The sequence below is a fragment of the Zalophus californianus genome, chromosome 2, assembly GCF_009762305.2.
Source record: "Zalophus californianus isolate mZalCal1 chromosome 2, mZalCal1.pri.v2, whole genome shotgun sequence".
NCBI classification, from domain to species: Eukaryota; Metazoa; Chordata; class Mammalia; order Carnivora; family Otariidae; genus Zalophus; species Zalophus californianus.
The window spans coordinates 78,762,088-78,834,176 of record NC_045596.1 but is presented as its reverse complement, the minus strand read 5'-3'; the positions used below and the strand labels follow the sequence as shown (position 1 = coordinate 78,834,176).

The 72,089-nt window shown below is 35.6% G+C and overlaps 1 long non-coding RNA gene across 1 annotated transcript; it reads left to right on the top strand.

Moving 5' to 3' along the window:
- Positions 1 to 28,966: 28,966 nt before the first annotated feature.
- Positions 28,967 to 52,602, top strand: LOC113925336. Its single transcript, XR_003520985.1, has 3 exons — positions 28,967 to 29,338; positions 30,370 to 30,440; positions 52,465 to 52,602. It is a non-coding gene; the product is annotated as an uncharacterized LOC113925336 (long non-coding RNA).
- The last annotated feature ends 19,487 nt before the right edge of the window (positions 52,603 to 72,089 follow it).

Sequence of the window (72,089 nt, the reverse complement as noted above, 5' to 3'; positions counted from 1 at the left end):
CAGATTTAGGTTAGAGAATGCAAGTAAAACACTAAATGCTATGTCTGGCACATAATAAGAATTCTGTAAACAGTCACTAACTGGCTGTTGGCCACAATGGTAGAGGCTCATGGCCACGACAATGAGCCTCTCCTAATATCTGAGAGAGAAATATCATTTGGCTGGTGGTAGGAAAGGCAGAACATTTTAGGAGCTCCTTGCTTTACACTCATTCTGTGAGTTATGCATCTACTTCATAAGGACAAGTGGAAGAGGAAAACTGTGAAAATGCTGCCTGCTACTTGTGTAGCCATAGGTCAATTATAAGATATTAAAATTAAAAAGGACCTTAATGATACTAAGTCTAGCCTACCATTTCATGTTTGAATCCTCTCAACAACATCCTCAGCAAAGGGGCTCAGTTCCCATAGACACTGGTGAGAAGCTTATTCCCAAATATATTCAGGAGACAAGTCCACAGGGAAGAAGAATGCAAAGTTGCCTGTATTATATCCTGTTTTTAAAAAAGCACTGTATATTCAACAATATGAAATTCTACACTGCATGTCACAGTACATAAACGGCCATGGAGGGCTTCTGTTAGACTTCTGAAATAATCTAATTCTCATTTTGATTCTAGTAATAGGAGATGTAATGAAAATGTCAAAAGAGGTTACTAAACGATTTAGGCACATTTTCAATTCCTGTGTTGCATTTTTAATAGTTACATTAAAAAGTGAATACTGTGGGGACCCTCTCTCTCTCTCTCGGGGAAAATGAGGTATACTGGAGATACAGCTTTGATATAAGTAAAGTCTTTAAAGAGACAGCTATTTAATTATGCATTAATATAAATGCTGAATAGGAGATGTTTCAGAATGAAGAGATTCCCTATTACAGATTATATCCTACCTATCCTATTAATGTTTAGTTCCTATTACTGGTTGTAGGGCTCACCAAGATTGGACAAACCAGGAAAATCTAATTAAATCAGCTGGTTTCTTGGGAGATGAGAGGTAAGAAAGAAATTGATGCCTGCATAGGACAAAACAGGCATTGAGGTAAAATGAACCAGAGGTTTCTAGCGAAGGATTTTGTTGCTTTATCAGTTGATGTGTCAAAAACATTGGAGTTAGAACTAACACCCTTACACACAAATACTACCACTAGGTATAAAAGGGGTTTGAAAATGCTAGTAGCATGGTACTAGTTAGTCTAATTAAAAGAAAGATAGAAATCCCTGAGACCTCAAAGGACCCTCGCCAGAAGTGCATGCTAACTTCTCTATAAATTGCAAAACCTAAAATAGACTCCACACAGGACTCTTTTATGTGTTGTAGTCTCGAGGGCCACAGTGCCCATTGTACTGTTCTTCTTTCCTACCACGATCATATTTATACAGATAAAATTTAGATTAAATATCTAAGTAGCCTTGAAAACACGAAGAAACAGAGGAGTGGAATTTACATTGTTTATGATGGAGGCAAAAACATTGGACATGGTCTCCACGGGTGTTACCTTTCCTTCCTAGTTCAAGCAGGTATGCCCTTGACTCAGAGATTATATGGTAAATGGAAATCAGAAGTTGTTAAAGACAATAGGTTTTTCCTTTCATTCTTAGATTCTAAAGTCTTTGAAGAAAGAGCCTAAGTATCGGTAAAGGAATACACATTTAAAGTACACAGTCAGGAGGAGGTAGAGACTTTCAGGAAAGCTAAAAGGTAGTGAAGAGACAACGTTCCCTGAGATTAAAAAGCAGTAGGTCAGGCCAAGTGAGATTTATCCCTGGGCTGCAAGGTTGGTTCAACATCCGCAGATCAATCAACGTGATACAATACATTAACAAAAGAAAGAACAAGAATCATATGATCCTCTCAATAGATGCAGAAAAAGCATTTGACAAAGTACAGCATCCTTTCTTGATCAAAACTCTTCAGAGTATAGGGATAGAGGGTACATACCTCAATATCATAAAAGCCATCTATGGAAAACCCACAGTGAATATCATTCTCAATGGGGAAAAACTAAGAGCTTTCCCCCTAAGGTCAGGAACGCGGCAGGGATGTCCACTATCACCACTGCTATTCAACATAGTATTAGAAGTCCTAGCCACAGCAATCAGACAACAAAAAGAAATCAAAGGCAACCAAATCGGCAAAGAAGAAGTCAAACTCTCACTGTTTGCAGATGATATGACACTTTATGTGGAAAACCCAAAAGACTCCACCCCAAAACAGCTAGAACTCATACAGGAATTCAGTAAAGTGGCAGGATATAAAATCAATGCACAGAAATCAGTGGCATTCCTATACACCAACAACAAGACAGAAGAAAGAGAAATTAAGGAGTCGATCCCATTTACAATTGCACCCAACACCGTAAGATACCTAGGAATAAATCTAACCAAAGAGGCAAAGGATCTGTACTCAGAAAACTATAAAATACTCATGAAAGAAATTGAAGAAGACACAAAGAAATGGAAAAACATTCCATGCTTATGGATTGGAAGACCAAACATTGTGAAGATGTCATTGCTACCTAGAGCAATCCACACATTCAGTGCAATCCCTACCAAAATACCATCAACTTTTTTCAAAGAAATGGAACAAATAATCTCAAAATTTGTATGGAATCAGAAGAGACCCCAATGAGCCAGAGAAATGTTAAAAAGAAAAGCAAAACTGGTGGCATCACAATTCCGAACTTCAGGCTCTATTGTCTGAGATCTAGTGCTATTGTTTTATCTGGGTCACAATTGCCTCATCTAAAAAAAAAAAAGTGAAGGCAATACTTTCTACTTTTCTAATATCTATTATTCAATAATTCTATTTTGCTGCCCATACCTAAGGTGTCTATTTGATGTCTATTTTCCTTTTACACACACACACACACACACACACACACACTTTCTCTTTCTTTCTCAGTTTACCTGCCATCAGTATTTTTATTTCCAATTAAATAAGGACAAAATATCCATATACTGAAGTACATGAATATTCAAATAAAATAAAATAAAGTTTCAGTACTCATTAAGGACTATCTTTCTATGCTTAGATGTCAAGAGATCAAAATACTGAACTAGTAACTATATAGCTGTCAAAATTATGATTTATGTATTTCTGAAATTTTTGTATTAAGAACACTATTTTCACAATATTTTTAAATCAATTAAATAAATCTACCATAGTCCTAAGGAATGGTTTTGCAAATAAACATAACCTTATAGACAAAGTAAAGTAGAGTGCAAATGTGCTTAATAAGAAAAAACAACTTCTTGGCACAGACTGTGATTAACAGGTCATTAGCCAAAGTGGTGAGAACACTTATTTTATTTTGTATTTATTTTATTTATCTTTTTATTTATTTATTTATTTATTTATTTATTTATTTATTTATTATTGTTATGTTAATCACCATACATTACATCATTAGTTTTTGATGTAGTGTTCCATGATTCGTTGTTTGTGTATAACACCCAGTGCTCCATGCAGAGCATGCCCTCTTTAATGCCCATCACCAGGCTAACCCATCCTTCCACCCCTTCCCCTCTAGAACCCTCAGTTTGTTTTTCAGAGTCCATCATCTCTTATGGTTCGTATCCCCCTCTGATTTCCCCCCCTTCATATTTATCTTTTTAAAAGTTTATCTATGTATTTGGTGGAGGAGGGGCAGAGGGAGAGAGAGAGAAATTCTCGAGCAGACACTGTGCTGAGTGTGGAGCCCGAAATGGGGCTTGAACCCATAACCCTGAGATCAGGACCTGAGCTGAAACCAAGAGTCCATGCTCAACTGAATGTGCCACCCAGGTGCACCAAAAATACTTATTTTAAAATAACACAGTGAAAGGTGGCATTAGGCAAAAGTGTAAAGTTGGTAAAATCTGTCCTTGGTGTCCTCTTTCTTATTCACCTTTCAGCCCAGCTAATTTAATCATCTTGGTCTAGACTGCCCTCACACTTATTGCACATGATGGATCTTTCGGGCAACTCTTAATTTGCCTGTCATCATGCTGCCTAGGAGATGGTTAGCATGGTGACACTTCTGACTTGGGAGAGGGAACTGAACATGGGCATCTCAGTCTCTGAGATGTCCATCTTTAAGAGAAGCATCATTGCACAGGTAGGTGTCTACTGCTGTGTCTGTTTCTACATGAGAAACACACTTTGGTCAGGCAGCCTAAGTTCTAGTGGCTGGAGATATTTTTCACTAGGCCCCTCCTATCAGACTTCAAAGAAAAGATAGAATGATGACGCTTATCACTGTTTAGGTAGTGTTTGCCTGCTTTATGGACCCAAACATTCCCTCAGGTGAATCACTACAATGTCTAGACTAGAAGAGTGAGATGCAGGTAATAACTGGGAACCAATTTGGTTCTAGATTTTAGTCATGTTCTCCATTCCAGCACTTCCAGAAATACAGCTGATATTTAGAGGTACACTATTCTGTTTATTTTTCAACTAGTTCTCAACTGTAGGGGATGGAGGCAGGGCAGGAGAGAGGGTATTTGTTTAAATATCAACCTTAAACCCTAACATGGTCAACAATCCATTATTAGCTCACAAATATAACAATTTAAAATGTGTTTTCTAAATGATAACCATTTCAAGTCCACAGTGGTGGTGATATATTTTTATTATTAATTAAGAAATTTCATGTATTGACTTCTACATACAATAATTCTAATTTTTAAAACAACCTTATAAGATGGGAATTATTGTCTCTACAGAAAAGCAGAATCAGATAACTATAATTAGGTAATAATTAACTGAGGCAGAATTTTAAACAAAATACATATTTCAAAAGTTCACTCTTTCCCGGACATCACATTGCTATTAGGAGAGAAAAACTATATATACAAACAATAATTTAATCTAGAAATTTAAATTCACATTTAAGAGAAAGGCAAATACTATACTAACTTGTCTTTCTGATATAAATCAGGAATACCACAATTTACGATTAAATATTTCTACGGTTATTTAATGTCCATTTCTTCAAATGAACTGTGTGTTCAGTATAGACAAGAATCATTTCTGTTTTCCTCACCATTGTACCCTTAGCACTCAATTCAGTGCCTGGCTCATATTATATAATCAATGTTTGTTGAAACTTAAAAAAAAACAAAAAAACAGATAGCCCCATTCCCCCTTTTAGCTACTGCATTCTTTTCCATTGTGAAAGATCCTGTGACTGGACCAATCAAATTTTATTTCTCCAGAATCTATTTCAGATCTAGGGAGAAAGAGCAATTTACTTGGACTTGAGACTCTGAACAGAAAGACAGAAATGGAGAAAAAAATTTAGAATTAACTGGAATGTGCTCTTCCCTTTTTGTTGTTATTAATATTTTTTTCTCCACACCATTCCCTAATGCCTTTGCATGACCCAGGCCCCAGTATTCCCAGACTGCTGTGTATTTTCAGAATATGGCCACATGAGCAGACATTGGTAGCTACTCAAGTTTGTCTTATGCTTGGAATCTTTACCTCATCATTCTCAACTGTCAAAATACAGTCTTTCCTCAAAGTGTAGCAATTATATGAAGAATTCAGCTGCTCTTCCCAGTCAGAGATAATTCTTCCTCTGACCACCCATCAAACATCTTTAAATCCATATTATGGTATTTGTCACAAACTATAGCATTAGAGTTCACTTTATACACCCCTCTCCCTAATAGAACTCAGTGCCGCTTTTTCCCAGGAACTGTATTGCCTCAGTTCCTGGCACTGTACCTTGGGCAAAGAACATAGTCAATTAATGCTTATTAAACTGAGCTCTACATCTTTATTTATAGTGCGGAGATAATGACTAACTTATAAATAGTGGGATGCTCTCATAATGCCAGAATCACAAAGCACTGTCAATAGTTGAAATGACAATTTGTTCAATCATTAGCTTGTTTGTTTTGTCAGTTGTTTTTAAAAATATGTGTTCTAGCAGTTTTTGTGGAAAAGAAATAACAATGTAGAATGCTCCAAGAATAGGTTGCCATCAAGGATGCAGATCAGATGACTACTTATAAAATTATACCTAATCTTCTATGTTAAGTATTAGGAACAGAATTTTAAATTATTGGAATTTTGACTAAAGAGGTAACATACATCTTGTAAGCATCATAATACATTCACCCTCTACTATTTTAGCAAGCATCTTTCCAATAAATTTACTTAAGACTAAATAAAACAGAGTATGTTTCTGTTGTTTGCAAACCAAAGTGGCCTAACAAGCCATAATCACCGAGACTCCTCAGTGGCACAGTCGGTTAAGCATCTGCCATCCACTCAGGTCATGATCCCAGGATCCTGGGATCGAGTCCAGCATTGGGCTCCCTGCTCAGCGGGGAGTCTGCTTCTCCCTCTACCTGCCGCTCCCCCTGCTTGTGTGCTCTCTCTCTCTCTCTCAAATAAGTAAATAAATCTTTAAAAAAAAAGTACATAGTTCCTTTTCTTTGGGTCTTTATTTCCTTATGAAGGTTCCCATGTCGGATAATCTATAAATCTGCAATTTTCTATTAATCTGTTTTTGTCTTTGGCAGTTTGATTTCAGACCCAGCCAGAAACTCTAAGAGGGTTGAGGAAAACTTTTTCCTTCCCTACAAACTCATTACATCTCCTTTGCCCCGACCCCTCCCAAACTCACTCTCTCTCCTGCATTTTTGATCTCAGCAGTACCACCACCCACCCAGCTGCCAAAGCCAGAAGTGAGAGAATCATCCTTGACATGGCCCTCTCCCAAACCCTCGCAACCAATCACCCAAATCTTGACAAGTTTAACTTCTGAAGGTCTCTCAAAGCTGTTCTCTTCTCCTGCTCAAAACTATCATGTTCTGCCCAGATCGCAGCAACAGCTTTCTAACTGATCTTCCCAAGAAGGTCTTATGACTGTTCTTAGTACATTCTCCACATCTCTGCTCATCAATTATCTTTCATGCTGTCTGATGAAAGGGAAAGTACATATAAAGCACTTCTGCATACCAAAGTACATTGGTTTTCTCAAGAAAAAGCACACATGCAATTGTTGGAGTTGCAAATTAACCTAGCCACCTTTCGGGGGATAACATATTTATTTGAAAGAACTGATTAATTATGGCTACTCAAACCTGGATATTTTACAGACATATTTTTTTGAAAATGAACCCATCACTCTACAGAGAACAATTGATGTTACTTTTTTCGTCAGTGATTTTTTTCAAAATTTTACCAAAATTTGAAATTTGGCGTAAAAATTATAATTTTGGAGCACTTGTATCAAGGAATGTGAATTTGACAGCTTTCTGATACTAAAGCTATTTCTGATGAGATTGGTGTGATAGTAACAAATGTGATTTTTTTTGTTGTTGTTATCATATAATACAATGTGTCAACATTTGCAAGATATGCAATCTTCCTCAAATGACATTTGCATGATAGTCCAAGATCTGTTCAAAGTTTAGATAAAACAATAGATTTAATAACACAAAGTATGACAAATTATTTCTTTCATATGGTTTCCGATTGCCAACTGCAACTTAAATTTAAGAAACTACCACATGTTGAGCTTAGTATAGCAATAAACTACCCACATTTAATCTGTAAAAGCTAGAAACATATTTTTTCCTTTTTAAACTATATATTATGAAAGGCTGGATTTCTTCACATTTTTCAACCAAAATTTCACAACAGACTGAATGCAGAAGCAGTTATGAGAATCCAGATGTTTTCTATTAAGTTAGGTGTTAAAGATTTTAGATAATTGTAAAACAAAGATGCTTTTAATGTTAATTATTTTTTGTTTTGGAAAATAGAATTTTTACATTTAGAAAATGTTATTTATATTAACATACACCACAATTGTTAATTTTAACAATTTCCAGTGGGAAATTGTTGTTGGTGGGAAAGGAAGATGAGAGAGGAGGAGAAGGCAGAGACGGAGATAGAAGAGAGAAACAAAGAAGAAAGAGACAAAGAATATGTCCCAATCAGAATGAGTCACTAAATGAAAGTAAATAAATGCAAAATTAATAAAACTTATGTTGAGAAAGTCAATAATAACTGAAAGATAAAGTCATAGCAGATGAATAAAAATTATTTAAGAATCAGAAATAGAAGAAATAACTATGTTTAGAAGAATTGAAGAAATCAGAAATATAAAACGCATACGTTTGAGATTCTACAAGAAATAAGTATTAAGAAACTAGCAGTTTTATAATCTTACTTTGGTTATGTAAATATATAGAATAACCTCGTTCTTAATTTTGTATTATTTAATAAATTGGTGTAGTCTATCTTCCATAATTTTTCTTCTTGGTATATACCCAATGTATTCAAGAGAAAATGTCACACGTATATACCATATACAGAATGATCTATAGTATTATTTTTTAAACACACATACTCCAAACAACAACAATAACAAGACAGATAAAAGAAACTATCCAAGGAGAACAGTTAAATGGTAGCATATTTATACAATGGAACACAGTTAAAGTTAAATTGAATGCAATAGATATTACATGCACTACAAGAAATAAAATCTCAAAACAAAATGGTAAAAGACAAAAAAGAAGTTGCATATAATACAAGATGCTTATAATACGAAAGCACTGGTGTAAAACATAAAAAATATGCAACTGTCACTACATACCATTTAGAGATATGTAGTAAACATAAAAAAGACAGACACCATCTTTAGAATAATGATTAATACTGGGAAGGAAAGGAGAGACGGAAAACAGGAATGGTAATAAACAGAAGCTTCAGTTATATCTGTTTGATTTCATTGTTCAAAAAAATTCGAAGGGCAAAATGCTATCATTTTTGCTTTGCATGTCTTTCTGTGTATGTCAAATATTTCACCATAAGATTTTAAAAATTGTGTTTAATGTAATTCCATTTTAGGATAGGTCAGAGATAAATATTGTTTATCTTTATTTGCCATTATTTCTATAAGGGACATATATTAATTGACTAATAAAAGTAATAAAAAAAGGAAATGTAATTGTTTAAAGATATCATAGTCAGAGGCATATTGAAGTTGCCAGCAACCTGACATGTATGGTGAAATAATAAAGATAAATAACCTTTACATTCATTGCAATGATTATTTCTTGGATGAAAGTATGTTAGTAGAATTGTACTATTTTCTTCCAACTAATCAATATTCATCAAGAATGTTTTTAAGCTTGTAAAGGAAATTTTTTTAAATTAATATGTAAACTCTGAACAAATATCTTGAATACTAGTAATTGAAAAATATATGTAATATCTTTAAAGTGTCAAAATTATATTCTTTAAAATTTTTTCTCTCAAAGTGAATGGTAAGAACAGCATAATTTCTGTTGTGACATGAATACATTATTCATTTTAGACAAATTTTCTTTATGCCACATTTTGCTAAAACACACAAAGTCCATTTAGGAGGAATAATTTTATTCATCAGTTGTAAACATTAACTAATGGCTAAGTTGTCACTTTAAAGATTGCTTTAGGATTAGAAATATAAACAAAAGTGTAATTTCTTAAATTTATAATCAGTTTTCCTGCCTCAAAGATTAATATAATGCTATGACATATACATTTTATTAAGAGAAAAATTTTATGTGTGTTCAGAAAATCATCTTTCCTTCAATTTTATAAAAAATTTATAGCAACCACTCTCCATCTTCCCGTATTCAGTAGCCAGTCATAGTCTGGCTTTAAAGGGCTAACCAAAACAAAATGGTCAAAATGATTTCTAGTATCTGCTTACATCCCATATAAATCCTGAAAAATTGCTTTGAAAAGATTGATAGATTGATAGGAAATATAGGTAACACCTTGGTTAAGCTCATTTATTAGGTCCACAGTACTATTTGGCTATGTGGTGAAACAACATGCTAAACTCAAAAAAAGTAATACCATTCACCATCTGAGTTAACTCATCAGTATTGTGTTTACACTTGTCATTGACTAGGAAAGGCTCTTCGTGTCTTAAAAATAAATAAATACATAACATAAAAAAACATAAGCAAAATAAATTGATTGAGAGGGTGACTTAGGTTGGGCTTCCTGGAAACAGACTTTGAGATGGGGTCTTGTGTGCAGGTTTATCTAGCAGTACTGGGGAGATTTCCCTATGTGAATTGAAGTTCATGGGACAGGATAGAGCAGATGGAAAAGCCTATTCGCAATGGGATTGCAGGTGAGAACCCATCTGACTGCACATGGAGCTCTGAAGCAAAAATGGCCCATCATTTGCTCCCAATTGAAATACATGGTAGAGCCTTTTATATCCTTGCAACAGCCTGTGAGGGACCATGAGGCCTCCTCTAGGAAAGACCAAGCTTGAGGTCAGGTAATGTCCTGATATTGAGGGCAATCATCAAGGAAGGCCAGCCCTGTGAACTGGCAGCAGTCACAGGATTATGACCCTAGCAGCCTAGACAAGAAAATAGAAATGGAGCACCATGTGCCTGTTACAATGGTACCCATTACAGGTATCCACAAAGCAAAGTCTATCTGGACTTAGTAATTTATAATACACATATGCCTTCTTCTATATATGTTGGAGATACCTGAAATAAAACTCACATTTTTCACACAATACCTGAAAAAAAAAGTCATAATAAATAGAGACAAGGGGCACTTGGGTGGCTCAGTTGGTCAAGTGGCTGCCTTTTGGCTCAGATCATGATTCCAGGGTCCTGGGATCGAGTCCCACATAGGGCTCCCTGCTCAGTGGGGAGTCTGCTTATCTCTCTCTCTCTCTCCCTCTGCCCCTCCCCCTGCTCATGCTCTCTCGCTCAAATAAATAAAATCTTTACACACACACACACACACACACACACACACATATATATATATATAATGTATATATAGAAAAGTAGCGAGCAGGACAGGTGAGAGCTAAATCACTAAATATGAAGGAGATTTTCTCTGAAACTTAAAATTAAATTTAAATTTGAAATTTGTGGCTGCCAGGGCAAGAGGCAAGCTGAAATAACATGTCTTCTTGTCATCTAAAAGGAAAATAATTAGCTTTCACTGGAAAAAAATACATTTTCTAGTTTTTAGCCTTAGAAATAATTTATCATACATAAAAAATACTGAATAACAAGGTATTTAATAGTTGCAGAAAATGTGGGAAGGGTCATCATTCAGCTATTACCTATATTGGTAAAATTAGAAATCTGTTGAGAAAATGAATGGCAACACATCAATGCTAAGGAGAAGCAGGTCCGAGTGCATTGTTTCCTAGTACTGTAACTTGAACCCACCTAAAGAAATGAATTGGTACTATGTCTTTTAGATCCATATTGATGAGAAGCATTTGCCTCAACCGTGTTTTGCCTGGAGCTAAGTGACAGCCATTGCAAGACTGAGCTCTGGGGCTAATACCTGGCACATGCACATCTATGTTGATTGAAAAGATACCAGATGGTTTGGCAGCAAGTTTACATTCTGTTATGGAAATTAAGGGGTTGAATTTTATTCTTGCCCACTTGGAGGATCATCTTTTGTCCACATGGAGGTGAACAGTAGGGGACCTACAGATAGAATCAGTTTTTTAAAAAACACTTTTAATCCCCATTGGCTGAAGACATTTCTTTATTTTATCTGAAAAGTCATCTCAGCTAGATTGATGCTGACTGCCCAGTATTCTAACTTGAGAAAAATTTTAAAGGAGCGTCTCTATGCTGTGGCAAAAATGGTCGTGACTTATCAGCGAAATTTGCCATGGACAAGGGAGCAAGCAGGCTATTCATCTGCCAACCAGAATTTAGCCTCCAGAGAGATCTGCACCATGCAGCTTGGGAAGGCTCCAGCTGAGATCATTTTTGGAAGAGGTGAAATCTCAATTGACTTCTCTAGAACATATGATTGGGAGTAGCACTGCCTCATTTTGAACTCATGAGCTGTAAAAGGTACTTCTAAAGAACTCTTGACGGATTTATTTACTGTGGCTCATGTAAAGGTAGACTATGCCAAATGCAAATTTAGCTTTAGCCTAGCTGCTATGGCACTGAGAATCTCTGGGAGTCACATCCAACTTGTTTGACTGCTGAAGAAGCATTTTTTTTTTTTTATTTTTGCTGAAGAAACATTTTGATTCCTGATAGTGCAATCGATGTCATTGGGAAAAAAGAAAATCTCTGCCTTTCCTTCTTCTAATGGCAGGAGGGTAGAGTACATGGTTTCCATCAAATTACTTTTATTTTATTTTAAAGATTTTTTATTTATTTATTTGACAGAGAGAGATAGCGAGAGCAGGAACACAAGCAGGGGGAGTGGGAGAGGGAGAAGCAGGCTTCTCGCTGAGCAGGGAGCCTGATGCGGGGCTCGATCCCAGGACCCTGGGATCATGACCTGAGCCGAAGGCAGACGCTTAATGACTGAGCCACCCAGGTGCCCTCAAATTACTTTTTTTTAAAGAATTTATTTATTTATTTGAGAGAGAGAGAGAGGGCACACACACACACGAGAGAGCATGAGCAGGGGGTAAGGGCAGAAAGAGACGGGGAAGCAGACTCTCCGCTTAGCAGGGAGCCTGATAGGAGACTGACCATCCCAGGGTCCTGGGATTACAACTCAAGCCGAAGCATGCCCAGCCGCCCCCCATCAAATTACTTTAAAAAGACATTCAGGTATATGTGCCTATGTACTAGGAGAATTACGTATATTCTCATTTCATCCCATTTATTGTAAGCATTTCATTTTCTTGGTGAGAATTTTTCTAAATACCCCCTGCTGCCTTTAAAATAGTAACTCCCCATCACTACCACTCTGGCTTCCATATTCAGTTCCCTACTTAATTTTTCTAAATAGCGCCAATCATCATTTTTAATACACCATATAATTTACATATATATTTTGTGTGGTGGTTTTTCTCTCCCCTTGATAATATACTCTCCATACTGGCAGGGATTTCAGCCTGTTATGTTCCATGGTTTCAGCCTGTTATGTTCCGTGGTACATAATACAGTAGAGAGACAAATAAATGTTTGCTGACTAAATTATTGAGTATGTCCAACAGTGGGTGGTGACTGCCCATTCTGAGTTTAAAATTATATTGATCTATATTGACTTAAAGAATCAAAAAGATTTGAATTCATGTGGAAATCACGTGGTTTGACCAGTACATAGTTCCTATCAATGTGGAATGCAAGGAGGCTAGTACGGCACAGAACCTGTGTTTTATTTTTACTTTTTTCCTCCTCTGGCCCTCCCTCCCCCATGCTTGTTCTCTCTCGCTCTCTCGAATAAATAAATAAAATCTTAAAAAAAAATAAAACAGAACCTGTGTTTTAACCACCATAAACCACATGGTCTCACAAACTGGCAGTCTTTGTTAAAATAGAAGATTGAGGTCCTTGCAGTGATTTACATTGCCATTCCTATCATCATGTTTCTAGCTCTACAAATAAATTGACTGATTGATGTGATATTTGCTAAAGTGGCCCAGAGTCCACCTACCTCAGAATTGCCTGAGGATTGGGTGTTCCCAAGGTCCATCCTACATCTACCAAATCAAAACATGTATGGGTGGGGGCGCCTAGGTGGCTCAGTTGGTTAAGCGTCTGCCTTCAGCTCAGGTCATGATCCCAGCATCCTGAGATCGAGCCCCATATCAGGCTCCCTGCTTAGGGAGTCTGCCTCTCCCTCTGCCCCTCCCCCTGGGTTTGTTCTCTCTCTCTCTCAAATAAATAAATAAAATTTTAAAAAAACACATGTGGGTGGTTTGATATAAAGGTCAAACCCAAAAAATCTAAGTAATAATGGATATATGCACCTTTATTCATTTATTCAGTAAATATTGAGTGCCTACTATGTTCATTCATATTAGGTAAACATAAAGAAAAGCTGTGGGATGATGAATACAGAGCTCCAGATGTTATATCTGTTGGGGATGCCATATGGTGGACCACAAAGGGGCTTGAAAGTAATGAACTGTAACTTAAGTAGGGTATAGATGAATAGGTATTTGTTTGATTTTTGTAAAATCATTTATAGCTAAATGTAAAATGTATATACACACATATAGATGAATAAATATATTTCCAGGTAATTTTTATGCAGACTTCTGTTTTGGTCAACGCAGAGAATTTTCTCTCAGAGGAAAAACATGTTTGGCTTGACCTTAAATAAGAAGTTAAGAAAAAAATTCTTACATTTTATCTCTGTTTCAACAATTAGCATACACATTTGGCAAATACACACATTTATGTAGGCAATTTCAATCTGAAAACATCTATCTTTCCCTTAAAATGGTAGCCCTGGATAATATCTATGAAAGTTTATTCATTCATTAAGCAATATTAATAAACTGCTACTATATTCCAGGCACTGTTAAGGCAATAAGAGCAGTATTAATAAGACAGACAAGTCTTCGAGATAACTTTTAAGTCATATTTATAGACAATGCTTGGAGGCAAATGAATTATTTATTTAAAAAACACACAGAAGGGCATGTTTCAATGAATGTATAGGTTGCATATATTATTGTGCAGACATTATTCTATAGAATAAAAGTAGCTTATTTCCTGAAATTATATTTCTTATGTAATTTTATTTGCACAGTCCTATTTCTCCCATGATATCTTACAAGTTATATTTTTAGAAGCCACTTGAATACTCTATTTTTTTAAAGATTTTATTTATTTATTTGACAGAGAGAGACAGCGAAGGAGGGGACACAAGCAGGGGGAGTGGGAGAGGGGGAGGCAGGCTTCCCGCGGAGCAGGGAGCCCGATGCGGGGCTCGATCCCAGGACCCTGGGATCATGACCTGAGCCGAAGGCAGACGCTTAACTGACTGAGCCACCCAGGCGCCCCAAACTTCAATCCTCTTTGAAGTGAGACCATACCTCAAGTGAAATACAGTTTCTTTTTCAGAAAATCATCATAGCATAAGACAAGAAACCAAGGAGATCTTTATTTCAAATAAACACATACTATATTCATTAAAATGGGTGATGTGCTCCGCGGAACATCCTTTTATGGCAACATTTGTCTTGTTGTTGCCAAATGCAAATGACCAGGAGAAACAGCAATGATATACAAGACCTCTAGCAAGTAGACTTGGAACTTCTTATGTCAATGCATTTAAAGTCTTAACTAGACTTGGTATTAAAAATGTCTAAGCATTATCTTTAGAAAGAATTAATACCTCCATAAAATATGTGGCAGTGCATCTAAATAAATAAAGGGAAAAGAAAGGAGAGAAGGATAAAGTATGTAAAAATTCATTAAAATAATTTTACTTAGGTATAAACTTTTATGGAATTGGATAGGAAACATGTCTCTCCTCAAACCTGTCACAATCAAGACCACATACTATGAATCATTTGTGAGGTGTTTTGGTTGTAGTGTTATTTATCATGGGATTTGTATGCTTTCTATGTTCTCTGGCACTGAATTCTGCACACTTTCATGTGTGGATAAATAATTAAGTCTGTATTTTCCATGTTCGATGTAGAATTCTGACGAGGCGTTTACTTACGCCCTGATTGCAAACACAATTGCTCACAAAATTCAATAGTTACTAAAATCAATACACAGCATCCTTAAAATCTTTTTGGGGGTGGAGTCATTCACAGCAAAAACCAGATGAAGATGTTTAAATAACTTTTAAAAAGCTTTTTTGGGGGGAAATAAATACATGTCTATGTCAGGTATATGTTGAGGTATCTTTATTCATTAATTCTTTCAAAAAGTTCTGAGGCACTTAAAAAAAGGAAAAAAATGCTAACATTTTTACCAATGCTCGGAATAAAATAACTCATTTTAAATGAGTAACTAGAGTTGATTTGTAAAATATTAAGGAATTTTGCATCATTTTAAAAGAAATATGGGGTACCTAGGTTGCTCAGTCAGTTAAGCGTCCGCCTTCAGCTCAGGTCATGATCCCAGGGTCCTGGGATCGAGCCCCATATTGGGGTCCCTGCTCAGCATGAAGCCTGCTTCTCCCTCTCCCACTCCCCCTGCTTGTGCTCTCTCTCTCTCTGTCAAATAAATAAAATCTTAAAAAAAAAGAAATATTACTGATTATATTACTGATTTAAAAGACACATACTGATTATATATGTATATATATGATATCCTAATCACTTTCACATACAGCTTCTGATCTGTCAACACAATAATTCTGTGTCATATTCTTCCAATATTCATTTTATATATGAAGAAACTAAAGCCAATATCAGAAAGGTTACACAATTAGCTAGTAAACTTTCATATTTAAACACAAAACTCTGTTCCCTAAAAGTAGTTAGATCTAGAAGGAAGATATTCAGAAAAGTCTAATATACAAATTATTGAAAATCAAAGGAAATTAATTTTCCCACAAAATGATTTAATTACTATAACTGATATCAAATTTCCAAATTCACCATTTGACATGTCCTAGAAGAGCAGTATTATACAGCTTGTGGTTTTATATAATATCTGGCAAAATATGCCAGCAAGATCTCCACTTTAATGTTTTGTCCCTAGTAGTTACCTAGCACTCTAGAATGAGACTACAATCCTGTCAGATCAAAGGCAGAATAAAAAGAGAAAGCAATACTCTCTTCGGAGATATCTTATACAATATAAATCAAAATCCCTAAAACTAGACTGGGATCATATTGAGGACAACAAACCAATGTTAAGATAAATCATTCAAAAAAGCACCTCATTTTAAAATCATCTTTCCAAAGAGAGTCATTGGTCAAATCAGTCCAGGAAAATCTCAAACCTATTTGCAAAACATAAACCCTTGAGAGTCATCTACCCAGGTATTACCATTATTCTCCTGATTAGATGATACATCTTAATAATCTTCTCACAATAAACATTTTCAGCTTTTTATATGTTATAAACATATTCCATAGTAGATGAAAATTATTATAGCTATTAAGCCCTTCAAAAGCATTATGCAAATTCTTCTTCAACTATAATAATATTTCACACAGCCAGAAGCATGAAAGATGAGATCATTTTATTTTAAGGAAAGAACACAACGTTATCGTTATTCCTTTTTTACAAATAGATAAAAATAAGATGTGAATGCCATTCTGTTTTGTAGTCAAGGCTAACAGGATGATAGTCAGTGAGCACTCCATAGGGCTGTTCACTTGGCCTTATCACAAACCAGAAGTATGCCTAAGTGTCAGCTAATACGAATTCATTATCTAAGTTACTCTAACACTGTAAAAGCTCAGTCAGTGGACCATATAAGTCTTGATCTCAGGGTTTTGAGGTTGAGCCCCACATTGGGTGTAGAGATTACTTAAAAATAAAATCTTTGAAAAAAATAAAATAAAAATAAAAAGGCAAGCATGTCCTATTTATTTAGGGCAATGCGCTGAGGACAAGCATGTTCCAGAACAAAAGCCAATAAACCAGAGTTTGGTTGGCAATGTTTGTTAATAGAGTAATGGAATGATACACATTTATATATGTTAGCACAGCTTAATTTCCTAAAACATTCTGGTGTTTTCATGGGAATAAATCTTTTATAATTTGAAAAAAAAAAAGCCCACAAGTGAACCTTTTGTTCTCAACCTCTACTTCCCTCTGACTTTTAATATAATAATATACACTGCAAACACTTTTGATTTTTCATCTGAAATGACCAGATGTTCAGATGAATGTTTTACTATTTTTAGGACTATGAAATGTGTTTCTCTTCCATCTGAAATGTCATTACGATATTACTCTTTCCTAATATTTAGCTATAGGACCACTTATCTAAAAATGGATTTGTGATCTTTGAATAACAATTCAGAGTACACATTATTTCTATTAAAATATAAAATGGTTTCTGTACAGAAACACCCACTTACACATTTTTTCTTTTTTTAATACTCTCCTGTCTTCCTTCTTTATTCCAGGTAACTTTATATCCTAGAATATGCTTGTTTATCCTGGAGTATGTCATTCTGTTTCTATTTTCTTCTAATCTAGTCCCAACAGAATTGTCTATCTGTTCCTGGAGTCCCCATTTCAAAGAAGATTCTCTGAACACAGTAAGTCTACTCTAATAAAGCCTAATCAAAATATTGACTATACTTTGCAATTAAAAAGTTTCTTCCAGGGGCGCCTGGGTGGTTCAGTCGTTAAGCATCTGCCTTTGGCTTAGGTCATGATCCCAGGGTCCTGGGATCAAGCCCCGCATCAGGCTCCCTGCTCAGCCAGGAGCTTGCTTCTCCCTCTTCCCACTCCCCCTGCTTATGTTCCCTCTCTAGCTGTCTCTCTCTCTCTCTGTGTGTCAAGTAAATAAATAAAATCTTAAAAAAAAAAAGTTTCTTCCAGGAAATGGGAATCTTGAGGTCCTCCACTAAATCGTTCAAAATCTAGAAACAAAATGCAAGTATTCTTTTGTTTTAAAAAGGAGTAAATTCAACATTATTCAGGAATATTTACATAATTATTAAAAAAACAGAAATATTAAATATTTTCCTATTATGTCTGTTGGGGCAGTGCAGAATGCTAAGAACTGCCTTCTCTGTTGAATGTCTTTAGACTGAGACCCATCCTGTGTTTGGGGGTCTTGTTTTGACAAGAAGAGATCATTTGAGAGTCCTTCACAGATCCTATTAAAATGCATATCTATTATTCCCTGTGGTCTGAAATAGGTTCAAAGAAGGTGTTTCATTAGTTTACAATTAGCAGACAATTATGTCCCAACTGATGTAGGAAATAAGGAATGTTTTGTTTCATAATATGCCAGAGACTTTCACTTTTCAATTTACTCCTCTGACTTAGTTGGCCTTGAGTTTTCAATGTAGGTAGGGATGGGCATCATCAGAGGGCTCAGAGATGTTTTCAAGGACACAATTCCCTCCATATCTGTACTTTATGGCCCTCAGTTTTAGTCTCTTCCTGAGCCTTTTTCCTATTTTGGTGGCAAGATGGCTATAGCAGTTAGAGTTCTAGACACTCTGTGAACAAAGAAAGGCTCCCTCTTTCTTGAGTTCTGCTTTATCAGTGAATAGAATCCTGCCAAGGTCTACTCTGAAAAGTAAACTAATCCCAGAGAAGAGGAATGAGACCACCATGACTTGTTCCAAGCCATTAGGTTACCTGATGCACAAAATCAGAACTCTGATTTTGACATTGAACAATTTTAGATGGTGAAACAAAATCAGGGCTCTCCCAGGATGGCAAGTGGGGAACACTATCCAGTAGGCAACCAACTGATGCTCCTGGGCAGTATGCCTATCCAAAAGATATTCACGCTCTTCTAGACACACATCTAAAAATTGGTCTAGATGAGGACAAAGCAAAGAGCACCAAGGAAGGGAAAGACCCATAAGGCCCAGCAAGACGGCAATCTAGAAAGAAGACACAGACCTTCCCAAGACATTTTCAAAAACTGCAGCTTGTGGTTTGGCATACCCTGGGAAATGATTAATTGGCAATTTGATTCATTTTTGTACCATAGAAGAAATAATTTACCATTAACTCCCTGGTGCTCTGAAGGAGTTAATTTTCAACATAAGGGTGAGCATTTTATTCCCAGAGAGTCTCTTACTCACTCTGCCTGATCATGGGAAGAGACTCAATTCAAGGAAATATTGAACAATTTGAAAGAACATTAAACTGAATTAAACACTCTCTGTGCTCACCCATGTGATGCAAATTAGTTCATTGTATTCTTTCGGTCTGTTTCCAGGAAGTGCAAGAAACAGGAATATGTACTACCAATTTAATTACATAGTTAACCAGCAATATTTATTAAGCACCTACTGTTTGCAGAAAACTAGCCTTGGAATGGTGATAGTCACAAAGGAAACAGATGATATTCATGCAGAGACAAGTCAATAAAAACCTATTAAACTCTGGCTTTCTTAGTCCGTAAAATTAAAACCAAAACCTTTGATAGGGTTCAGGTCAGACTTCCCCAAAATATGCCACTCTGCCATGTTATTTTCGAATTAAAGTTATTTTAGAAACAACCAGCACAAGAAGGATACTCTGATGATTCTTTGTCTCCCTGAAAGCAGGAAATAAATTCCCCATGCAAAGGATACTTTCCCTGCACCTTGTGGCTAGAGATAGGGAATTTAGGGCCATGAAGGTTGTATAAACAAAGTTTGTTACTTCTTCATTACTTTGCTATCCCAAGCCAAACCTCTTTGTCAGTTCTTCACAAATAATTGTTTCTTTGTTTAAGAGGTATAAAAGTTGACTGCTTTGGTCACTTTGGGGTGTCTCATATTTCTATGAGCTTCTGAATGTGTGAAATTAAAATTTGTTTTTCTTCTGTTCATGTGTCTTATGTCAATTTAATTAGTAGGCTAGCCTAGAAAGGGAGAAGAGAAAAATATTTCCTTCCTATACTTTACATGTATTTATTTCACAGAAGAGCTGGTAGATAAGGCATGCAGTAAACAAAGAAGCAAATAGCCACTTTGCCATCACTTGTAAACCTTACTCAGTAGATTTTTTAAAGTTCTTTTTTTTTTTAAGATTTTTTATTTATTTATTCATGAGAGAGAGAGAGAGGCAGAGGGAGAAGCAGGCTCCCAAGGAGCAGGGACCCCGATGCGGGACTCAATCCCAGGACTCTGGGATCATGACCCGAGCCAAAGGCAGACGTTTAACCATCTGAGCCACCCAGGCACCCTAAAGTTCTTTTTTTTTTTTAACACTTTTAGCATCCTGCTTCATCCCAGCCTAGTTCACTCCTTTGAAAGCTGGATACTATGCATTTTTAAACTTACAATAAAGATGATAATTATCATTTGCATATATAATATAATATGCTTATTCTGTTTTTCTCATATAGTAACATCTTAAATGTTAAGATTTTTTAATAATATTTTGTTTTCAATTTTGTAAAAGAAGGAATAAGTAAATGAAGTGTAAAAAATGTTGATATGACAAAACCTGTACGCATTAAAGACATACTTTCTATATAGATAAGCGCATCAGATGCAGTATTGTAGGAAAACATTCAATATTTTAGGTGGAATACTATCAATTTCACTCACAATTTTATAAAAAATAATCAAATATCAATTTATGACCTATATGGAGAAAATATAATTTCCTTTGGTCAAGTTAACTCTTTGATTCAAATATTGCCACTGTTCGTCAACGAGAGGCGATAAATTCCATGTGAAATGAAAATTTTGTTTACTTTTCAGGTTAGATCAACATAACAAAGCTAGTTTCATATAGCACCCTCCCATGCTGTAGGGTTGCTGACTGCTCTACAATAAGCCATTGCCTGATGCCATTAGACATTCCTGGGAATTGGCACAGACCCATTTGCATTCTACAGAGTAAAGCACTGAGGAAGAATTTATGGAGATTGAAATGTGAGCTAAATTGAGAGCATAATTCCAAGCAGATGATTTCAGTTAATTAAAACTGGTAGTACAGGTTCCATATAAATGGGTGCTGGTAATTTCCAGAATATATGAGGACATCTCCTGAACTATACATTTTATCACATTCTAATAAGCTGTGATAAAATGCTTTAACTACTATGAGGATTTATGGAACCAACTGTGTTTATCAGACTGATGTTCATTCAGTCAACTTTGACATACTAAGAGAGCCCAGTATGGTTTACCCACACTCTTACTTTGTCCTCCTTTCTACCTACCCCAAAGCTCATTGTATCTGCCATCAGAGGAATAACAAAGAGTCACTCAATTGCCTTCATTGTTTTTGGTAAAATTTGCCTTGGGTGAGTGGGAGCCTAACAAACATTACACCTAAAACTAAGCTGAAAAATATGTCCATGTTTCATTCTTGGACATACAACAAGAAACTAATCATTAATCTCCAAAACTCAATGGATAATGAGACAACAATCAACTTACTTAGTTTTTGACTGGATTCTTGCTTTAATATCCATCTTATCTAGTTAGCCATATCAAGAGACATCACTAAGAATAGCCATTTTGTATGTTGCAACATCTCCAAGAATAAGTTTTTCCAGATTGAAATAATTTCCTTTGTTTCCTAGTATGAAGCCTGTTAGAGCATTAACTAGTAAATATGGATATAGTGCCATTGGTGATAGGTATCCTCTTCATCTATTACTGTCATTAAATGGGATCATAAAGCAACCCCACTGATGTTTAACTTTGTTCATAAAACCCCTACTGGTTGGTGCCAAATTACATCCAGGGCTAAAGAAATTTGGATTGCACAGTTGATCTCTGAAACTTCCAATGCTCCACTAATAGACAATATGAGACCTCAAATTTTATTCAATTATTGAATTTTAAGGAAAAAATGGCTGTCATGAAGGCCTCTCTTACACCTCATCTCTATGCTGAAATCCAATAATGAACATTCAGTTTGCGTCTCAATCTCAATGAGGTGCCAAACTTCCCACAAATATACATAACACACATAGAGTCTTTATTTTCTACGATCTTCCAAGGAAATGCCTCTTTGCATGGATTGTATATAATTTGCCCATAAAGCAAGCATTTAATAAAAGTCTGTTATGATATGGTAATTATAATAATAATTAGTAACTAAACCATATTATTATAATAATAAATATAATTTATCAAGCTAAGACTATGTACATGGGGCATGTAAAAGTTTAATTATCATAATAGTACTAAAAGGCTAATGTTAATAAATAGTATATATTAAACTCTTACTCTCTGCCAGGATGCCAGGACCAGGGCTTTTTTAAAAAAAAATATTAACATCTAATTTTAATAAGCTAACACTTAATATGAAGTAAATATTCTTCACACTTCCTCTTTGCAAATAAGGAAACTGAAGCTTATGAAGTTATGTGCATTGCACTGTTAGTTGATCTAAAGTCTGAAACATTTTCACTCGGTGTTGACAAACCGAGGTAGCACATATGATAGCCATACTCTTGAATGAGCCGTCTATTTACTGCAAACCTCTTTCCCCTAACTTCAGTGATCAAAGTAGTAACATCAATAGCCCATATCCACTGGTATCTCATTCTTGGTCTCAAAGCAGGATATTCCCAGTGTCCAGACTTTTTGGCAAAGATGAATGTGACTATAGCTGGACACAAGGTTAAGGAATACTGATGGAGCATCAGCTGACAACAGACAGTCCCCTAGCATTAGTAACTTAGTAGGGGAATCCCAAGAGGGCTTATCAGTCTCCATCTGAATAAGCAGAATTTTCATGACAATGATACCAATCTGTGTTCAGGCTGACTCTTCAGTGTACCTCATTTCTTTTATCTTAAGTGTGGGTCTATTCTTAACTGAATCATCTTCCCTAAAATTGATGTATTCAAATGTGTGAGGGATGGAGGTAGCACTTCTCAGCATTAATGACTGGCTAGATTTTATTGGTGATATAAGGCTCAATAGCATTAGAAATGGAAAAAATGGAATGTTTGCTTAATGAATTCTAGTTTTAGAGTAAACCTAAATAGTTAACTATCCTCTAAGCCTTCCTTCCACTTTTCCAAATTTTAAAAAATAAATTATTTACATAAGAAATTTGTTGTGGTAGGGTGGTCATAAATGTGGATTCTTCACTCAGAAGGATTATTTAAGGATCCTGATTCCATTGTTTATTAATTATACGATTTGGGGCAATTCCTTATCTTATTCCTGTGCCAATTTTTTCATCTATAACATAGAGGAAAGAATAGTACTTCATGTCATAGGATTTCTGTGACGATTAAATAAGTTAAAACATTAAAAAAATTTAGAGCTGTTCTTGCACATAGAAAAAGCTTCATAAATATTAGCTAAATAATAGTCATGTTATTATTAATACAGATTGGCTTTCTCATCAGATACTACTGATAAGACAAAGTTACAAGGTGTGCTAGGAAGGAACTCAAGCCTTCAGTCCCACAGCTTCAAGGAACTGAATTCTGCCAAAAACCTGCGTGAGCTTCAAATGGATCTTTCCCACATTGAGCCTCAAATGAGACAGCAGGCCCTGGCTGACACCTTCATAACCACATCATAAGACCCCCAAAAAGGGGCCCAGGTTTGCCATACCCAGACTCCTGACTCACAGAAAATGTGAAATAATAAATGTGCCAACTTTTAGATAACTAAGCTTGTTTCATAACAATAAAAAGCTAAGTCCAGGCAGTGGAGAAGTGCAGATAATTATAAGATTTCTAGTTTGAGAGTCCACATTTTTAACTATGTTAAAGTTGAGGTATTATCTGGGAACTAAACAAGGACCATTTGACTTAGCAGTAGTGGTGATCTTTCACAGAGCAGGCCTTGAACCAGATTCAGGTGGTCAAAGTGAACCAGAGTTTAAGAACTGGTGACAGAAAATATATTTAGATGGTTATTCTAAAAAATATATATTTACTGAAGGGGAAAATAGGTAGGCAGCCTGCAGAAGAGGTAGAGTTGAAGGCACGTTGCTTCATGGTGAAGTAAGAAAGGGAAGTAGATACCTTTGGTAAAGTAAGAAAAGAGGAAAGGACTCGTCTATGTTTAATGGAGAGGAATAAATCTACGTAGAGGCACAGATTCGGAACAAGGCCAAAGAGAGAGGCAGATAATCCTCCACATCTGAAAAATGGGATAAAAGCAATACTTAAACCATACAGGTATGGGAGAAAAGAAAGTAAGATAATATATAGAAATCTTTCAGCACAGTGTCTAACCTGTAATAAATAGTAAAGAACTATCAATTACTACTAATTTTGTGATTATCAGAAACACCAAGAGAGAATTGGCAGTACCAGGCTTGGAAGTGGCAAAAGAAAGGTATCAGTATATAGACTGATTTTTTTTTTCATGAAAGAAAGAAGTGCTAGGTGAATAAAGAACGTACACCTAGGAGCCATTCTAAATAACTTGGGCATAGCAGAATTTGGGGAAGCTCGTCTGCAGTTGAAAGTTCTGTGAGGGCTCAAGGCATGGATTGGGTGACATACACCAAGGACTAAGGCCATGTTCTTCTCTACTCCTCCAGGTGTTAAACAATCTTCCTGTGACTCACCTTAACTCTATTCTTTATTTCATAAAGGGAGAGACATCAAAATACCAGACCCCTAGAGTAGCTTGATGAATCTGGTTCACATTCTATTTTGAAATCCATGAAAAAATTATCTTGAATTCAGATGCAAGATAGGTTATCCTTCTCATTTTCAGAAATTGTTTTTAACGATGTAACTGAGTAATCGAAATCTTCTTGTCTTAAATTTTGAATCTTTGGTTTGTGTTAGCAACCTCTCATACACATCTAGGCTGAAGTGTTAATCTTATATTGAACTCTGAGTTGGTTAATGTGCTTTTCTCATCATGTTACCTTCACACTTGGCTCCAATTTACAAATCTCACCAGTGGAGGCAATTTTGCTATCTCTTCACAAGATGACAGAATCCTTGGTTCAATGATGAAGTGTGAAAAGCTTGCCACTAAAATACTATATGTGATACATGATATTAGAGGCTTTATTTCTCAAATTACTAATGTAGTTTTGAGATTTTGGAAAGGTTTTAAAGAAAATGAACAGTTTTGTGCACTCCCAAATTTTCAACCTATATTAAAAAAATGAAGGAACACAGCAGGATTGGACATACGTTTAATTATCGACAGGCATTATATCACATTTACCTTTCCCACTGTATGGGGATAATTATACCTAAACTAAATAAACACGGAAAACAATCTAATGAATGTAGAATGACAAGTACTTCAATACTTCAGAATAATTGAAATAATATGGTAATAATACTAAATATCTTTTCTTAGCAAATATGGACATTTTCCCTAAAGAATGTATACAGCAATAAGCAGCACTAGCATTATAGAAGCTCAAACAGTCTTAAAAATAAATTACCCAAAGAACCTATGTCTTTAAAATTGTCTATTTTTGTATTCTATTAAAAGAGAAGAAAATGAGTTCATTCTGAAAGGGTATACGTAAGATAAACAGAGGTGGATCTAGCATAAAGCTAAAGAAGCTCAAGCTTCAGGGCCCCTCACTCCCCTTGGTCTCTGGGACTTCTGATTATTTGTGGAATGTTCTAGGTGGGGGAAGAGAAACCAAGTCGTACTCAGGATACCTTCTTAAGAAAATGTTTCTGATAAATTTCCTAAAAAACCTTGGGAAAAAAAAAAAGACCTGCATCTACAAGCCTCCAATAGTATGTTGCAATTTGATTTTTATGTTAAATAGATACATACTTTGTACCTAATTATGTATTTGCATTCTTTTTCTTTCAGAGGGAGCATGGAACACCCGTAAACTTCAGACTCTGCCATCACCTGGATAACCCTTGGGTAAGCATAATAGAGTAAGGAACTGTACTGACAGTACCTTTATGCTCTGGGCAGCATCAAGTTCATATCTAGGGTGTATATCTAGGTTGGTTGTTTGCAATTAGAAACATTTTCCATGGAAACATCATACATGGTAGTTAGGTTTTTAGTACAGGTAAGCAGAAGTCGAGCAAACCCATAAATAAATAGAACTATAATTCTTTGGTTTTATTCTAAGTGAGAGGTCGTAGGCACTGAAAGAGGAGAGAGAGAAAAAGGAGGAGGGAGAAGGGGTGTAGTCTGTCTTCTCCCTGCTCTAGGAGAAATTTTAGGCAGTTTTGAAACGGGAAAAAATTGATTTGAAAATTGCCTTGCTCTGCATTCCACAGAGCTATACAGATCTCTAATGTTGGCAGCATTGCAGAGTGCTTGATTTTCTAAGAGCATCTCTCACCTAATGGATGTGACCCATCTCCGATATTTGAAGTATGGGCACCTAAATGAACAAAATCACTTCAGTAAGTGCAAGACTGATGACTCCTTTATCCTTCCAAAGCACATCTTCACTTTGGAAAGAGGATCTCTTGTCAAGGAAAAATCAGAGTTCACCCGTGTGAAGTAGAAATCCTCAGGCAGTGTGGTGGTAGTGATGGTAATTAGTGGAGATACCTGGGGTAGAAGGAGCACCCAGGCAGGCCAGCATTGCCAGGTCAACTTCTCGAAATTCTTTCTTTTCAGGGTTTCTTAGCTACTTCCTCCTCTAAATATATAAATTAGCTAATGCTGCAAGTTTGGAAGTGACAGCCATTTTTCTATGAAAATTTAGATTTGTTTATTTATTTATCAGAAAGACAGAGGCAGGCAGAGGGAGAAGCAGGCCCCTTGCTGAGCAAGGAGCCTGATGTCGGACTTGATCCCAGGACCCTGGGATCAGGGCCCAAGCTGAAGGCAGACGACCAACCGACTGAGCCACCCAGGCGTCGCTCTTTGAAAATTTAAGTCAGGCACTTCCAACACATATCTTCGTGCATTCTAAAGCAATCTGTTCATACATGGCTTCTTTCTGTTCCCTAGCCCACATACAGGTGAGATCCCCACACGATATCCATGGCCATTTCCTTTAGTTTTGTCTATGAGAGCAATGAAACTCAAAATCTAAGTTTGGGTTCAATTCTTTTAGACAGAACCATATACTGAAGAGAAGGCCAAGTCACTGTTTTTTTCTGCCAGTGGTTAGCTTTATACCTTTGTGGAGCAGCAAGGGATCCTACACATTAAAAAAAAAAAAAAATTGCCCTTGGGGCACCTGGGTGACTCAGTCGGTTAAGTATCTGCCTTTGGCTCAGGTCATGATCTCAGGGTCCTGGGATCAAGTCGGGCATTGGTCCCTCTGCTCAGCAGGAAGCCTGCTTCTCCCTCTCCCTCCATTGCTCCCTCTGCTTGTGCTCTCTCTCTCTCTTTCTGTCAAATAAATAAATAAATAAATAAATAAATAAATAAAATCTTTTTAAAAAGTTTCCTCATAGGGGCAGCTGGGTGGCTCAGTCGTTAAGCGTCTGCCTTCGGATCAGGTCATGATCCCAGGGTCCTGGGATCGAGCCCTGAATTGGGCTCCCTGCTCCGCGGGAAGCCTGCTTCTCCCTCTCCCACTCCCCCTGTTTGTGTTCCCTCTCTCGCTGTGTCTCTCTCTGTCAAATAAATAAAATCTTAAAAAAAAATAATAAAATAAAATAAAAATAAAAATTTTGCTCATAAAGAAAGGAAATGGTAGCAGAAACTGCATGAATTTTTGGTGCATATTTTCCTGGTCCATATGATAGTATCTTAACTTTCTTTCCCTAAACTTATGGATTATTTTCTCTTTTATTATTAAGAATGAAGGAGTCACTTTTAACTATTGTCTCATTGCTTTGTCAATTAAGAAGAAAACAAAATTCTACCCGTGAACTGACATATAACATTAAACCATTCAAACTCAGGTACCTTTCCTACCCAAACTGGGACCACCTAAGAGGCCAAAGGAAGTACATTCTGATAACCAGAAGCTGCAGATGTGATTTTCCTCTGTTCATAAAGTTAAACAGCAGCAAACTGAATTTACCTTACTTTCCATTGCCTTATACAAGTTGTCATCAGATTAGAGACAAAGTGAAAATACTTAGTTCATGTAATCAAATTAAACCTAATAGGAGCTTTGTTTAATTATCTAAGAGCAGGGTCCGCCAGAGCTTGGTATTGAGAAAATGATGGATCCGGGGAAAGCACTTAAATCAGTGCTAACCTGCTAGCTGCAGTTTTCTGTGTGTGCATATTAATTGTAAAGGGGAAATTTTATGTATCATTTAGATGGATCCTTTATAATCCAGCCTTCTCTATGTGGAGTACAAAATGTATGCTTAGTTTTTCCAGTAACACTTGGGGAAATGCCTTGTAAATGGGTGTATAAATTTGCTTAATTAATCAAACAAAAGGGAAAGCTTTTAGAGACTAAAATCATGACGGGAACTTAAAAGAAGGAAATTAAAAAGATAAAGCTTATTACTGCCTAGTAATTTCAATTTATGTTGTAAATAAAATAGGTTTAAAAGCAAAGCCAGTGCAAATACGCCTCTATAGCAGGTTCTCCAGTATAATTGGCTGTGGCCCAAGAATTACCAATGGGCTCTGAGTCAATATTGTTTTTTGAGTGTCCTTGGACTATCGAATTTATTAAGTGGTTTATCTGTAGTGAAGACATTATCTAGGTAACCTTGCCTATCCACAACCCCCATGTGATCTTTAAGCTAGGTGCAAAAGTTGAATTCTGATAAACAAGGGTTTTCATGTGAATCTTGGAGACTGTGCTACTCTACAGTTAAAACTGACTTTAAAAATCTGGTGATTTGAGAGTTTTTGTAAATTATATTCATAAATATACTCTCGAATGTTTATTCTCTATTGCCAAGAAATTTGGGCAAACTGGCCCAGAAACAAACTTTAATTAAAATCCTCAGCCCATGGCTGTTGGACCATGAGGACCTGCATTTCTGATGGTGGATAGTAATGCTTTACCTCTTTGTTTTCAAAGTGTGCTCTGTGGGTCAATGACTTGGGTTTTACTTGGGCCCTTTTTAACAAATGCAGAAGTTTGGGTCTCACTTCAGGACTACAGAATCAGAATCTACATTTACACAGGATCCCAGGTTTGAGAACTACTGTTGTAGCTAAGGTATGTATGCCAAGACAGTGAGTGCTCTTTCTTATTCCCAAGGGGATTTGTATTTGTATTTCTACTTGGTGATATGTATTGTTCATAATTTTATAGCAGCATATGTGCCAATGTTTTGTTGTTTTTTTTTTACATTGTACAATATATTTCTCCTTTCTTCTAATGGTATATACTAATAATTTAAAATAATTCAGAATAATCAAATAAGTTAAGAAGTTATTTGAAACATGGAAATAAAGAACTCGAAATTGGTCTTGATTTGAGTAAAACATGAGCTCAAATATTATAGAAGTTCTAAGAGTGTAGCATAAAGCGACCACTTGCCATTTTTGTGAATTGTTCCCTCCCATTAAAAAAAGAAAGATTTTCACCAAGGTTCTCTATAGGTTATAATTTACAAACTATTTTGCAGTAGAAAATGATTTTGTGATCATTATGTACAATGATTTGTTTCAGTGATTTAATTATTTTCCATTACTAATCCAGGTGTTTGTCATAACAGTTGTAAAAACTAAAAATATAGGATATGATATAAATAATTAACGTTTACTGAAGCCCTTCCTATATGCCAGGAATTCTTCTAAGTTTTTTATATATTCATTTAATATACACAATAACCCTAGAAAATATGTACTATTGTTAGACCCATTTTACATTTGTGGAAACTGAAGCACAGAAATATTAAGTAACTTTCCCAATTACACAGCAAGCTTGTAATGGCGTTGAAATATAAATTTAAGTAGTCTTCCTTCAGAGACTACACCTAATTAAAAACTTATACACCCTAAACAACCTAAAGGCCCAATAACAGGCAAATGGATTATACAAATTGTGAGTCAAAATGTTAGGCAACCGTTTAAAAATTAAATCTGGCCAGCAAAGGCGGATTTTCTACTTAGAGTCTTGGTGTTAGCCATGCTGCATTCTGATCCAGGCGATCTGGGGAAGGGGATTCTTATAGGTTGTTTGTAGAATCCAGTTTCTTGCATTTGTAAGATTGAAGCTTTTGTTTTCTTATTGCCTACTCCTAGACATTGCTTTCACCTTCTGGAAGCTGTTCTCAATCCTTTCCACATGGCCCACATCTTCAAAGCCAGCCACGGTATGGAATCTTTCTCATGCTTCTAACCTCTATTGCTTATACTGGACAAAACTACTCTGCTTTGAAGGGCTCATGTGATAATCATAGGAATTATATTACATCATATTAAAAGGTTCCACCCACACTCAAAGGGGAGAGAATTTCACAAAAACCAGGGTCAGTGGGAGGTCAACTTAAGATTTTACCCACATTTTTTGTTTTTCCAAATTTCTATAATGAGGAATATTTTCTTTCTTTTTCTTTAATGAGGAATATTTCCTAATCAAAAAATTATTTATAAAAAATGTTTTGAATTCTTTTTACAGTAAATTTATGTAATCCAAGTAGAAGTAAAATTTACACTGAACTAAAACCAGTAATGTTTTTTTCTTATTTAAAAAGGAACTTAAGTAAGATTGCCTCTACCTCAACCATCCATTAATTCAAAGGCATCTCGGTGAACTGCTGTTAGGTTGACATGCCAAAGCCGAAGAAAATAGGTTTTCTACTTTCACATGTAGGGAGTTTAAGTGCTGTTTCTGGGGAAGGGGCTGCAGAACAGAAAAAGCTGCTATTTCTGTCAAGTTAAGGAATGTTTCATCTGATTGCTAGAGTCACAGGCAAAATAGCTGGAGGGTAGACAGGTATATTGCTCTTTTAAGAACAGATGGTGGAACTCACAAGAGATTGAGAGAGAGGGAAAACACAAACCTCAACAGAGTAGCAGATTTCTATAAAATGAACCATCTTGTATAGAATAGTAGGTATAAAATCACCAATGAAATCTTGGATCTTCTACTACCTTTCTAAAAGTTATATGGTATTTATTAATAAAATGTTTACCCTATGGTCTTTTTTGTTAATTTTTATATCAAATTTTGGAAAATAAAATTTTTATAAAACACTTTTACTGTTATATTCAAACATAAAAACAATGGCATATAACTATTTTTTTAGAGATATTTGATTTATTGCCTGAACTAATACATCATAATTGAGGCTATTGATTGCCTGATAAATGCAAATATGTTTATTAAATTAAGCCATTGCCTTTATGTTGATGTAACATTTAGTTTTGTAGTAAAATACCTCATTGGAAAAGCAAAGTTGGAGACTGCAGTCCTGCCATAATCCTCCTTGCAAGAATTGCCTAGTTTTAAGTGTTTAGGCTACAATCATGGAAAAGAATAAAATAAATTAATCATGATGATCAAACACATGGTCATGGCCTCATAGGCACAGATTTTTATCTGTGACCTAAGCTCATCACTAATCATGTGTGGTAGTTTTATTTTCACTTAATTTTACCATAGTTGATTAGACAAAACCAATTTATAATCAATTCAGAAGCCAGTCAAATGCATAGAGATAGAAGGTTTTACCAGCATTTTGGAAAGAGCACCATTCTCTGCTATGGACTCTCAGATTTATGAAGGCAGAGAACATGTCAGACTTATTCATATCTATGAACTGCTGGGACAGTATCAAAGTTTAGCAATATACCTTAACACAGGTTGTTTCTTTATTATTAGTATTAGCATTATTCCTAGAAAAGGAAAGGGGAGAGTCATTCTAATTATAATATAAATAAAACATTTGAACTTTAAAGTTCTAAAATAAAGTTAGGCAAAAGACCTAGATGAAAGAAATGATTTAATCTCATCAGAGGTTGTAAAATATTATCTGAATACATGGGAAGGCCATGTATCTCTCATATAAAGAGATTTTTTGCCGTATATATGTCAACTCTCCACAAGATTATATTTCTGTAGGCCTAACTAGAATCTCGAAAGTGATATTAGGAGGGAATTGACATTTAGCACTGTCCTTCTAAATTTTTATGTATTTCCTATTTTAAATAAATACTACTTGAGACTAACTAATTTTGAGAGAAGAATCAAGGGAAAGAGACCTTGTTTACATGATGGCAGAAAATAGTATAAAGACACTCTAATCAAATACAGAGGACTTGGGCTTACATAAAATAGATGGTGCTGACACAAAGTGGCTGTCCATCTAAAAGAATATAAAATTGAATGCCTACCTTATGCCAAACATATTGGTTTCTTAAGGGCAAGCAAAACATAATATTAATTTTTAATTTAATTATTTCATTGTATTTACTTTAGTGCTAGCACACATATAGCATCTGCTTAACAAATACATGTTGTATAAATTGTAAAAATTGAAAATATTATGTCTTTTAATGATTTAATTTGTATAAAATCTGAACAGTAATAAAATTACAATAATGGTAATGTTAGCAACTAACACCTACAGAAGGCCTTATACCAGGTATAATCCTAAAGGTATTACCTTATTTATTCCTGATAGTAACCCCATGAGGTGGATTCTGAAACTCTCTACATTTTGTTGAGGAAGAAATTACAAGACAGGAGTGGTCAAGTAGTGTGCCCAAGGTGACTCATACAGAAAAAAGTGGAGCCAGGATTTGAATACAGACAGTCTGACTCCACGAGCTTCATCTCAAACTATGAAATGTGTGTATATGAATATTCATATTCACTCTCTTACTTTTTATGACAATGTTACTGTCAGAAATTATTTTAAATGTACATGAGTGAAAGACCTATAGAAAAGATAATGGAAAAATGTCTTCACTCTAGTGATGACGAACAAGGACACCAGTTAGAACTTTGGCAAGAAGGATTTCTTGAATGAGAATTATTTTACTTATGTATTATTTTGCTTATTATTCAATTTATTTTATTATTTTCCTATTATTTTAATTCTACTGAAATAACTTCATTTGATGTCAATAAGAAGACATTATTTTCAGTGAGATATGTAAATATTACTATTAAATATCGCTCTTTCATATAGAGACACATTTCAAGCAGCCCACCATAATGCATTCTTTACTCAAATTTTAAGAGAAAAGACTTGAAGTATCTATACTGGCGTACAACTAGAGCTGACTTTGAAAAGATGTTTAGCAACCAACAAAATAATGTTGAGTAAGTGTATTTTCATATGATATATATGTCATATATATATGTAATATGTGCTATTTATTTGTCTATTTATTTACGTATTTATTTTAGGTAGTACAGAGGAAAAAAGATTTCTATTCTTTTATAAAAAGACGCTCTTGGGGTGCCTGGGGAGCTCAGTCAGTTAAGCAACCCACTCTTGCTTTCAGCTCAAATTGTGATCTCAGGGTCCTCTGCTTGAGGCTCTCTCTCCCTCTCCCTCTGCTGCACCCCCCTGCATGCACCGACGCTCTCCTATCAAATAAATAAATCTTAAAATAAAATAAAATAATAAAAAATAAAGAGAAGCCCAAAATATTCACCACGTTGGGATAAAATTTACAATTTAACTGGGATAGAGTTTAAAAATTCTTATACTCCTAAGAAAAACTATTGTTTCATATACTCATAGCAACAACTTGCTATCAGAACCAGATTAAAATCCATTCACTTGACTGATGACAATTTACAAGTCGAGTAATTCCTTTCTACAATTCAACTCTTCAGACACAAAGCAAGCATTCTATTAAACACCACTCTGAAGCAAGTTAATAACAACCTCACCCAGTTTTCAACACACTTCTGCCCCTAAACTCCAACAATCCTTGAGATCCATAATTCCCTGAAAACATTATTTATATGATCCACAGTCACCTCTGCTCAAAGAGACTCTGCCTGACCAGCATAGCTCACCCATCTTGGTGAGGCCAATACCAGCCCTTTCTTTTCAGTTGAGATCATTGGTCTCCCTCTCTCTTTTTTTTTTTTCTGAGAATCACATGGATGTTATAAATTTGCTTCAACTGATAATTTTGCTTCAAATATCAAACAATTTAAAAAACACACAAGGTAAAAGAAAGTCCATTAGACCTAAAGATAGTTTTATTCTTTCTTTTGTTTTTCCTTCCTGATGATTCAAGATTCCTTCTGTTATCATTTAATTTTTGTTTAGATAATTCCCATTAGCAGTTCTTTCAGAGTGGGACTGGCGGTGACATACTTTCTTGGTTTTCCTTTATCACAGAATGTCTTGATTTCCCCTGCATTCCTGAGTGATGTTTTTCCTGGATAGTCAAAGGTTTTTGATTGGAATAATGCAGTTAGTGTCTAAAAATTTTCTGTTTTCCTACCCTGCCTTTCCCCCTTATTTTGACTGGAGAGAAAAAACATTTTTGGGGCTTTTGTCTGTCCCCATCTGTGTCTGTGGATTGCTAACCTCTCTGGCACCAGTCAGAGATATGTGAGGTAAAGAGAAATTCCAGGGTGTTTACCACCGTGTCATTCCTTGGGTCTGGAATGCCTGGTTCTGTCAGTTTTCTCATCACCTGTCTGAAACTTCTAATGTTTTTTGTATATAATGTCCAGGGGTTTCAGCTGTATTTGGTGGGAAGAATAGAGAAAAGTATATCCTATCTTTCCAGAACAGGAAGTCTGATTTGTAGTGGTTTTAATTTGAAGGACTAATAGTGTTGAGCATCTTTTCCTCTACTCATTTGCCATCCATATATGTTTTTGATGAAATTAACTGTTGAACTTTCATTTTGCTTATATTTTTAATTTTTTATTGTATTTTGAGAATTCTTTATGTATCCTGGTAGCAAGTCTTTTATTAGATGTATGATTTGTAAATATTTCCTCTGAAGTCTATGATTTATCTTTATTTCCTCATCAAAGAGTAGAAATTATCCTGAGGAACTACACTTCAACAATTTGTTCTTTCAGGGATCATGTTTTCGGTGTTCTTTTTTTTTCTATTATTTAAATTTAAATTCACTTAATTAACATATAGTATATTATTAGTCTCAGAGGTAGAGTTCAGGGATTCATCCTCTTATATAATACCCAGTTCCCTTATATTACATTACAAGCCCTCCTTAATGTCCATCACCCAGTTACTCCCACTACCCTGCCCTCCAGCAACATTCAGTTTGTTTCCTATGATTAAGAATCTGTTATGGATTGTTTCTCTCTCTGATTTCATCTTATATATTTTTCCCACCCTTCCCCTATGCTCTTTTGTTTTGTTTCTTAAATTCCACATATGAGTGAAATCATAAAATAATTGCCATTCTCTGATTGACTTATTTCGGTCAGCATAATCCCCTCTAGTTCCATCCCTGTCATTGCAAGTGGCAAGATTTCATTTTTTTTGATGGCTGAGTAATATTCCATTGTATATATATATACCACATCTTTACCCATTCATCTGTTGATGGACATCTAGGCTCTTTCCATAGTTTGGCTATTGTCAATGTTGCTGCTATGAACATCGGAGGCAGGTGCCCCTTTGGATCACTACATTTGTATCTTTGAGATAAATACCCAGTAGTGTAATTGCTGGGTCATAGGGTATCTCTATTTTTAACTTCTTGAGGAACCTCCATACTATTTTTCAGAGTGGCTGTACCAGCCTGTAGTCCCACCAACAGTGTAGGAGGATTCCCCTTTCTAGGCATCCTTGCCAATATCTGTTTTTTCCTGACTTGGTAATTTTAGCCATTCTGACTGGTGTGAGGTGGTGTGAGGTGGTATCTCATTGAGGTTTTGATTTGTATTTCCCTGATGCCGAGTGATGTTGAGCATTTTTTCATGTGTCTGTTGGCCATTTGTATGTATTCTTTGGAGAAATATCTGTTCATGTCTTCTTCCCATTCCTTGATTGGATTGTTTTTTCAGTGTTGAGTTTGATAAGTTCTTTATAGATTTTGGATACTAGTCCTTTATCTGGTAAGACATTTGCAAATATCTTCTCCCATTCTGTAGGTTGTCTTTTGGTTTTATCAACTGAGATGATTGGTCTCATGAGCCTTTGAAATAATCCCGCCAACAAAAGTTCTTATAATATTATTTTTAAGTGGTTGACAATCAATATGGTTATGGAGATCCTAGAGATTATAACTGACACTTGCCATCCCTTCTAGATTTGGGTTTGTAAAATAAACATAGCAGAATGGATACACAGTGATTAGGAAAGAGAGAAGACGCTAAAGTCAGATACATGTAGGTTTTTTTTCTGGATCTATAATTTACCAGCTGTGTGACATCAGTGGCTCTCTAAAGTATCAGTTTTCTCATATGTAGAATGGGGTTAATAATAAAATATCTTCATAGGGATTTTGAAAAGAGCAAATGAAAGAGTTTGTCTAAAATACAAAGATTAGTCCCTAGCACACTGCACATATTGAATAAAGCCAAACTTTTTGTTATTGTATTTCTGATTCATTATGTTTTCAGATTTAATCCAGGTTTACCAATGATTATTTTTATAATCATAGCACAATAAGATTTTAAAGGAGATGGAGAGTTTAAATATTTTTTAGTGCAGAAGTTTGATAACATTCTGCCTTTTCGTTATTTTTAATTTAAGAAAATAATATGTTGCTACAGAGTAACTGTTAACAGTCAAATATAGCAAACATACTGCAAAATAATCTCAAGATATTTAGAGGCAATTATTTTTTCCTAATAATTGATCATCAACAACCAAAAATAACAAAAAATATTCAAAGATGGGCTTACATTTTCAGTATATTCTTTATATCTCCAACAGTCCTTTTGTGTCTTGGAGTCTGTGTAATCCTTTCTCATTTTCCTACCAATGATGTTGCTTTCTCCCCAAGGGACTTCAAGTATATAGACTTTTGCTTTATTTTGCTTTAATTTCAAATATATCTCTTAAAACTAATAAAAACAAAACCCAAACATGTTGAACCTGAGTGAAATAAATGCAATGAGGTTGTCAGAATAAATTTGTTCTAGGTGAAAATTGCATTAGACAATGGACTTCTGGGGCTCAGGAGGAGGTTGTGTGTAGGGGAGTGGAGGGCACAAGGGCATGGTACCTATCACAAAATAGGCATTCAGTAAGTAACTGTTGAATGAATGAATACATGAATTTATATGAACTACCAAATCAGGGAAGCCTTGACACAACGAGCCCTTGTAGATTTCTTGTTGATTCACTGCCAAGGCTCCTTGACACAGACCTTTCTTTTGTAAAGGTATTTTTTGAATCGTTTCTTTCCCTTACCTCTTTTCCTTTCTATTCTTATTAGTACAAAACCCAGTGACACAGCATATCCACTTATATTGAATCATCTGATTTTACTAGCTGACTATCAAGGACACATAGAAACTCTAAAGGTTTTATGACTTGAGGTTCTTTTCTACAAATAAGAAACTAGCTCACATTTTCCTGGTACTTAGTGGATATTCGGTAAGTGGAGTGATGTTTTTTGGGTTAATAATCAGAGATACGTGAAATTACTTATATTATTAGAAAGGCAATCCCATCCATTCAAGGAATTGTTGGGCATAGAGTCAGACAATTTGTTTTTCCAGCTAGCTTTTGCAATGAATTAGTTAAGAAAATAACTCATTCATATTGCTAAATTCAGTATCTGTAATAGTATTTTCCACTGAGAGTATACAAGATGGTCCAATTAAGGGCAGAAAGAAAATAAGTAAGCTTTTCTTTTATATTTGTTCCATTAAAACTAAAGAAGATAATTTAGGGTAAGGAAGCAATAACATTCTACAAATCAGAGAGCCCAAGGACTTGTTGTAGATTATGTCTAGGGTGATTCCTTATAGCTCATCCATTTTTAATTTTGTTATTTTATTCCTGTTAGCAACACAAATATTATTTTAATATAATATTATTTTATAAAAACCCTCAAACTCATAGAAAATCTGGGCAAAAACATTAAAATTTGGCCTCAGAGTGAAAACCTTAAATGACAAAAGTCTGGTCATAGTGATTTGATATAATTGTAAATTCTTTAAAAGACTAAGAGTGTTCTTTAAATATAAAAACTGGATACCGTAAACATTTTTTGTTGGTGCATCTGATAATATGAGAAAATTTACATTATAATCTTAGTATTAACCTTTACAGAATTATGTTGGAGAGATTATTTTGAGAAATGTGAAGACTTTACCATTTTGAGAAATGTTAACTCTTTAAGTATCTTAATATTTCCTTACTGACCTTACACATATTAAAATTCACAAATAGCTGACAATCCTTTTAAACAGGACAAATGATTATAGCTAAAAATAATTTGACTTTAAAAATTTTGTAGCTGAAATGAACACTATTATAATGCCTAGACCTTAGGAAAACAACTGAGTTCTAAATATGAGGTCAGTATACAGTGGCTCAGTATATCAGTAAACTGTTACGTATCTGTTAACTAGCAAATTGACCAGAGTTCTTCACTTGATAATCACGTTGTGTATAAACTCAAGAAATATCTTATTTCAGAGACTAGGAATTAAAATTATCAAGAGAAAGGGGAGTGGATGGAAGAAGAATGGGGAAAGTATAAGGGGAGAAAGAAAGTCAGAATGTTGCATTAATTGCTTTTAATTGTTAATTTTAAAAGACATTTACCAGTCCAGAATTGACAAGAGCTGAGTGGTAGGTAGCTCTCATTCCTTACAGATTTTTTTTTTTTTTTTTGGGCAATCTAATATTCTAAGACTTCTTTTCTTTCACTCAAATATAGTTTGATAACAACTTCAGATTTTGTGTGTGTGTGGAGAGAGGGCTTGTTATTCTCCCGATATACCAATATATCTCACTTGTAGTTATACATTAATTAAATGAGCTGTGGATTTTTTCTTACATCAGAAATTACAATGGAGTAGATGGAGTGCTAAAAGGATAGTACCACATTCTTTGTCATTTACATTCAGCTCCTAAGAAGATTAACTATGCTCCTTTAATTGCTCAGAATTAGAAGGCAGGTTCCAGTTAATACCTAATGGAGGAAAGAGGGACAAGAATTGAGGGCAAGTGAATAAAAATGATGACTCACTGAGATTAATAGAACACAATGTGGAATAATAATTTGCACATCTAATGGAAAGAAGGGACATCAAAAAAAAATTTCTTCTACAAAATCCCATGTCTGGAGACTTTGGCTCAACACACACACACACACACACACACACACACACACACACACACCAGGAAGTTCATAAGCCCCCACCCCTCTCAGATAAGGCTAGAAATTTAAAGAGAAGTAATGTCTTCATATAAGACATCCTTGCTCTTACACTTTCATAATTATGTATTATTTTATAGCTCAGGGCATTGCGTGGTATGTGGTTTGCTACAAAGGCAAAGGGTGGTGGGCAATAAAATAGTGCTCTGTCTTCTGTGTGTGTGTGTGTGTGTGTGTTTAAATGTGATGTCAAAATTTACATGGTAATCCAAAATTAAAAACTTGTCATGTGACACACATGATGTTAGCCTCAGGGTAGGATTGGAGGGAGGCAGTATTTCCATTTTGTGTGCCCCGTATGTCCCAGATAATAACTATAAGAACAATAATTGTTAGCTGGATAGTATTTGGCAATGTAAGCCGTGGTTCCTCTGGTAATAATGGGTAGTATAACTGGCAAGCTTGTCTACCTTTACCAGAGGCTGAAGCAAGACAGAAAAATTAAGTTAGTCTAAGAAACATTATACCTTTGAAATCACAGACGTGAACTTATAGGGATTTTAATTTCAAATTTAAAAAATCTGAATAAAAAGTACCACAGATGTTCCACAGTCTCACCAGCAGTATTGATTACTCTCCTGCTGTCACTGAAAGTTACCATTTCATTTTTTGGGTAATCTTATGAGAATAACATGGTATGTGATTGTTTCAAATCCCTTACCCTGACTACTAGTGAGCAACCAACTACATAACTTGTGAGGCCCAGTACAAAATGAAAATGTAGGGCCCCAGCTTAGATCCAGAAAGCAGGCTCCCCTTCTCACGTCCCAGCGCTGCAACCCATGGCAGATGGAGGACTTCCAAGGGATTAAAGCCTTGCTCCTGGACACACTTGGTACTTGGCTACCGGCAGGTAAGAGGGTCCTACTGGGTAATTCACTGAACAAGCAGTGAAGCAATCCAGAATCACCTGGGGCATGTGCCTGAGCCATCTCTTTCAGTGCCCTGCTTAGGCCCACTGCCTTCACAAGGCCACAGCAAAATGGAAGACTTCCCCAGCCATACAAGCTGATTTCTGTCCCCTACAGGGAAGAGAAGACTCCAGGAAGGAAGGACTCAGAAGGGTGAGAAGAGGCTAGACCTCACTCACATGAGCCAAACACATGCTCCAAATGTCCCCTCAGAGTTCATTTACAAAACCCAAATTAAGAAAAAAAAGTTATTAAGAATTCTAAGGTTTGGCCACAGAGAACTAGACCCTAAGCAAAAGGGCCTGTTCAGTGTGGGAACCTGTCTTAAGGGTCGTCTGTCTATGAAACAGAACTTGCCAGTAAGAGTAAATAGCTATTCACAAGTTTGTTGGGCTTTTATATTTCTTTTTGTCTAAATTTCCTGAGTATATCATTTGCTCACTATGATGCTTATTTATATTTTTCTTAGACATTTTGGAATCATTTTAAGAGAGATCTGAACGTATATTCTGCCCAATATGCTATCAATAACTTCTAGCCTATTTTTGTCTTTTTAAAGACCAAAATTTTTGTGCAACAAAGTAGTTTATTTTATTTTCCATCATGCACTCTGGCAATAAGATCTTATCCACTTTCAAATTATGAAAAGACCCTGATGTTTCCCATTTATCTTTTTATGTAATTTATTTATTTATTTATTTATTTATTTATTTATTTATTTATTTTCATTTTGAGCTCTAGTTCAGTGGAAATACATTTATATGTATGATAGATGCTTGGGTGTAATTTTATATTCTTTCACATGGTTTTAGTAGCCAAATACCATTATTAAACAGTTCAGCTCTTTTTTTTTTTCTTTAGCATATAATCCCACCTATATCACATACAAAATTTCCATTTATATTTGGGTAAGTTTTGGTTCTCTTTATTCTATTATATTGAACCGCCGTGTCATTGTGACAACTATCTGATTACAATAGCTTCATTGTGAATGTTAGCTATGTGGTATTGCTGATTTTTTAAAGATTAGAAATAAATAGTCAACTCTATTCGTAACATGTAGCTTAGCTGTTATTCAGTAAGTGGAAGTGCTTAACCGTACATTTTATGTTCACGTAGGTAATGAAGTTTGGTGTAAAAGTTTACATAAAGACTTGAGTCAAATCTTATATGGAAATCCTATTCATATGAGTACCAGTCAACATGTAAAGTGCCTATACTTTCAATGCCTTATTTTTTTCCATCTCCAAAACAAGGATAATGAAGCCTTTTTCACAAAATAAATTTCTTGTAACATTACAAATGCTCAGTAAGTGTTAATCCTCCCTCTTCATAACATCAGAGCATTGAACTTTTTATTTATTTATTTTTTTATTAACATATAATGTAGTATTTATTTCAGGGGTACAGGTCTGTGATTCATCAGTCTTACACAATTCACGGTGCTCTTTCTTTTTAAGATTTATTTATTTATTTGAGAGAGAGAGAAAGAGCACATGTGCAGGAGCGAGTCAGTGGAGGAGCAGAAGGAGAGGGAGGGGGAGTGAATCTCAAGCCAACGCCCTGGCTAGTCCAGAGCCTGATGCAGGGCTCAGTCTCAGGACCCTAAGATCATGACCTGAGCCAAAATCCAAAGTAGACTTTTAACCAACTAAGCCACCCACGTGCCCCCTTGAACTTTAATCCTAGTCTATCTCTGGCCATATCTTTCCCTTCTACCTTTGTAAATTTCAAATAGGTGTCATTTCTCTGGCAAGCAGGCTAGAACTGGAAAATTTTAATCCAATCGGAAGTACTGTTTTGGAGTAAAGAATTGTAGCTTCATTGCAGTTATTCAGATGATAAATACATTTAAGTTTATTCTTCCTCTCCTATTCGACTTTTATTATTCTATATCATTTCATTTGCCTTTTTTTCCCTTTTATTTACTGGGTTGAGTGTTTGTTTTCCTCGAGTTAGTAATCTCATGTTCTATGTATATACATACATATTTCTTCAGTGTTTGTCTTCATTTTAATGGCTGCATTTAACCATGGGTTTATTTATTAATATACCCAAGCCAAATAATTTATAAGCCCTTCCTCCCACTTACACAAAATCTTCAGGACACATTTATCTCCTCACCTCTTTTACCAACTTATGAAATCATTTTTTTAAATAAACTTTTGAATTTTAAGTCCAACTTTGTTTTTTCCCCAGAATGCTTCTTATACCAATGGTATTATTCCCAATAATATTATCATCATCAATTTTGGATGAACTATGAATTCCACTGGATTTATTTCTTGATTAACTTGCTTTTAATTTTGAGATATGATTATGATTTTTCACTCAACTATAATATTTTCTTGAGTAATTTTCCCAGACTGTATATATCCTTTATAATTGTCTCAGAGAGTGTATAATCTGTGTGAGTGTGCGTGTGTGTGTATGTGTGTGTGTAACTACTGACTGGCTTACTTTCTTCCCTTGTCTGTCATTGTTTTAAATTTTCTTTTTTTTCCGTTTTCGTTTTCTTGGTATAGTAAAGAAGTTCTTGGCTCAGAGAACTGTGCTGTCTGCTAGACTTCATTGGTGCAGGTGAGATGCATGATACAAAACTGACTCTTTCCTTCACTCCCATGAAGTTCATACATTTTTTTTTCAGTTTATCCTTGATGTTGAGCAAATTTCACCAGGCTAGGTACGGGTGTGTTATCTTCTTTTTATTACTCACACTTGGTACTCATTGGGCATGACTTTAAAAACTCAGCTTTTTTTCAGCCAATGTGAATACTCTATTCATAGTTTGTGTTTTTTTCTAATGGCTTTTCTTGTTGCCTTCCAGAATACCATTGTTCAAATAGATTCCCTGGAGTTGTTCTCCATTTGTTTTGTTGCTCTCACTCTTGATTTCCAATTCTTCATAGGGTTCTTTTGTGTTGTGGGGAATTTTGCCATTTGATTTCCCAAACCATTAATTCTGCTTTCAGCATTTCATTTTCCACTATTTTTAAAAGAATATTTTAAATGTAAAAATACAATTCAAATGAGCTGTTAAAATCCCTATTCTAAGATTGTTATTCTGTAATATCTCCATCTCCTTAATAATTCTTTTCTGTAAAATATATACTCTGAAAACACCTTCACCGAATAACATGAAGAATTTAGCTTTTGAAAGAAGTTTCTGAAATCAAATATTAGTTTTAGCAATTACCAACTTTTTACTTTTTATTCTTAGACCAATAGCTTTCTTCACCTCTCAAATCTCTTCAGGAGATTTTTTCGAGAATTAAATGAAGACACTGAGAAGCAAAGCCTAGCTTGTAGTAGGCCCTTAATCAATGGGATTAATTGCACTAAAGAAACTGAAAACTCCCTAAGAAAATGTGTTTTACATAAACATCCTTTAGCTAAGAACAGTCTTGTGTATTAAGTATCAGTCATTATTGTCAATCACGTCTCAACTTAAAAAAAAATGAATGCATCTAATTCAGATACTTTTTAGTAATCTACAATCTTAAAGAACCATGTATGAGCTCATGAAAACTTTTATTATCACTTTCCTTTTGTATTAAGGCATTTCAGTTTATCCCATAAGCCACCCAATATGTAGTAAAGAAGAAATACAAGGTGGTTAAAACCTTAGTTTGAAATATTTTTCAAAAGTTTTCATTCTTCATCATATTTTTTAAATGAAAAGAGTAGGACTTTGATTCATTTTGATATTCATTTGTAATATTGGTTATATTTCTGGCTATTTTTAAGAAGTAAAGGAAGCCAGACACAGTGAGAATCCTTGCCATCTAGTGAGAGTTGTAGCACCAGCCACCACACAGCAACTCCTTGATGATCTGCTGCCCTTTTAAACATTTCTGGAATTGGAATCCACTTACAGTAGATGCATGCAACTAATGTAAAATGTTCTCCTCTAATTCCCAATCCTCTGAAAAGATGTTCTTATTCAAAGAGGGAGCTTTACAATTGATGTATAAGAGAGACTTTTATGCGGTGCCTGGGTGGCTCAGTCCATTAAGCGTCTGCCTTTGGCTCAGGTCATGATCTCAGGGTCCTGGGATCCAGCCCCGCATTGGGCTCCCTGCTCCTCGGGGAGCCTTTCTCCCTCTCCCTCTGCCTGCCGCTCCCCCTGCTTGTGCTCTCTCTCTCTCTGTCAAATAAATAAATAAAATCTTAAAAAAAAAGAGAGAGACTTTTATGACCTTGTAAGTCAGAAGCAAATGACCTATTGAGGCGTACCCTGAATAATTTCTATGTTTGCTTCTTTACCTAGAAAATGGAGATATAAAAATCTTGCCCTTTCTCCTTAACAGATTTGTTTCAAGGCAGACAATACATTTCGAAAGTCTCCTATACTTATAAGATGTATTTCTTTATTAAAATCCTTATACACCATTACCTCCGACACCATGACCAAAGATGTTGCAATTACTATTGCTCTGGTTCCTGCCTCTCTCAATGGGAGCAACATAAAGAGCCGAAGCCCCTGTCTCATTACGCCGGGCATTTTTGTAGTGTGACTACTGCCAGGGAGCTGTCCATGGCACAAAACATGGCAAGGCTAGACTTCATGGATTTATACAAAGCAGATGTCCCCCACCAATATGCCAGAAGAAATGTGTGATAGATTGTAATGACAAGACAGGAGTTTTGAGATGCAGGCAGAAGGTAGAATGTTCTGTTATGTTGTAGTGCAGTGGAATAAAATGTGTGTCTCGTGTTTGAGACTTGAAGAGAACATTCACTATTATAAAATAATCGTATTTCCTAATTTTTTTCTTCACTTTGCCTGAAGGAGATTAATGACTCAGCTGTCGGGTCAGCTTGTGATCTTAAAGTTGAAATGAGGCTAAAATCTGTGCTTGGCATTCTTAAAATGCTTTCTCAGTGAAGCGCTGGCTAGGAGAGAACCAGTCATGGATTCTCCACATATTCCTTGATAGTTTGGGTTCACCACTGGCAAACTGTGCAATCCGCAAGGAACTTGAGATTTATTTTTCATTACTACCAAATAATCTCAAATTTCTAAACACTGAAATGAACAACTAGAATCATAACTAACAACACTGACTTTGAAAAAAAAGAGCCTACAATTTTATGTTTCTCAGTATGTCAAGGAATAGGAGTACTGCTGTCACCCTGCAGTAAACCTTTTAAAAGCAACACATTTTAAACAATGGTTAGATTAGCACAGTGTGCTCCAGCCACAATACACTCACAAGCAAGGACCATGATAACAGACAACCCAACAGCATAAATACACGCTTCCCAGTTTGATGTTGTGAAAGCTTTTATTTCCATTTGACCAACAATCAAGGTGTATAGTGAGAATGAGAAAATGTCACAAAATAAAATGGATCAAAAGGCCTGATGAGCAATTGGGAAGATACACAAAGAGTTTAAAGGACACTAAAATTAACGTGAGTCTTGGCTGACAACCAGATTTCAGGCAAAAAGAGGAAAAATTTTATAATAAAGAAAATGGAGTTCCAAGAGGCTGAGCTGAACCCTGCTCTGGGGGAAGAAGTAGGAGAAAAGGAACTTCAGTCAGAGTTGTCACATTGGGGGACAACAGAGAGAGCAGAAATGATTAATAAATTTTCTATATATATATATATCATTCCATTATGGTGAATGTGACTTCAAAGAAAATATAAATTGTTATCAAAATACAAATCTATCCAGAAATTTTGAAAAAAGAAAAAAAGCATTGCCCATTACTAGTCCTTAAGTCATTTTACTATTTTTCCACTTGGGTAAATGTCTGCACATCTCCAACTTACCTCCTTTCCCTTTAGATTAGGAATGCCACTTTTTATGCTATATGAAATCTGACAAAATTCTTTGCCATGACGTTGCTCTGCAGAATAGGTTATAAAAATGTTTCATGTATCACCCATGATATAACGTTATTTTTCTTCAACTATATTATCATAGATATTTCTATGCATATACATATATGAATACCTATACATATGTGTGTGTGTGTGTGTGTCTGTATACTCACCTTAGTATTGATTCTTATTTTTTATTTCTTCTTAATACATATTTCTCCTCCCTTTGGGTGTTTTGTTGGAGATTGCCTAAATTAAAATTTCCATGGACTATAAATCTTCCAGATAATGACCGTAAGATTGGGAAGACTTGCTGAGTAATAATAAAGAGATCTGATCTTAAGTGCATCTTGCACGAGATGCTACATCATTGTTTTGTTTTTTGTTTTTTTCTCTCTCTGTCTTCTGAAGAAAGCACCATCAAAAAGCACTTAAGCTTTCCAGGGCTTCCTTCACACTTACTTAACCTTTGATTTAAAAAAAAAAAAGACATATTTAATGCTTCTTACAAATCACCCCCCCCACCCCCACTACGGCACATGCCTGTTCCTGTTCCAGGTCTTTTTACTAACCCTGATGTTTCCATCAGTGCTGGCTGTGGAAACCCAGGGCCAACCACTGAGAGTTGAGAGTACCTAAAAGAAAACGTTTGATGGTTTTCTGTGAATAAAAGAAGGAAGAGAAGGAAGGAGAAATGAGAATATGAGAATGGAGAGGAATAAGCATAGAATTAGGACAATACACGAGGCCCAAAAATTTTGCAAAAAAGAAGAGAAAGTCACTCACTGGTAAGTTCTCCAACGCTAGGAACAATGTCATATTCTGCCAGCAAATTGCCTTGATACATGTTTCCAAATGAATAAAATAAATTTGACATGAAGAAATTCAGTAAGACAAAGAGGCAAAATTGTGACACTCATTAGGATCCTTCAATGTTTGGAGTTAGGGTATGCAAAGATGATCATTGAAATGTTTCCTGCGAGGAAACATTTATATAGAGCAGTATAAGCTGTTTAAAAAGTGTGAGAAAAGTTGTGGATGAAGGTGGGTTGCTAACTGAACAGAATGGTGAGGAGAGAGTAGGAGAGAGGAGAACAGAGGGAAGGCAGGAAGATGGTCTGAGTCTGGGGACTGGAAGAGATGAAGTAAGATTGAGGACTTCTGAGGAATGGAATGCTTGTGCCCTCACCCAGCCCTCTGATAAGTTGAGTATTCTGTCAAGTCTACTAAAACAACATGTTTTATGTCCATGTGTGCTTTTTATCTGCCAACTGAAGAAGAGGTTGAGTTTTACATCTAGGTCATTGCAGAGCTCCAAGAGCATGCTCCTAAGCAAGAGGAGGGAGAATGGAAGGGAAATTTTGTCAACCCAAGGACCCCTGACCTGGTTTTAGATTTCTAAGGACAGGGAGATAATCATGGTATCTGAGATAAATATAATGAAGGTAGAATTGCAACTTTCTCTCTCTCTTTTCTCTCTTTCTTATTGTATTGAAGACATTCTTAGCCACATAGTAGAAGTAGTGTCTTCAACAGGGTGTAGAACACCTTGATTCTTTCATCCTTTGTCATATGCCTCCTTGTTTATGATAGTTGAGTATTTGTATATTCACATCATATATATATATATTTTTTTTACTTCATTATAAGGTGGTATTACTAAAGAACCATATTTTTACTTCTTTGGATCTGTTTAAGTTTCCAAAATATTAATAAACACCTTATTAATACTTTGATTTGTTGATAATAAAGCACACTCAAAAGAAGAACTCCAGTAAAAAGTTAGAGAATGAAGAAAAGAGGGATGACCTTATTTCTCCAAAGGAATCTCTTCCCAGCACCCAGAGAGATTAAGCTCGGACTTCTAATGTCATCTAATTGACAGCCCTGGTGATGGCTGCATTATTTCCATATGCTGCTTTTCAACTATATATAAGGATTGTTGGTTAATTAATTCAAAAGAACCTATGAATTTATGTTTTTTTCTTCTACTATACTGCTATTATACTATTACACTTCCATTATATTAAATAATTACTACCCCAATTTTCTGGAAAGAGGAATAAAACAATTTGAAAATTTTTATTTGTTTCGATTCAATAATATTTTAATGAGAACGAGACCTGGGTCAGGTTAGATGTTCTGGGAAATGCACTAACAAATAATTGAATTTTCTACAGTTTTTTCACTTGAAAACCTATTCAATTATGCGAAGCAATAATCTTTCTTCTTTTCCATGAATGTAAAATATCTGGGGATTTTATCCTGCCTTTTCACCTATCTGCTGCATACCTTGGGTCAGTTTTTTTCTTCCTGCTTCTGTTTCTTTATCTGTAAGATGATGATATGGTGACGATGATGATGATGAGAGTTGCTACCTCATAGAGTTTCTGAAGGGCATAAAATTAATAATGAAAGGTGCATAAAGTAGTGACTGCCACTTACTAAATATTGTATAAATGTTTGCTCTTACTATTATCATTATTACATTAGGTTTAAATTTTAAGCAAAAAGAGGCTTACATGTCAGAAAAGACCTCATGGTTATTAGAGTGTATTTATAATGACTATCTTAAGGGCTAACGGTAAAAACAGATTTTTTTAAAAAATAGGATTATTGGAAGGGCATTGCAATTTACAAAAATGAAGCAATAATATTTTTATCATGAAGTGTAGTTATTTGGGCTATTTTTTTTAAATGCCTAAAAGATCTCATCCCAGTGATTTTTGTTTCCCCACCGTTATTTAAAATATGATGTATTATTATTTGCTGATGAAAGAAGGAACATTGTATCAGAGATCTTCCTGGAGCAATACATGGCAATGTTATGTTTAGAACCTGTGTTGTGATTTTAATTATAAAATTATATTAAAAACCATTCTGACTGGAAAGTAATGTCCATATAATATCCCTGACCCCTTTTATAATATTTTATTATCAGTACACATAAAATCCTTCACAAGCTGGTGTCAGATAATTAGGACCCCCAATTTCTGCTTACTTCTTCTGCACAATCTCCTTCCAGACAATTTTCTCTTTTCTTCATTCCTCAAAAACACCAACTTTTGCAGTTTCCAGAATGGAATAGCTTTTTTCATCCTCACTTGGGTAACTCCTACCAATTCCTTGAAACACAACTTAAAAATCACATCCTTTGTGATACCTCTGTGAACTTCTTTGGGTAAAGTTAACTGTTCTTCTCAATATTTTTTGCAAAACTCAAGCAAGTTCCTATCTTCAAGGGAGATTGGATAGAACCCCTCCCTTTAGCACATGCATGCCTTCCCACCTCACTTGCAATAATGCAAAATAGTCTGCCCCTCCTTTGGCTCCTTGCTCTGATCAGTGCCACTAACTGGAAGGCCTTCTTTCTGCACAAATCCTGCGGCTGACTTCTGCTCCTCATTCAGGTAACTGCTCAAATATCACCTCAAAAAAAAAAAAAAAAAAAGAAAGACTTTTCTGACAAGGCAAATAATTTTTCTCCTCATGCTCTTCACCCCAAACATGCTCTAATCCTTCTCTATTACTCTGCATTTTAATTTTTTTATATCACCTCATTATTTTGTTTTCTCCTTGGCAGAGTGAAGATATTAAGAAATACAGAGAGGGAATGCATTTCTAGGAGTGGAATTGATAGAACAGAGTATATATATTAAGACCTTTGTTGCATTTTGCCAAGTTTCTATCCAGAGATACTTTATTGCTATTGCTATCATTATATAGCATGTATAATTTTAATACAGATCTATAATTGCACCATTCATTATAACTATCACTTGTGTTCTTGCAATATCCCAATCACCTTGCTAAATACCATAATACATTAAGTGTGTCTTTACATCTATTTAAGTCAAATTACTTGCACTTCCATGGGGAGTATAAAAGAGTGCACAATTTTAACATTCTCTTGCCATTATTTTTAGAAATTTTGATCATTAAAAATTATATTTTACTTTCTAAATTTGAATTTCTTCATTAGCAAGTATGGTAGAACATGTTTTCATATTTAGTAGTTATTTGTTTTTTTTTTAAGATTTTATTTTTTATTTGACAGAGAGAGACACAGTGAGAGAGGGAGCACAAGCAGGGGGGGAGCGGGAGAGGGAGAAGCAGGCTTCCCGCTGAGCAGGAAGCCTGATGAGGGGCTCGATCCCAGGACCCTGGGACCATGACCTGAGCCGAAGGCAGATGCCCAACGACTGAGCCACCCAGGTGCCCCAACATGTTTTCATATTTAGTAGTTATTTGTATTGCTTTCTTTTTGTAAACTCGGTGTATTAATTTGCTAGGGCTGACATAGCAAAGTACTGCAAAGTGTATAGCTTAAACAATAGAAATTTATCATCTCACAGTTTTGGAGGCCAGATGTTCAAGGTCAATATGTCAACAAGGTCATACGCCTTCTGAAGGCAACAGGGAAGGATTGATTCCAAGTCTCTCCATTAGCATCTGATAGTTCTTTGGTTTGTGGCATCATAGGTCCAATCTGTACTTGGCATTCACCCTGTAGCTTTACATTTTCTTCCTTTTGCACATGGACCTCTGTGTCCAAATTTTCCCTTTTTATAAGGACACTAATTAATTGGCTGAGGGACAACCTTAATAATCTCAACTTGACTATCTGCAAGGACCCTATTTTCAAATAAGGTCACATTCTGGGGTATTAGGTTTGTAAGGGCTTCAAAGCATGAATTTTGAAGGGGCACAATGCAACCTATGACATCCAGTTCATGATCTTTGCTAAGTTTTCCTTTGATAGAATCAAATATTTTCATGAACTTTAAGAAAAGTGGAAATATTAGCTTGGACCATATGTCTGACAATTATATTTTTGGTTTGTGTTTATCTTTCAGCTTTGTTTATGCACTAATGACATACTAAATTTCAGATTTGTATATAAAAAATGATGATCTCTTTAGCAATTACCTTCAGACAAGACCTTGCCATATAAAAATTAGGTAAAGGACCTTTAATTATTTAAACTTTCAACTTTTCATTTAATTATTCAGTATAAGCCATATATTTTAGATCTCCAGAATCACCCCTCTGCAAATTATTCTTCACACTGTGAGAAGAACTTTTCTAACATATGCCTTTGATTTCTTAACCCATTACTTAAATCCCTGAAAATCTTCTCATACCCTGTATAGAAAAACCTTATTAGAGAGTTTGGCTTCCAGCTTCTTCAAGATCTGGCCCACCCCATTTTCCCAGCCACAACTTCTGCCCACTTGTATACACACACCTACACCTCCTGCACATCAAAATACCTGAAATCTGGAAAATGCACCACATCCTCCCAGGCCTCGGTGTCTTTGCAAACAGTCCCTGATGCACATGCCTGGTGCCCATATCAGAACAAACTCCAAAAATTGCATCGTGCCTACTGGCTTTTCTCTCTGAATTTCGAATATTATACATAATATGGGCTCTACGAAAGATCAGCAAAAATGAGTAAAGAAACTCTTTGCAATTTTAAAAAAGTACCTATAACACAGAGAGGCGATAATTCTGAGAGGAGTCGTCATAAAACTTGGGGAATGGGATGCAGAAACAACTGAGCAAATTGTGCAAAACTGATGGGGCAATAAAATCAGAGGCCCAGAACCAAATCTGGGAGAAACACTTCCTAGCCATTCTCTAATGGCAGACTAGCAATTGTGATTGTTCAGACAATAATTCCATAGGTATTTTTTAAACTTTTCATTTGGAAGTAACTTTAGATTTATAAAAAAAAAAAAAAAGCTATAAAGACAGTACAGAAAATTCTCCTGTACTCTTTCACGTAAATTCCCCTGATGATAACATCGTATACAACCATGGTGTATTTATCAAAACTAAGAAATTAACACTGGTACAGAAATACCGATTAAACTATAGACTTTATTCAGATTCCAAGTATTTTTCCACTTATGTTCATTTCTTGTTCAGGAATCCAATCCAGGATATTACACTGTACTTAGTCTTCTGTTTCCTTAGTCTCCTTCATTCTGGGAGAGTTTCTCAGCCATTCCTTGTTTTTCATAACCTTGGCACTTCCAAAGAATACTCACCAGGTACTTTGTTGAAGACCCTCATGTGTATTTGTGGGATGCTTCCCATGATTACGTGGATAGTATAGATTTGGGGGAAGACTACAACAGAGGTGAAATGCCCTTCTCATCACCCCGTATCGGTATATATGACATCAACATTATTTATCACTGATGATTTAACCTTGGTCACTTGAGAGTGATGTCTGCCAGGTTTCTCCTCCATAAAATTACTATGTTTCCCTTTCTGTTCTTCATTTGTAGGAAATGCATCACTAAGTCCAGCACACACTTAAGGGGGCAGGAGGTGGAATTAAGCTCCATTTCCTAGAAGGATTATCAAAGACTTTGTGGACATATGTTCAAACCACGACAGTAATTATTCTATGGTAGATACTTTGTGGATATGTAAGTACCCAGTCTCTCCTTTTTTATCCTCTAATTCTAGCATTCACCTGTGATTTTCTATTTCCCTCAGTCCTCCTACATTTATTATTTGCAATTTTTTCGGAAGGGAATATTTGTCCCTCCTCCCTCATTTATTTATTTATTCAATTATTCACTTAGATCAGTATGGACTCATGGATGTTTATGTTATCCTTGGGTTAGACTCTGTTACTATCATTGTTTTGTTCATCTTTTTAAAAATTTTTTTGAACTTCCTTACTTACAGGAACTGCAAGTTGCTTTGTGGCTCATATTTTTTTTTAAGATTTTATTTATTTGAGAGAGAGAGAATGAGAGAGAGCATGAGAGGGAAGAGGTGAGTGGCTCAGATGGTTAAGCATCTGCCTTCGGCTCAGGTCATGATCCCAGAGTCCTGGGATCGGGTCCCGCATCAGGCTCCCTGCTCCTTGGGAGCCTGCTTCTCCCTCTGCCTCTCTCTCTCTCTCTGTCTGTCTCTCATGAATAAATAAATAAAATCTTTAAAAAAAAAAAAGAAAACCAACAACCCAGTTAAAAAATGAGAAAAAGATCTGATCAGACATCACAAAAAAATACACAAGGATGGCAAACAAGGGTATAAAAAGACACTCAACATCATTAGTTCTCAGGAAATGCCCATTAAAACCCTAGTGAGATATCATTACACACCTATTAAAAAGGCTAAACTTTTTTTTTTTTAATCAGACAATACCAAATTCTGGCAAGAATGCTGAGCAACTAGAATTCTCATTCCACAGATTTTTAAATTGTACGTTATCCATTTCATAGCATGCATTTGTTGTTTTCAAAAAAGAACTTTTGTTTTTATTGTAAAGTTTGCAACAAACAATTTAGTTAGGTATAAATAGATTAAAAGGAAGCATAGTGATCAGCTTTACTAAATGTATAATTATATTTGTTAACCTTGGATCAAAGCAGGCCAAGGTATACTTTATAAGCATGATGCCTGAGGTAAACCCATCCGTTCTGATTTGGATCAGTCATAGTTATATCCATGTGGGGCCTGGAAGATATTCACTCTTGATTGGAAGAATCAAAATATGTATAATTGTTAATAAAGACATGAGGCATCTATATTATAAACGATTTTAATAACTCCTATAATATATTTCGTATTTATTATAGGTCAAATACTATAATGCATGCTTTGCAAGCCTATTTATGCATGAGAACAAATTACTAACATTAGGATGAAATATCCTAAAATAGAAAATCATTTTATTTTATTTTTAAAACTTCTAATTAAATTAAAATATTTAAATTACTATTTTAACAGGGGCTCCTGGGTGGCTCAGTTGATTGGGCAACTGCCTTCGGCTCGGGTTGTGATCCCAGAGTCCTGGGATGGAGTCCCGTGTCGGGTTCCCTGCTCGGCGGGGAGCCTACTTCTCCCTCTAACCCTCCCCCCTCTCATGTAATCTCTCTCTCTCTCATTCTCGCTCTCTCAAATAAATAATCTTTAAAAAAATACTATTTTAACAATATGAATAAAATAATATTGATAACTATTAGCCAAAAGGAAATTCCTTTGATTCAATTAATTATTAAAAGTGGCACAGGATGATTTCCTTCAATGTTCATTCCTAATGGATATTTTCCAAGATGAAGACAATAAGATCATTATAATGTGCATAAAATTTTCCCATTGTAAAGAAGTTTAGACATATTTTCAGTGGAAGAAAAAAAGAGAGGAGGGGAGCATACTCAACTTCACACCACCGAGACAACCTGCCCAATTTTAAATTTACAAATCCCATTAAAGTAAGAATAAATAGCTGAGTATGAGGGGAAAGAAGAAAGCATTGCCAAACATAACTAGAATGTATTAACTTAACAGGAATCATAATTTGGTGTACTAGAGTCTACCAGCTGCAAAAAACAAGCAAAGTGTTTATTTTGGTGTTAATACTATTTTTCTTTAATATTTTAGTTTACAGTGTTGCCAAGAAAAATTAAGAATACAATTTCCTTTGGTCCGGAGGAGTGTGTGGGGGGGGGTAAAACGAAAAGAACCATTCTATAGTACTGACACCAGCAAAGATGGCAGGAATTTGTTGCCAGCTACAGCTCAGTTAATGGCAGGAAGAAAAAAGGATGAGACTCAAAGAAAAAAAAAAAAATCTAGTCATTGATCACTTAGCTCCCAGTGGTATTAAAGACAGCTACTGGGTTCTGACTGTGAAAGAAAACACCTCCACAAATAAAACTGTTTCTTTAAAAGTTACTACAGAGAAGCCAGTACTGGTTGTACAGTAATTAGATTTTAAGGGAGAAAAGAACAGAGAACCCTGCTTTAGATGTTATTAGGGGCAATCATACTTAATGATACGTTTTAAGTCTAATTTCACTGAAATTATAAAGTTGCAAGCCCCACTGTTTCCTCACGCAACCCAGGCCCCCTCCACCCTCACTCCATCAACGTTTTGGGAAGCGTTCTCCTTGATTAACTAAATTGCTGTCCAGCCAAACATCTTGACTTTGAGAAAATGGATGTCGGGGGATTTGCTTGACCGAGGACCTAAGAGAGTCTTCACACAGAACAGAAACATGACATTGGTTCTGAAAAAAATTTACAGTCCTGCTGAACAGAGGTTCCGCTACCAGCAGAAGAAACTGCTCTAGAGGCGAGATGACTAATACGTCACCACATCAGCAATTCCTTTATGGAAGCAGAGGAAGAACATCCAAATAAATCAGATTTGTCACAGGCCTAAATAACAGTAGGCTTGTCAGCCTGGATCTGAATCTAGCGTCCCAGAGCAATGGGTGGGAAAGTTTCAACTGCACTTTTCCAGAAGCCTCACTCACAGGAACCTGGCAGCCATTTCAGTGGCTCAGGCCTTGGAGGTTAACCCTAGAAGTGGCCTCCACATCATCATGGTCATTTTATTTAGTTTAAAAGGAAAACTAAGGGGGTGCCTGGGAAGCTCAGTCAGTTAAGATCTGCCTTTGACTCAGGACTCAGGTCATGATCTCAGGTGGGGATCAAGCCCCACGTTGGGCTCCCTGCTCATTGGGGAGTCTGCTTCTCTCTCTCCCTCTGCTCCTCCACTATTGCATGCTCTCACACGCAGGACTCCATCTCACAACCCTGAGATCATGACCTGAGCCAAGATCAAGAGTTGGATGCTTAATTGACTGAGCCACCCATGAGCCCCACAAATACTTCCAATTTAATTCACCCAATTCATTATAGCAGTTTATTAAGATAAATCAAAGATTACTGAAATAAAAAGATATTGGAGGAGAGAAAAGATACTTAATTTGAACTCCATTGATCTCTGGGGGAGATATTAGACTGCTAAGACCCTGAGATGTCTTTTCTTGAGATGTCATTGCTTACTATTGTGAACCATAAGTACTTTATATTCCATTAAAGAATTTGTCTAAATGCATTAAAACTATCTGTGCGTGTATATATCTCCTTCATTAAGTGGGATCTTCTTTGTTCATTAAAGTTCATTGGGAGTGTAGGGAAGAGAGCATCCGTAGTTGCAAGAATATGCTTAAACATATTTTATAAAAAGAATTGTGGAACACCAACAAAGAAATAAGAGGCATGATATGAAATATTGAAAACAACCATATTTCAATTTATGACTTTTTTAGTGTTTAATGATTACTCTTTACTGGACTGCTAGTTTAACTACGAGATACTTGGCAATCCCAGGAGCATTTGAATCCGTATTTAAAGCATCACGGAAACCTTCAAAGGGCAGACAGAATCCGAGCAGAGACCTAGAAACTGAATAGGAAGGTATTTGTTAAGCGGGTGAAGGCTGGGAATGGTAATACATTTAAATGGGCAGCAGAGAGTAGAAAGAGATCTTCCAAGCAGAGGAACAACTTGTCAGGGAGATAGCTCCATATTGATGAGTCAGACTGTAAGAATAGGGAAGAATTATATTAACACTATAAAGGAAAAGAGAGTAAAGAAAAAGTGTAGGACTTTTATTTTTTGATCCTAAGTGTCTTGAAGATTTCCTATATGTTGTAGTCATTCAAGAAAAGTTGAATGCATGAATGATTGAATGAATCAATAATATGGAAGTGTTGAATCACCTCGAGAAAACATTATACCAATATTCTGATCCTACCATATTTTCACTCTACTTTTGTTTTGCAGTCTTTCTGTGACATGTATCATCAACTTTACTTGAGATGTGCATCAGTTTGGGTCTGCCAAGAAGCAAATACCAAGAGGGGATTAAGTGTACAAAATATTTACTGGGAACTAAATAAGGGAAAACTCAGGAGATTTCATGCTGCAGTGCAGGTCTGATGCCCGTGAAATGAGAGAGGGAAGGAAGGAGGATTGGGTAAGAAGGGAATCAGACTCCAGCATAGTTGCGAATAAGCTTTGGTCAAGCCTATAGGGGGGCTTCCAGCCAAAGTCATTCACTGGAGTCCTGCATCTCACTTGATAAGCCTGCATTAGTATCAGTGCGTATTTAGTCACTGGTTGGAACCAGGCCATGGGAAGCAGAACTTGGCAAGAAATGAAATGGTGGATCCAGACAGGCAGCAGCTGGGACCAACAGTCAGTCCATTATACTCTTCACAGCAGGAGATCTGAGTGGCACATTTTCATGGCTGCCACAAAAATAAATAAAAATGGAATGTTCTCTGAAGACTGATTAAAAAACAGAATTAAAAATCGTGTTGAGACCATGTTCCCAAAATATCAGAAAGAATCATCTGTCTCTTAATTGATCTTCTTCTTTGTGCAACTGTAGTTCCCTGTGGTCTCATAACAGAATGCAAAAAAAAAAACAAAGTACTGCATTTCTTTGAAATCATGACTGGGGCAGTAAGAGAACAGACTCTGAGGCCCTATGACTAACTATAGCTATATTTTTTGGGGGAAAAAAAAAGTTGTGATGCATGCATGTAAAAACCTTAAATATATAATGCAATTAAATGAAACTTACACCAGAAACGTTTTTATGGTATTAATGGACTTAAGTTAAGTGTACAAGGAAAATTAAGGTATTTAATTATGAACACACTATTCAGTTATTACACTTCCCCTATGCTCTTCACTGATTTGAAAGAAAAATGTTTTTGTTGCAAAATGTCTTTCAGTTTTTACAATTTTCAAAAGCTTAGCTTTGGAGAAAGCGTGACCTTTTATAGATATAGAAATAGTATCCAAGGAACACTAGAGATGAAAGAGTTCATATAGCATTTATAAAAAGAGGGAATTTATCAAATATGACATGAATGAAATTGGTCTCATTTGAACAAAATGTTCTTCATATATTCAACTTTTATAAACTTATGTGTCAAACATTGAAGGATGTGCAAAAAATGGACAAATGGAAATGAGGGGTCCAAGAGAAGGCTGCATGACACAAGGGTCATTTGAGCAGGCACGTGAGTGGGTAGGGAATGATCTGTGGGGATATGAAAGAGAAGACACAGGACACAGCATGTTCTTAAGGCTTTAAGGTGGGAGAAAGTCCAATGTGTTCAAGGCACAGCGAGCAGGCTGGGGTGACTGCAGCAAAGTAATAGAAGAGTAGTGCAAAATGTGGTCAGATACCTTTGCTGGAGGCCGAATTATGGGGGCTATAATTTTCATTTTAAATATGATGAAAATCTGTCCTGTAAAAGTACCGTCTTCTCTGAACACTTAAAAGACCCTTTCTTTACATCTCAGAACCTTAGTGTATGTTTTAATGTTTGCATGCCCTGAATTGTGTTAATGTTCTGTTTTTCTTTTTTCATTTTTAATCAGATCAGGCTACATTTATTTGAATTAACATCTGAGGTTGAAATTAGCCATTTGGGCAAACCCAGTGCTTTGTCTTCACGATTCAGCATCATTTGGAATTTCTTCTTATCATTGCAACACAGATTTTTATTTATAATTATTGTTGCATAAATACATTTTGATTAACACTTGTCTTTATAGCAAAAGCACATTGAAGAGATTAATATAATGAGTCAAGCACTTCTATATGCTTAAGTTTACAACACTGACAAAATCAGAAAGTTGTCAGGTAACAAGATAATGCCACAAGAGTATGAATTAGATATGAGAATGTCAGTGGTAAGGGTACCAATATATTACAAATATAAGTGTGACAGCTCCTTATTAAACATAAATATAGAGTGTTAGTAGATGCTTCATAACTAAAGTTTCCACAAGCAAATACTTGTGGAAAATTGTTTAAGCAGAGTTAGTTGGATTTTTTTAGTACGGGGCAAAGCAGATCTTTGTAAAAACAGATCTCCAAAACTGCGTAATGGTATGTAGTGCTTCTCAAGTTTATTTGTTCACAGTTCTTCCTTTGACAGTGTCTCTTGCTGGGACATTTGGGAATCACTTTTGATTACCACTGAATATGTGAGTTTGTCTATAATTATATGCAGAGATGCCAAGAGCTACAGTTTTGGATGTCATTATATTAGGCATCAGGACAGTGGGCAATTAGTACTGTTACTACCGCTAATCATTAATGCTACGTGACTTTCACGATGTGCCAGATACTATCCTAAGTGTTCCACACATATGGACTCTACTCAGCCTAGTAACATCTCTATGATATTCATGTTTTTATTATTATCTTCATGTTAGAGAAGTGGACACTAAAACACAGAGAGGTGAAGTGACTGGCTGAGATCACGGAGCTCATAAGCAGCTGGGCCAGGTAGACTGGTTCCAGAAATTATGGCTCTGTATGTGCTACCTCTCAAAAAATGAATAGTATCTCCTTTACTGGAGATTAGCTGTAGCCATCTCTGTTATAGTTCTAGGACATATGCTCTTCTTTTTCATCAGAAGTGTGATGTTCTATCTGCTTCTTTCTGTTTTTATCTCATTCTGTACTCCACACATTTCCACTTCTGTGTCCCACTTAGATCTTATGGTTAAGATGCAAATTCTTGATCTCTATAATTGCCTGAAATATATTCTTTGAAAATCTAACCTTTTCTCTGAATCACACAGTCTTTATCAACTGTATTAAAATTAGTATAGCTATTTTTGTTTCTAGAACTGCAACCACACAAATGCTGAAGTTGCGATATTTCTCCTGTATGAGAATCTTCTGCAATATTCCCTTTCTTTTCTTTGCTCATGTAGGAAAACTTTTATAAATATACTGATGTTCCACCTCTCATCTTTCTGTCCATTTTTGTTCATTTAACAGATATTGATGGATGTCTGCTATGGGCAAGGGTACTGTTCCAGTCCCTGGACATCAGTGGAAAAAAAAAAAAAAAATACTTGTTTTTGGTTGGCTTACATTCTAGTGGTGGGTGACAGATGTTAAACCATAAACATCATTAGAAGATAAATTATACTGTGTTTAAGGAGATGGATTGATGGGGCCGTTGTAATACTGAATAAAATATAAAATCAAGTTTTGAGGGAAGGCAAACCTTGGTGGAAATGTGACGGGGATTAAAGTTTTAGCCCACGGGCGCCTGGGTGGCTCAGTCGGTTGAGTGACCAACTCTTGATTTTGGCTCAGGTCATAATCTCAGAGTTGTGGGATTGAGCCCTGCATTGGGCTCTGCACTCAGTGGGGATTCTGCTTAAGATTCTCTCTTTTCCTCTCCCTCTGCCCCCCCACCACTCTCTCTCTCTCTTAAAATAAAATAAAATCTTTTAAAAAAGGAGAGAAAGATTTAGCCCAAACTCAAGATATCTGACAGAAGAAAATTCCAGGCTGAGGGCTAGAGGAGAGGCCTGGCAGCAAAAGCTTACCTGACATACCCCTAGAGCTATATGTAGGCTATCCTTCTAGAATGAAGTGAGAGAGGGGAGGGACTAGGATCCACAGTCAGAAAAAGCAATGGTGACCTGGACCTTGTAGGCCATCATGAGGAATTTAGCTTCTGCAGTGAGTGAAATGGGGAACCACCATAGGGTTTTGAATGGAGAAGAGGCATCATCTGACTAATGCATTTAAAAGATCACTCTGGCTTCTTGGGTTGAATATAGAGTCAAGTCCTGGGGGCAGGTTATGGGAGTCAAATCAAGGATAGCTGTTAGAAAACCACTGCATAATCCAGAAGAACGATGTTATGCTTTGAATTAGGATAGGAGTAATAGAAGCAGGAAAATTGGTGGATACATGAGTCTATATGAGTCTATAGTTGAGGGGAGAGAGGTGAGAGGCAACAAATAAAAAGACAAATTGAGTGTCATCAACATATACACGTGACGGAAAGATATGAAATTAGATGAACTCATGGATGATGAGCTGAATATAAATAGGGAAAGGGGAGGGGCCAGGACTGAGACTTGGAACATTGCAGAGTGGAGGGAGGGTCTGAAAGGAGAAGAAGAACAGTGGCAGCCGAGCAGGACTGTCTGGTGAGTTAGAGGAAAGCCAGGAGATTGTGGCATCCTGACAGCCAAGGGAAAAATCACGTATAATAAGAAAGAAGTGTCCTTTATAAGCAAAATCCTATGGTGCACGTGCTCCTGCTACCCTACCCATCCCATGGTGAGTAAGGAGAGCCTGGCTCCATCCATTATACAGACTTCTTCCTCACCCACATGATGGAGTTAGAAGAATAGTGGAGGCATAATATTCCACTTGGTTTATTACCTGCCAAATGCTTCTGCCATTTCTCAAAATTCCTTTCCTCTGTGCTTATTTCAAGCATCATCTTTACACCACACCTTGCTCCTTTTACCAAGATTTTGCTGCTCCATTGTCTTAAGCTCCTTGGTGATGATTTACATCAGGGTGTGGGAAATGATCAATAAGATTTTCAGATTGGCTGAAACTAAAGAAGAAAAAATAAAACCTTTAGATACCAACTTTGGATTTTTTTTAAGCTTTCTAATTTTGTAATAAATTATCTGAACCTGGTAGTTCAAGGTCCTTCCCTCTCCCTCAAAATTTAATTTAAAATTTTGTTAGAATCAATAAAAAGAATTATTTGATTCACATTACAGTACTATAGCATCATAATCGTATGCCACCTCCATCTTTTTTACAAAAAGAACTCTGTGCAAAAGTAAGGTAAGAGATTTAGTGATGTTATTGAAATACCATTGCCTTATGTTTTTCAGGATCTCCTCAGTATAATTCTATATGATTGCAATACATAAGAATAAATATAGGACAACTAATTATTATATCCTTTTTACCATTACACTCTCAGATCCAAAAATAACACTTTTTGTGCTTTCTTTGGGTGTGATGGCTCTGTATATTCCTGGCTGGAAAAACATATTCTAAAGTACTGATTTTTCTTTTCTTTTCTTTTCTTTTCTTTATTCCCTTCTCTTCCCTTCAAGATTTATGTATTTATTTGAGAAAGAGAGACAGAGCACAAGCCAGGGTGGGGGCAGGCAGAGGGAGAGGGAGAAGCAGGCTCCCCACTGAGCAAGGAGCCCGATGCTGGGATCATGACCTGTGCCACCCAGGCTCCCCTAAATTACTGACTTTTCAATTCAAGGATGAGTCTCCACATCCTGGTTTTATTTAAGTTATCCAGAGGGCATCTTCACCTTGTCTTTCCCCAATGTAATTACTTTTATTATTGATAGGTGAGAAATAAACCATTTTTGATCGAAGTGCAATTAGTGTCGATACTTAGCATATAGATATAAAGTATAAAGAAACATTTTTATGATTGCATTCATGTGCTAACAACTGAAGAAAGTGGAATATACCATTATAATTTCATTTTTAAAAGCACCTTATAGATTTAAGGAGTAAGCATTTTCAAAAGCCAAGAACATTTTAATAAAACAATGATATGTTGTATAGGCAATAATTTTTCTTCCTTCAGTATTCTTTCATAAATGGTCAATTTAAGAGTATTTCCTGGATTCATCAAGCTTATCATTAAGTTAACTTGTATAAAGTAATGAGCTCTCAGTAGAAGAGGTCAAGATTTGAGCTTTGTCAGAACTTTGGGCAGAACATCACATTTGATGAAATCTGCAACAAGTCTAACATTCAATTATTCTTGTTTCCGTGAAGTTGTGCATTTTAAAATGGTATCCCCAGAGGGAAATAACAATTCCTTTGTGAATCGCTGCATTTTTTAACATTAAAAATTAAAAGAATAAACTTAAACTGTGACTTCTCAGTTGAAGTATCCTACTTTCTTTTCACTTCAAATTTTCCTTAATTTTTTTTAAATGTATGATTTGATAAAATAGTCAATGCATTGCATTTCATATTATTTCTGGAAAATTTGTCCTTTAAAGGAGATATCAGAGAGAAACATTACTTATTTACAAAAAAAAAAAGTCATAAAATGTAAGTAAGCAAAGATGATCAACTCAAATTCAGGATGCTGGCTATTTCTTGGGGAAAGTTAAGATAATTCAATTGGGAAGAGGCACACTGTGTCTGGGGGCCAGGCTCTACTTCTATCGCAATGTGTCATTTCTCTTACAGACCGTTCATTCTCATTGTAAGTGATGTTTGTTCTTTTTCTAGCCTTGGTGACTTGACCACCATCTACTCTCCAGGAGAGGCCACGGTAAATATTTGCAGTGATTAGATAGATTTGACAAGTGTTATGGTGGGAATAGGTAGGATTGCTAATCATATTTTGAAGAAGAAAGAAACTAACTTGGTGCACTAATAAATTTCACCATCATGTAAAAAATATGACTTGATATCTTCTGAAGCTTCAGGGACTCAGCCTATGCTAAGTGGGATGGAGTGGATCACCATCTGTGATTATACCCTCTTCCCAGTTATACTAACATCCTTGTCTCCCATGGGTCCAAATTAGCCATATCAGGCTATACTTGCTCTTTGGGTGATTTGTAGTGCTCTTGATCATCAACTTTTTCATGCAGTTAAATGCACCAAAAGTCCAAGCCACCATGGTTCACCACTGGGAAATGATGCATTATTCAAAGCAAACATTTCAATGTGCTTTGTCAACCTCAAACAATGAACTGGAGTCAGAAATCATGGCTTGAAATCCCAGTTTTGCCCCTTATTAGTCAGGTTTCAGCAAATCATTTTCCTTGTTACTCAATCCTTTGTGGAATAAACATGCTGTCAATAATAAAAAAATAAATTTACTTTCTGAAAAAAGCTTGCTCTTACACAAATCAGATTTAACATATAACTGTTTTGTGAAGACTAAATGAGATAATACATGTGAAAGTGTTTGGTAAATACCAAAGTACTCTACAAATAAGGGCTACTATCCCTGTCTTCCCTTTTTATCTTAATTTCCCACTAACAGGAGTTTGTCGTTCACCTTCAAAAAATCGTATTTTCATTTTATCCCTTCATTATCAAATGTTATCCTTTTCGGAGGTGATAAATATCTTTTGGAAAAGATGACATTTAAGTTGTAAAATAATTTTAACCACAGAATTAACCAATTCTCAGTGAAATAAATGAACAAAATGGCATACTGTGGGTTAAATACTTAATACTTATAAAGAAATGTATTCATAATAGGTCCCCATAGGAGTTAGAAATATTTATATTTATAAGTTTGGGGATCATTTATTATAGAAGAGTGGAGAGCTTGGAGAAAAGTGAGAGCTCTCTATTTAGTGCTTTTCTCCTTCTGAACTTGATTGTTTTTGCATATTTAGGTTTTGACTTAGATATAAACCTCGTTTGTTCAGTTTACTATTAATATGCATAGTATTTTTCAATTTCTCTTCAAAATCAGAAAATGAAAATGTGTAAAACAAATTCCTCCAGTGATGGAAAGTCGAGGTACTATCAGATTATTGTAGAAATGAGGAAGGACTCGGGACTACAGGGGTCACATGACTAAAATAAGAATGATTTTCAAGCTACAAACTTTACCAACCTTAACAGTATGTTATTAGCCCATTTGATAACAAACTTGGTCTTTTTTTGGTAGAGGTATATTTTAATAAGCATGTCTCAGTGACCAGGTAAAGATGTTATTCTAACAGACCAAATTAAATTAGAATATGTCATCCTTCTGGTATTTGATTGAATAAAGAACACATGTATATAGACAAAGGAATACAAAATAATAATAGTGCATATAATAAAGGGGTCACAATTAAGTTGTTAGATACCTGAGGGCAGCAAGCACATCTCATATTTTTGCCTACTCCAATTGTCTTTGCACATTGCAATGTAAAACATAGATAATAAATACTTCTTCACTGATGGCACTTTGCTTAAAAAAACAAGAATAGGCCATTTGCCATGTGTGAAACTGGGCATAATTTAGTATATGTGCTGCCGAAGCGAGCACGAAACTGGTCATGATTTAAATATGAAAATATTTTAAAGGAATTTTAACTTCCTGAGAACTAAGTCATAAAGCAGTGAAAGTGCTTTTCTTTATTTCTGAAGTTTTCCTAACCTTATATTAAGAGTGTTTTGTACTTGAAGAGATATCTTATTTTCTAGCAACTTTAGCAAGATCTAATTGACATAAAATAACTTGTACATACTAAAAGCATAAATTGTGATACATTTTAACAAATGCATATACCCATGAAATTTTATCTACAGCCATGAAAAAATAAAGATAATAAATGTACCATTATTTCCAAAAGTGTCATCGTAACTTTTTGTAGTCTGCTCCTCTCTATTCTGTTCAATTTATCTATTTGTCTACCCATATGACAATGATACTCTGTCTTATTACTGTCGTTTTACAAGTCTTGTTGAGCTTCTTGGATATCTGGGTTTATAGTTGTCATCAAATTTGGAAAATGTTCAGCCAATGTTTCTTCAAATGCCATGTCTGACTCTCCACCTCCATCCTCCATCAGGGACTCCAGCTACCCATCTTCAGCCACGTAAAGTCACCCACAACTCACCGATGCTCTGTTTCTTTTTTCATTGTCATTTCTGTGTTTGGATTTTGAAAGGTCCTACTGATATCTTTTCAAGCTCACTTATCATTGGTTTTTCAGTATATATTCTACTTTTAGTCCCAACCCATGTATTTTTCATGATACGAGACATGATAGTTTGCACGTCTAGAAGTTTTACTTGGGTCATGTTATTACTTCTGTGCCCCACTTAACTTTCTAAAAATATGGAGTACCCTTAAAATAGCTGTTAATGATGTTTTTGTCAGCTGACTGTCACTGACAAAATTCAGCTAATCTGAACATCTTTGTCAGTTCTGGATGTGTTTTGATTTTTTTCTCATTATGATTATATCCCCCCTCCTTTACATGCCAGGTTATTCAATGTTAAACATTGAAAATCTTATCTTTTTGACTGGATATTTTTGTATGTCTATGAATATCCTTGAACTCCCCCGCCTCCCCACCCCCCCATGCCCACAGGGATGCAGTTAATTTACTTGTTAAGAATTTGATACCTTGGGTCTTGCTTTTGGTTTTTGATGTGGGGCAGAACAGCATTTGGTCTATATTGATTATTCTGAAGACTCTACCCAATTCCCTATGAATTGTGAAGTTTTTAATCTGGCTGGTGGAGATGAGCACTATTGCTGGCCCCGTGGACCTGCTGGGCATGGTCACGTCTCAGCCTTTTAGCTAGTTCTTGCCTGCATAAAGTCAATTTCTCAAACCCATGCCTTCAAAATATTCAGCCGAATAATCAAGAAAGCCTCTCTGCAGGTCTCTAGTGTTCTCTTTCTGTGCCTCTCTCAGTTCTCCGGTACTCTATGTGGAGAACTCCAGTTGCCTTGGTCCTTCCCAAACACTCAGCTCTGCCCTCAAGTCACAGCTCTTCCAGCCTCTGTCAGGGCTTCTTTTTTCTGAACACCAACCCAAAAACTCTTTCAAGACAGTAAATTGGAGCAACATATGGCTCACCTGGTTTGTTTTTTAACTCTCTTGGATCTCTGTATTTCCTTGCCCAATGGAATAGAATTACAAGCCTTTGTTTCACTTATTCTGTCTTTCAGTTGTTTTGGGTAGGAGGATATGTCTGGTCCCTGTTATTCTATCTGGGCCAGAAATGGAAGTTGGATATGTTTTTAAACAAAATTTGCAATAAGGAAAAATAGAAAATTAATGAGTAAGAATAACAATCTCATTGAAAGAGATGTTTTCTTGAAATTATCAATATAAATGAATATACTTAAATATGAACAATTCCTGCAGAATTTCCTGAACTTATGCTACTTCTCAAAATCACTAAAGATTTAATTGACTAATACAAAAGCTATATATCTAGTCCTATCTGCTGTTTCTCTTAAAACAGATGGCTTATCCCTTTTGGGAAATATAACCATTGAAGTAGTTATGTTCATACCTGAATTGACTCAAATTTGAGAAGAATGAAATTTTTCAGAGAAAGAAGAAATTTTACTTGAGCAGTCAATCAACTCAATATAAGACTAGGATGAGGTGGGTTTTTTGGGCGGGGGAGGTTATTGAGGAGCTAAAAATGATACTGAATTTACTTAAGAATAAACAGCTTGTGGTCTGGGTGCCTGGGTGGCTCAGTCGTTAAGCATCTGCCTTCGGCTCAGGTCATGATCCCAGGGTCCTGGGATCGAGTCCCGCATCGGGCTCCCTGCTCGGCAGGAAGCCTGCTTCTCCCTCTCCCACTCCCCCTGCTTGCATTCCTGCTCTCACTGTCTCTCCCTCTGTCAAATAAATAAATAAATACAATCTTTAAAAAAAAAAAAGCTTGTGGGATACTGCTAAATGTTGCTATAAAGAAGTTAAATGAACTTTGTTGAGTTTTGTTGATCCAAAAATTTTAGGCACCAAAAAAGAAAAGGAAAAAAAAATAAGAAAGAAAAGAAAAAAACATTGCATATATGCAGCTTAACTCAAATCTAAATATATATGTAGAAAATGTTTATTTAGAATTTTTAAAAATATGTATTCAGAATTTATTTTTAAAAATAATTGTAAACACTTTATTAGTAATTTATTAGAAAATGTTTTCTTTACATTTTTAGTGGATCTTTTTGGGTCCGTTTAAATCTCCTAATATATGTTCCCAGGAGGAAATTATAATTTCTTTACCTTTGTGTTAAAAATAATTATTAAAATTAAATTCACTTTTTCCTGTTAATAAATAAATAAATAAATAAATAACTCTCTTAATATATTTCACCAAAAATAAACTTTATTTATGAATTTGATAACATATATATCTCATTTTTAAAAGTGACCTCATAGCAATTTTTTAATGTTTTCTAATATTTTAATTGAGAATTCAAAGAGAATCTCAGAAAGAATGACAAAAGCAAGCTTTCAGAAAAATTTCCATTTCTAGAGAGTAGTAAGCAGTAACAAGTCTATTTCTGTGAACATATTCTGTGCCAGACAACACCTGTGAAGAAGGCATACAAGAAACATTAAGTATCTGGAAATAGGAAAATTATTTCCACTGATGGGCGGTTGAAATGCACCGGGAAGACAGAGAGAGTGATGGTATGGTATTTCTGTATGTATTTTGACAAACCTCTGACAGCACCATTCTATTCCTTGATAGACAAACATAATCTTTGAAATATGTTTGGAGACTCCTTGCACTTCAGCTTGTTTCTTTCAAGGCTGCCTTTGATCACAAGCCAAACCCAGCTGAATGAAAAACAATGTCTATTGTTCCTTGTTTATCATAGCTAACCTAGCTACTTTATTGCTGGATTTTGATTTGTATTTGAATGAACATTAACAGAAGCTTTAAACAGTCCTTATATGGCTTACTCATTCTGTTTTAAATCCTATTATCCATTTATTAGCACTACAATAATTATTGTTTTATTAAGAATAACAATACAAATGTCCTTATCCTATTAAATTTCAATTTTTCTATAACAATAAAAAATGCCCCAAGTACAATCATGTTATGTCCATAAGCCTTAAAATCACCATGTTAAATGGGTCAAACTTCTGTGCTCTTATAATTCCTCCATAGGTTTTCAGTTACATTGGCAAATAGCACAGTGCATTGTTTTTTAGCAATTGTTTGCAGCATAAAAGGAATTCTGAATGCACATCTAATGAAATCCATATATTAGAATTCTTGCCATTTCTATACAGCAAGAGTACCAAATTTACTCTAAATTTTTTATTCAGCAGAAAGAACATTACAAAATGCAGTTTCAGGGACATGATTCATGTATGCTAGCAGTATTAATTCAGGATGGGAAAGTAATTGCATCTCCTATCTCAATATTAATATTTTGTGATTTGTGTTCATAACTAACCTAGAGAAATCAAAATGTACTACCACCATATCTATAGAAATCTACTATCTCTAAAAATAAAACCCAAGCCAAAGACTTTACTCAAAGCCATATGTGAATATATATATATATATATATATATATATATATATATATATATATATATATTGCAATCATGGTTTTTATTTTCTCTGTTGAAGTCAAATTTAAGTCATCTACCAGCAGAACAATATGAATGAATGGATATTTTTAGGCATGTTGGACATTATTAGATACTTTGCATTATTAGATACTTTGACTTTATTATGACCTTAGTTATCATCAACCCCATATAAATATACCACCACACAAAGTAAAGATACTTTAAAAGTTATAATCTTAAATTATATATATATTATATATATATATATAAAATACACAGCCAGATATATTTATTTTTTCATCTACCAAGCAAATTCATGAATTATAGATTTCCACAGTTTTAAAAATTGTTATAAATAAGAACCATGACTACCCCTGGAAAAAAAGCAAAACGAAACAAAACAAAAAACCAAAAAGCCACCTGAGGCCTTCACTCTACGATGATATATTTTACAGCAAATCTGAGTTTTAGCTCTGAAATAAAATGTAAGTTTAACCTAAGTGACTGCCTAAATTTGGTGAGATGGAGTTTTAACTAAATTTCTATGAAGTGCAGTGTAGTCAAAGTTCTAGAAGTTAAGGGGTGCTGTGGACTGAATTGTGTGTCCCCCCCCCAAATACCTATGTTAAAGACATAGCTCACAATGCCCTGTTGTATAAGGTATAGGGTCTTTAGGAGATGGTTAAGGTTAAGCAAGGTCATAAGGATGAGGCCCTAATCCAAATGTACTGTTGTAGCCTTCCAAGTAGAGGAAGAGAGGAAGAGACCCCCTCTTATCTGTGTTAGGACATAGCCAGAAAACACTCTTGAAGCCAGGAGAAGAGCTCTCACCAGAACACAGCCATGCTGGCCTCCTGCTCTCAGACTTCCAACCTTCAGAATTCTGAGAAAATACATTTCTGTTGTTTAAGCAACAGAATTTTTTGTTAAGGAAGCTTGAGCTGACCAAGACAATGGGTAACACCAGATGCTTAACAGCTCCTTTTTCATTAACTAAGAAACCTAGTAATGTGCGTGCTCATCTAAAGATACTTGGTCTAATGAATATTTGAAAAGTACTCTGTCACTGACTGGAAGTGTGACCAGGGATACATCATTTAAATACTTTATGTCTATATTTTCCATATTTAAATGAGGAATTGTCAGAACAGGTCATGGACCTCATATCAAAGCTGTCATAATATGCCTATTCAGTCTGCAAACAATGTTGGTTATAATATGGCTTCTCAGCCTCATGGGCACAGCTTAAGACCACTGTGGCATCGAAAGCCCATAGGAAAGGAACTCCTGGTAAAGATTATTTCAGAGATTTATTTCTAAGAGTAAAATTTAATTAACATCATATTTTGTTACTAATATAATACAAAATATGGAACTGATCATCTCAGTGGATTGTATAAAACCTGTGCTCCTTCTCAACTTGGCTACTAATCTAGCAATTTGTATGAATAAAAGCCATGTCAAATTATTTAACAAAGATCACTGTGCATGATTATAATTCCCTGGTACAGCGCTTCAAATTCCCTCAAACTATTCACTTTTATAAAAGTATTTGTTACTCCATATTTTTCTACATGTAAATGAAGACTATTGAGTCTATAAATATAGTTTCTTATAATAGACTCCCTTGTCTCCCTTTTCCTCTTTAGATTATGGGTTTTGTTTTCTCTATTGAAGTTAAATTTGAATCATGTATCAGCAGAACAATATGAACTATTGGATATTATTAGGCATGTTGGACATTATTAGATACCTTGACTTTATTATGACTTCAGTTATCATCAAATCCATGCAAATATATCACTACACAAATTAAAGATATTTTAAAAATTAATCTTAACTCTTCCCTCCAACCCAGCTATAAGTATGAATTTGCACTATTCTTTTCTTTTTTTTTTAAGATTTTATTTATTTGTCAGAGAGAGAGAGAGAGCACATGCACAAGGAGGGGGAGCAGCAGGCAGAGGGAGAAGCAGGCTCCCCGCTGAGCAGGGAGCCCGATGTGGGGCTCGATCCCAGGACCCTGGGATCATGACCTGAGCCAAAGGCAGATGCTTAACCGACTGAGCCACCCAGGCGTCCCTCTTTTCTTTTTTTTTAAGATTTTATTTATTTTAGAGAGAGAGAGTGCGCGCAAGCCCATGAGTCAGGGAAGGGGCAGAAGGAAAGGGAGAAGCAGACTCCCCTGCTGAACAGGGAGCCCAGGATGATGCCCTGAGCCAAAGGCAGATGCTTAACTGACTGAGCTACCCAGGAATCCCTGCACTATTATTTCCTGTATTACGCACAGGTACACTTTTATCCATTTGCTTTATTGTAGCTTTTTAAGTTTGCAGAACCACACCACTCTGCTGCCTTCACAGGACCGTGCACAACTGAAGACTTAAGTAGCTATTTCTGCTGCTGATGATACTAGTAATAATGATGATTTTTATTCAAAGATAGCTCAGGCCACATATCTAACTGCAGAATTGGAGCATGAAAATCTTCTGAAATTTTACACCGAAGCAAAGGATGGAATACCAATGATATAAGGTTTGGCTTTGTCTACAATTTTCCCGTGGCAATCATCTGCTCTATGAAAAATCTTTAAGGTCTTTTCATGATAGAATACCTTTATGACAGCCCAATAATCCATCATTTCTACCTACGTACTGTCTTCCTGTTTTCCAAATCGTTTCTGAATCATGATGAAAACAACATTTCAAGTTATTCTGACAGGTTTCCCGAGGAGATCACACACATGTTTTCTGTGCATAGACACTCAAACGCACAGAGCACAACTGATGGAGGCAGGGCAGCTCTGCGAGTTTGGTGGCTCTGAAGGAATGTTAGACTCACTTCTCAATTCATAGTCCATCATCTTCTACCAGTCATTGAAGTTCAGGGCTGAACACTGCGTGAGCTCCTTGTCATTCGGACCAAGAAAGAAATAAGAAATGATGTAAACCGATGTCCCTTGACAGGAGAGACACAGATGGAGACGACGTTTGGACCATATTGTCTGCTTTCAGGTCATCCCTGAAGCCATTAACTATCATAATGATGAGACCGGAGTTATTTATTTCCCCACAATTTTCTGATGTGGCAAAAACAGTATTACTTCGGGGGCCTGAGTTTTCCTCTGAGAGGTTGTGTCATCCTTGAGAAGAAACAACACATATGACAATATTTTTAACTTGTAAAAGTAAAAATTACAAATTAGGAAGAAGAGGCATTATGCAAG